This window comes from Triturus cristatus, chromosome 6, assembly GCF_964204655.1.
Source record: "Triturus cristatus chromosome 6, aTriCri1.1, whole genome shotgun sequence".
In the NCBI taxonomy this organism is placed as follows: Eukaryota; Metazoa; Chordata; class Amphibia; order Caudata; family Salamandridae; genus Triturus; species Triturus cristatus.
This window is the reverse complement of record NC_140589.1, coordinates 526,962,847-527,034,935: the sequence shown is the minus strand read 5'-3', so window position 1 is coordinate 527,034,935 and position 72,089 is coordinate 526,962,847.

Sequence of the window (72,089 nt, the reverse complement as noted above, 5' to 3'; positions counted from 1 at the left end):
GGGCAGAAGGAAGAGGCAGTGGTAGTACACCATACATGCCAACAGACCCGTTTCAGCCAGGAAACGTCCAATGTTTTTAAGCTCAAATGGGCTTCATTTGATCTGTCTCCTGTCTACAATCTCCTCTTTTTCAATGTAACTCAAAGGGGAATATCAATACCCCAGTTTTTTTTCAAAATCTCCCTCTTACCAAGTTCAAAATGTTCGCAAGTATGGTACATTGGATCATGGTAGGCAGGAGGAATTGGGGTAGGGACATGGACTCGGATAACAGAGGACTGGAGGGACATGGAGAGGTGCACCAAACTGACCCTACAGGGCAGGCATCAGGGTTTGCAGCAGCACAATACACCGCACAGCGCATGCGGGAAGGTAGTACAGCACAACAATCCATAGAAAGCAATAGGGAGGGGACAGGACCATGCACATGTACAACAGAGAACAGAGGGGAAAGAGGCAATGGTAGCTAGCTGACCATAATGGACAGACAGGAGAGAAAGCTGCAGCATCACAGACCATAAAGGGCAGGAGGGATGGATCAGTGGCATTACAATGGAACAGACAAGCCAGGAGGGAAGGAATAGGGGTCTGCACATGGAAACAGAGAGCTGGGGGCAAGGGGGCAGGACAGGAGCAGCAAGATGACCATGGAGGTCAGGCAGGATGGGCACTAGAAACAAGACACACCATGGAGAGCAACAATGAGACTATGATAGCATACACACAGACCATGGAGGGAAGGTGGGAGGCGGTCAGGGGCAGCTAGCTGACCACACAGGGAAGGTGGGAGGGGCCATGGCAGCACAGAAGACCATGCATGGCAAGCGGGAGGGTTAGTGGCAGCACAATGGCTATGATGGGCAAGAAGGAGGTTGCAGGGGCATGCACAAAGGACCATGGAGGATAGAAGGGAGGGTCAGGACCTGGGCACAGACTAGAGAGTTCAGGGGAAGGGGCCTCACAACAGACCGCTCGGGGCAGGCAGGAGGAGCAGTTGCAGCACAACAGACCAGGGAGGGCAGAAGGGTGTGGCAGTAAAATGGACCATGGAGGACAGGAGGAAGGGGATAGGGGCATGGCATGTGGACAGGCAGGGTGGAGGTGGCAGGGACAGGTTACAGTCATCTGACAATGCTAGGCGGGTGGGAGGGGAGTGGCAGCTCAACAGAACACTCAGAGTAGATAGGAGTGGCAGGTCCATGGAACATGGTGGGAAAAAAGGATGGAGCAGGGGCATGCACAAAGACATCGGAGGGCAGGGTGAAGGAGAATAGGGGCAGCAAGCTAAGCACAGAGGCTAAGCAGGAGGTCAATGATGGGCCATAGAATTGTTTTTAAAATGTGTGTCTGTGCGAACTACTTAAAATATGAACAAGTATGCAGCATAATCTCACTTTTATTCAGGAAGAAGAGGACGTTTGTGACAGAAACACCCCCTGACCCTCCACCCCCCGACCCTCCACCCCCATCACAAAATGTAATGCTCGTGAAAAGGGTAGGTGGACGCAGTGTTATATAGAACATAGTCCTGAGAGCACGATTGAAAATGAAAACTAGATATAGTATATGGTATAAACTATGCACCAAAAAGTGTGATATAAGATGAACCGGGTGTGAAATATATTATGCAATACATTGTGCGCAATGACAGATTCATTGGAAAGCGCGAGATAGCACAGGCACTAGCGCGTGCTATGCGATATGCGCCTTGGAGTGTAATATGCACAGGGCAGTGTTGTGTAACCTAACTAGTCTCTAAAGTTGTAATATAAAATATGTGCTGGGAAGTGTAACGTTGCATATGCACTGTGATAAAGATATGGATCCCAGATTGTAATATGTATGGCATAGCGCTGTGCGTGATAACATAGGCATCGAGGAAGGCACGTTAGATGGGGCAATATAACCCATGCGAAGGCAAGTGTGGCATGACATATTCACGGGGGGTGTTACAGTGCACATGGGCTAGAGAGTGTCATAGCATACGCACTAGCTGGTGGAATACAACACAGAGGTGTGAGGCACTCGGCGGGCACAGGTGGGTGTAACACAGCATTGGGCTCAGCCAGGAGCACGCTGTGACTCTCAAGTGAGGTTTGTCTCCTTTCCAGAGAGTAAAATAAAAAGTATTACACATCCGGCGGTGGATGTGTATTTTATTAACCGTGAGGGGGGTTTCTTGCATAGTTTGGTCTAATTTTTGTCGAATCCCCTTTGAATGGCTTGGTGTGCGTGTATATTAAATGTGCCCGTCAATAGCTACCCATATTTGTATAAATAAACGACAAGGGTGTCTACTTGGAGAGTACCCACCGGCGGGGGCGCCGGGATTAGGCACGGTAGGGCGTCAGACACGTCAGAGCTTCAGTAGTGGTGTAAATACATTCCATGTGGATTTATTCTATGGATAGTCGCCTTTTAATGAATATCACACAAATCGTCATGGTGATAGGTACGTACGGTTTGTCCAGCATGTCCTAGGTGTTTCTATAAATATATATTTTTTTAAAATAATAAAAAACAAAGGCCGGCCGCGGGGATGGGGTCCCCGGGCCATAAGTGGCCTGATGAGGGGGGCAACGCAGCCCCCCTCCCCGGGGCCGATTAAGGCCTTGGGAGGGCCAAATTTATTTTTTTCAACAAAAAAATTTAGGGTGCAGGCCCTGGGGGATGGGGTCCCCAGGGCCAGTAAATTAGAAAAAGAAGGGGTGGCCACACAGCCCTCCTTCTTAAAAAAATAAAATAAATAAAAGACTGGCATCGTGCCGGAGGCCACGCCCCCTCCTTGCAGCACTCGACAAACACGCCCCCTGGCCAGTTGTAAGTTGGGGAATTAATTCCCCTTCAATACTGAGGGTCCCTGAGGGCCAACTAGCCCAACAGGTATGCGCCAGGGAGCTGCGTTGCAGACAGGTGTTCTGAGGCCACGCCCCTTTTTACACCTCTATGCAACGCAGCTCTGTGGCGCTTACTGATGGTAGCTAGTGGGCTAGTTTGACCCTTGGGACCCTTAGGATTCAAGGGGACTTAATCTCTCAATTTGGAACAGTCTCAGGGCGCATTAACACAGTAGTGAAGGGAGGAGATGGGGTCTGAGGTAACATGTGCAAACACGCCCTGTGGCGCGTTTTAAGTTGGGGAAATAATTCCCTTTCAATCCTGAGGGCCCCTGGGGGCCAACTAGCAAACCAGGTGCTTCCAGTAAGCGCCACTGCCCTGCGTTGCAGAGAGGTGGTCTAGGCCGTGCCACTTTTTACACCTCTCTGCAACGCAGCTCTGTGGCGCTTACTGGAGGTAGCTAGTGGTCTAGTTGGACCCTAGGGACCCTCAGGATTCAAGGGGACTTCATCTCCCAACTTAAAACGGCCACAGGGCGTGTTTCACAGTGGGGAAGTGAGGGGACGGGGCCTGAGGTGACGTGTGCAAACACGCCCTGTGGCGCGTTTTAAGAGGTAGTTTTAATCCCCTGCCCTATTATATACTGGTGGCTTACAGAGGAGGTCATGCTGATCACAGGGGGACCCCAACGCATAGTGTTCCCTAGTGTATGTAGGTGTTTTCACTGTATTCTGAGTGTCTTTTAACATACCACTGGCTCTAGGACTGGTTAGTCAGACTCAGTTACCACCAGTATCCATTTGAAACAATTGAGGGTACAGGATGATTTTGCAACAAGGCTTCTTTCTGCTCTTCTGTTTGTTCTTTCTGCACGTTATCCTTCTTCCTGCACTTTTCTTCGTTTTTGAGGACTTCTGTCGCTTTTCTTTTTTTTCTTTCTGTGCGTTTTTTCTTTTTTCTTCACATGTCCTATCTCTGTAGGCATAGTTAGAAATTAGCATTTAAAAAACCTTTCAAAATTCACTGAAAAAACCATAGGTTTCAGGCACGTTATAGTTAGGAATTAGCATTTAAAAAACCTTAGAAATTCACTGAAAAAACCACAGGTTTCAGGGGCGTTATAGTTAGCTGGACTTTTCACTCGTACAAAACCATTGAAATTCCCCCGTTATAGTTAGTTCAGCTAACTATAACTTGCACGCCCGCAATGCACTGCTGATGACGTCACATATTACATCACTCATGACATGGTCAGTGACATCACTCATGACATCACTGATGGCATCTCAAATGACATTGATAATATGCCCTTGTGAATTCCCATAGAAGCCCAGGTTCACACCAGAACCTGGGCTTCTATGGGAATTCACAAGGGGCATATTATCAAGCCCATTATCACTGCTTTAGTGGCAGTTTCCTGCCGCTAAAGTGGTGATAATGTTATTGCCGTTCCTTGATAATATGGACGTCTGTTAGCTATGGATGCAGTAAAACCGGGAAAAGCCCAGGTCCAGATAAAATACCAGGAGACTTACTGAGGCATGATAAAGAGATTTGGGGCCTTTATGTCAACTTTTTATGTAATTCATTCGCCGCAGGTGCAGCAATACCGGAAACATGGAAAGGGGCTGAAATTACAACAATTTTTAAAAAAGGTAATCGCCAAGACCCTTCGCACTATCGACCGATTAGTTTAATAGAAGTTTTACAAAAAATATACGCTCGACAAATTTTAACAAAATTAAATGTTTGGATTGAGGAGAATAGTATTTTATCAAAATATCAATCTGGTTTTAGAGCTAAAACCAGCACAACTGACCAGGTTTTTATATTCCTTTGCATGAGTTGGAAATACACAGTTTTTAAGAAGGGTCATCTGTACATCGCCTTTGTCGACTTGAAGGCCGCTATCAACCTCATCCCTAGAACTCTCCTCTATAAATCCTTAAAAAACCAAGTGGTACCGGGGGAAATACTCAGGCAAATTATAAGATTGCATGACGATAACTTTGCAAAGGTTAGATGGGGTCCGAGGGGAGAGCTTACTGAGCAAATTAAAGTAAACAGGGGTGTAAGGTAGGGATGTGTGCTGGCACCCACCTTTTTTTCATTGTATGTAAACGACATTCCAGAATATTTATTGGTCTGCGAACATGATTCTCCCAAGTTAGGTGGGGTGCCAGTGCCTGCCCTTCTATTCTCAGATGACACCATTCTAATATCCCAATCTCCCAAAGGTTTACAATGTTTAATAGATAACTTTCGTGCATATTGTGAGACTAAGGGCCTGGAAGTAAATTCTAGCAAAACTAAATACATGGCAGTTAATCCACACAAGTCTTTTAAAAAGAATTTAACTGTTAAGGGACAGAAGCTAGAATATGTGCATAATTTCAATTATCTAGGTATAACCTTGGATACTAAAATGTCTTGGAAAACGCAATTGGAGAAAAGCAAGAGTGTTTTACTCCAAAATTCCCTACCAATAGTAAAGAGATATGAGAGTAGTATGTCCAAAGTGGTATCCCCAGCACTTGAGGTATATATGTGTGGGGCGCAGTCGGCTTCTGTGTATGGAGAAGAGATATGGGGACTCTCAAGCAATAATACTTTTATGGTAGGAGAAAATAAGTTCTTCAGAACATTCTACGCCTTCCAATGCGCACACAACTAATACCTGTTATAATGGACCTAAATGTACGCCGCATGTATCACCAGGCAATTTTAAAACCGCTATTGTTCTGGGTGCGACTGTGGTCCACAAAAGAGCTTGTGCACTATAAAGAAGGGCTGGAGGAAATGTTAAGGCTCAATCACGGTACAGGTTTGCCGTGCCTTAAGCACGTTTGCTGTTTTACCGAACTAGGGTTAAAGCATTTCTGGGAGGAACCTGCACAATTGTCTATGGTCTCCAAGAAAATATTAAAATAAACTTTCTGGGCCTATATCCAAGATAGTGTGCTACATAATTCAACCATTGGTACACTAACAACACGGTTCTTTCTAATGAAACACATTTGGAGCTTCGAGCCCTTATTGGACGAGGTGCAGCCACAACTAGCAAAGTCATTATAAATGAAATTTCGATATGGTATCTTGCAAATAAACTCAAATATATCGAAATGGGCTCGCAAGCAAGGGGAAGAAAATACAGAGTGTTGTGCCCTATGCAAATCAGCCGGAGGAGAAAATTATCTACATTTATTATTATTCTGCTCAGCTTATGTAAAATGTAGAAAGAAATGGATCAAACCTATTTGCCGGTTACTGGGTATTAGATCTTGCCACGAGGCAGCAAGAATACTGAAAACTGATACCTCTCAAAAGGTTGTTTTTAGTGTTAGTAGGTATTTGTTTGATGTAGGTTTAATAAGAGCAAAGGAAGGTTGGAAATTTTAGTATACTCTACCTGGAATAATGTTATTATATCAGCTTTGAATGTGTATTTTATCTACCATATTAGTAATAATGTTACTAGACTTGACTGCATTTGCACTTTAAGATTTAACAAGAATATTAGCAGAATGACATTCCAACTATACATATTGCACTTAACCCCTTCAGTGCCCGCCCCTTTCCCCGCCCAGTGCCGGCCGTTGCATTAGCGGGTGGGGTCTATGACGAGCTGGACTCGTCATGGGCACAGCGCCACCGCGGCCCATGACGAGTCCAGCTCGTCATGGGCACTGAAGGGGTTAAAGCATTTGCACTTTTTGTATTGATTTTTATTTAAGTAACTCATCTAAAAGATTGCCAGCCAGATACAATTAGATCTTGGCTTTCTATAATGGTATCTGTTGCTACTCCTCAATATGTTTTATCTATGTAACAAGTTTAAATTGTAGCTGTTTTTATTTAATGTCCTAGCGGTACCTTTTGAAATGTATTAATATTTTGATGTCTAAATTATTATTGTATATCTTTTATGGTTTTTTAAACCGAAATGAAGATGAATTGAATTGAATTGTGTTTTGAAGAGGAGTGACCCTTGGGGATCATATATTATTTTATTTTTACCCCCAATGGCAGATTGGATGTTTTGTAAGCTGATCTGCCCATTTGGGCAGTGATGGAAGCCCATTATACACTAGGGATTTTATATGGGTCACACTCTATCATTTTGCATTCTGCCCTCTCCCTGAAGGGCAGATTATTTTGGGGGGGAATTGGGCCTCAGGGTGTGTGGTAGCACTTGGGAATAAGGTTATGCATGGGATAGGGGATCTGCTTCTGGAGTAAGGTTTGCTTCCATCTAATAGTGTCTTTTTTTGCCTTTGTCATGCCTCCTTCCCTGTGTTCATGCCCTGATTACAAACCCAAAAGCCCCACCACACTTACCCCTCCCCCTCCTCCACAAAAAAACTTGCACAACAAAGAACCTCAGATAAAACACACCTCAGTAGCGCACGCCCCAAACCCCATCCTCGAACTACCATGCTGAGATTAAGTCCAGACTTGGAGAAATCACACAGATACTACAGCAACTCAAAACTGACTTACTGAATCCAACCAGCATCACTACTGAGATCACCTACAACAACAGGGGACACTCAAAGATAGATGAGAGTAATAGTCTGTTACACCCTAATAATAATACACACCACACGCACTCTCAATAAACACCACACTGCACCCACCCCCGGCCACAAGACTGCGATCCACACCCTGCCACAACTCCTCCTCAAGACCAGCCAGGACCAAATTCCCTCTTTCAGAAAATTACATCCAAGCCCTTCTCCTCACATACAAGACAAAACATCACAATTTCCCACAAAGCCTGAACCCCATCTTAACAATCATGTCAAACCCACACAGAGAACAGAGACAAAACTCTGGTAAATAAGGCCAACCTCAAACCAGTGCCCATCGAGGAGAAAACCTCAACGAACACTGAACCTCACCTGAAGTGCATGCTCCTAAATTGCAGATCGGCTGTGAAACACGCAGCGGACATAGCAGACCTCATCCTTACCAATGATCTTGACCTAATCCACCTAACCTAAACATGGCTAAAGAACGACTCTGCACCAATCCTTGACATTCTAATCCATCCAGGCTAAAGCATTATAAGAGCAGACAGACCACAAATATCTGGGGGTAGCATAGCCTGTGTACATCACACTAACCTTATGGTAAACTAGTCACAAATCATCAACCTTACCACCTGCTAATACCTATGCATAAACAATGTGAGCAACAATAGTCCACTAAGTCAATTACACCTGATCTACCACCCTCCGGGCAACAACCACACATTCATCGAACAAATCATGGAAATCATGTCCTCCAAGGCTGGACAACATTGCTCCCACATCTTCCTCAGAGACTTCAACCTTCACTGGAACAACCACAATGACCCCACAGTTAATAGCCTAAAAACCTTCCTTACTGACCACAACCTGGTCCAAATCTCCATCAAACTTGAATTGATCAGCCCCTCTGATTGGGCAGACCACCACTGCATCACCTTCCTTATCACCAAACCTACAAACACTTATAAACCCCAAATTAAGAAACCCAAACAATGGAAAAGGAACACTCGCAACTTCAACTTCAACGATCTAACATCCCTTAGCAATAACGTACTAATGCCACCAGTGGACATGACAGAGGTTCATGACCTCACACACCACCATGACATCTTGATGCAGATGCACCCTTTGACCTAAAAAGAACCTCCTCTAAAGACTCCAAACCATGGTACAATGGGAGCCTAAATGAACAAAGATGCAATGTGAGACTAGCTGAACGGGCATGGAGATCCTCACGATCACTAGCGCACCTTAAACAATTGGGATCACGGAGGAACACCTACAACAAATACATCAAAATCTCAAAAGCAAATTTCTTCAAAGTTCAGCTAAACAATGCCAGAAATTGCCCAAGAAAACTGTTCGAAATTATCAAGCAACAACCCTCTCAATAACCCAAAGACCCCACATTAGGTCCTAACCCACAACCAAACTGCAACATTGTTTGCCTCCCACTTTCTTGAAAAATCTAAAAAGATAGAAAAAATTAACTGCAAACAGCAAATTAACACCTCACAATTATACTTCCACCTATCCCCACTCACCCTGATCTGTACAAACCCCTGTCCAACTCAAACTTACACTAAAAAACAAAGCGTCTTGGAACACTTTCAAACTTTTCCACGAAAATGACATTCTCAAGATCTTAATATCACTTAAACTATCAAATCACTTCTGTGACCCTCTTCCAGCAAACATCTTCAGTGAGATCAAAACGTCTCTAATACCCCTCTGGACAAAGATAGTGAATGCCTCCCTACGGCCAGGAACCATGCAGAGCTGCCTAAACGCAGGTCAGGTAACCCCCATTCTAAAAAACCCTACAGCTGACCACACAATCCAAGATAACTGCTGTCCAATATCCAGTATTCCTACCCTAGCAAATCTACTAGAGAAATGCATCCATTCCCAACTATGCAGCCACATAGCTCAATTCTACCTCATTGACCAGTTCTAATCAGGCTTCTGTCAGGACCATAGCACAGAAACAGCCATGACACACATTGTTGGTGACGCGCTCAGATACTAGACCAAAATGAATCCTGCCTCCTAATCCTCCTAGACCTATCCTCAGCCTTTGATACGGTCAAACATGTCTCCTAGATTCACTTGAACACAGAATGGGACTATCAGGGCTGTCCTAAAATGATTTGCCTCTTTCTTAGACAGCCGAACGCAAAGAATCAAGATCAACCATTCACTGTACACCACCACGGCAGCCACCCTAGGAGTCCCTCAAGGTTCCTCCTTATCATCTACCCTCTTCAACCTATTCATGGAGCCCCTAACTGAAATTCTGAAACTCTCCAATGTTCACTACCACATGTATGCTGATGATACCCAACTATACCTAAAAGTATCATCACCAGATGATATCTGCTCACTCAACACAACTCTGTAAAAAAAACACAACTGGCAGACCAGAAACCACCTCAAACTTAATGAACCCAAAACCGAATTCCTCCTAATTACTTCTCCACAAGGGCACATGGACATTGAAGACTGGATGAAACACTTAGCCTTTAACTGCAAACCAACCACATATCATAGATTCTGCAAGATCTCTGGGAATCACAATCGAAAAAAATCTCAACATGCAGGAACATAGCAGAACAGCCACCAGGGGAGCAAACTTTCATATTAACATTATTAGAAAACTAAAACCCTTCCTCCCCGCCAATGACATCAAATCAGCAGTGCAAGCTCTAGTGATACCCATAATAGACTATGGGAATACAACCTTATGTGGTCTCTCAAGATCCAGATTGGCTCCACTAAGAGTTTCTCTTAACGTAGCAGCAAGACTTATCACCACCTCCAAAAAGAACAACCACATCACCCCTGATCTAAAGACACTGAACTAGTTCCCTTATAAGGCAAGAACATAGGTTACACACAAAGCCATGCATTTCAACACTCCAAGGTATGTAGCTGATAAACTGGAACTATCAGGCGGTGGTAGAATGTCGAGAAGCACCAGCACCTGATTATTGAAACCGAAAAAATTTCGGAAAAAGAAAACCTTGAACTGTACTTTCTCCGTACTTGCACCTAGAATCTGGAATGCCCTGGCGCCGGAAATCAGAATGAACCCTTCAAGCACTTCCTTAAAAAAAAGTCAAACTGCTTCTAATGAACAAATCCCTACCCGACTCCAACACTTGACTTAGCTCACCAAACAGGACTTACTCTGGATTTTAAGGACCAATAGCTAACACACTCTTGAGTACCCCAAGACCCACTAATAATGTTTGACATCACTTATGTCTGCCCTACTATCTACTCTTATTTTTGTACCTAGTTATAACGCTATGTATTTGATGTAGCATTTGTGAAGCGCTCTGATACTCTTGCAGGGTCTAGTTTGTGCTAAATACATTTTTTTAAATAAATAAAATTAAAAAAAACACTCCCGCAAATCATGCTTAGTTGAAGAAGTTATGGGGTTTGCCTTTTTTGATGGGATTGATAAGGAAGCTGTCACTGTCTTAAAAGTGGTCTACTAGTCCCTTGATGGCAACTGCTATATTTCCAGCAACCATGAGTCATGATCGGTATTTGCTTCTGCTTTAGATGCTGAATGTTTTTAAAAATGCTTCAGCATTGCCACGGATCACCCTAATTGTGACTGTCTCTTCAAGATTCAGCCTGTCCTGGATCATTTTGCAGATCATTTTTCAGAGCTCTATATTCCAGGAAAGCAAATAGCTGTGGATGAGTCTTTGGTCCTGTTCAAGGTCTGTTTGGTTTGTAGGCAGGGCATTCTTAGCAAGAGTGAATGTTATGGAAATAATATGTATATGCTGTATGAGAGTAATACTTGATATGTCAATAATTCAGGTATTCTTCTATTGACCACCCTGGTTGTCTGTCCATTATTGGAGTCAGTGAGAAAAGTGTGTGGACACTTGCTAAAGGACCTTTCAACTAAGGTCACTATTTATACATAAATAACTTCTACACTGCTGTGCAATTGTTCAAGGAATTGTTCAAAGTGGACACTGTTGCATGTGGCACAATCAGCTCTAACCGTAAAGGTTACCCTAAAGAGCTTGTATTTAAAAAGCTTTAGAGGGGACAGTGCAGTGCCTTACATAAGGATGAACCTCTAGTTGTGGCATTTTCAAACAGGATAGATGCAAACATGCTGACAACCATTCTTGATGAAAGTACTTGTGGATGGTTGGGGTCAGGTTGCTGAAGTGTCTAAACCTGTGTGCATTTTAGAATACAATAAGCACATGGGTGGTGTAGCTAGAGTAGATCAGAGGTTGGAGCCTTAGAGTGTTGTTTGTTAGTCATTCATTTGGTATTGGAAGTTAGCTGTACCTGTGCTTAATTTGGCAACCTTCAATGCTTTTGTTGTATTCAAGAATTGTTCTTCAGATTGAAAGATTACTTTTGTTCAGTTTCATCAGTCTGTAATATGCTGCCTTGTTGGAGTTGAGCAGGCAAGTGTTCCTAGAGTTGGAGTGGTGGAGGATGTCGCTAAATTGAAAAATCCATATGGCAAGTGTACACTGTCACTTAAAACCTGGCTGCACAGCTAAAAAATCAATGTAACCTTTACACGTATATTTTATTATGATGGGTATTTCCCACTGTTTTAAAATTCATTTTCATCAAAACGAGAATAGAAAAGCGTTCATATACTGTTGTTCATGACAATATAATGAACATTTCACAAAATAACTATATAGATTTTCTTCATATTTAACAAAGAAAACAATGCTTCTCTTGAAGAGGTGGGCACACCAATGTATTTTGTGAAATGGATCCCTTTTTCAGGGGCCACTGTAAAAGATAATATGAGAATATGCTCATTTAAATGTCCTCCAATATACATAAAGGGAGTGCTTAAATAAATAGTAATACATGTATAGATTGAGAGATCACCATTTTCCTGATTACATTCTTCCACAACCAAAAAAGACTTTCCCTGCAGGAGATGTATAATCTGTGTCCAAAGAGGCGTGCGAAAGGAGAGTCGTATGTACTGGCCTGAGTGTCCTTCTAATCCTGGTCTATTTGTGCCTGCATGTTTCTAATCATAGCACAAGCAACTCAAATACTGGGAGTAGCCTTACGAGTAAAAGTGAACTGACTGGTCTGTGTCAATTTATATTTTTGTTCAGTTTCACAGGTTGGCAATTTTTGAAGTATTTAGTTAGACCTGTTGTGTTTGTAGTCATATTTGGTTATTCATCTCCTTCAAATTGGCTTGTGTTTTCTTGTATGTTAAAAATAAAAATGATGGTGGTGTTTGTAGACTAGTGCTTAGCTGGTGGTGTTCGTGGACTGGCATTTGGCTGGCAGTGTGTGTGTATTAGCATGTAGCAGCGTGTGTAGACTGGCACTTGGCTGGTGGTGTGTGTAGACTGGCACTTGACTGTGGTGTGAATGGAGTTATGCTATGATGTGTGAGGACTGGCTTTGGTTGGTGGTATGGTTAGCTGGCATTTGGATGCCAGCGTGTGTCTGTTGCCACCAGCAGTATGTCAGTAAACACACACACTGCCTCTTAAACACATTCCACAAGCTTCCACGTGGTGCAATTGTTGTGTCCGAACTGACATCTGGCTGGTGATGTGTGTGCTGGTGATGTGTGTGCTTGGTCTCAAGCTGGCGGTATGTGTGAGCTGACATTTGGCTGGCAGTGTATGAGTGTGTGTAGTGACTTGCTTCTGGTCACAACACACACATTGTGAGCCAAATGTCAGTCCACACACAGCATCAGCTGTTGGTTGGTGTGATTGCTATGTTAGTCCTGCGGGCAAATGAAAGTGCTCAGCCCTTGGATGGCACTGTTTGTTGATGTGAGTGTTATAATGCGCTCGGCGTGCGTCTGGGTGTGATGGATTTTGTGTGTGTAAGATGCATGAAAGGTGTGTGAATGGCCTGTAAAGGAGTTGGTCCTTGATGTGGCTTTACAGCTCACCATCTGTGAGTCATTGGTTGAGTATTATGAACTTTCAATTATATTATTAACAGTGAATTTAGTTTTTGTAAATTCTTCTGGTAATAAAATTTACATTTTCAACTTTTCAGTCACCCTCGTGCCAAATTCAGCCAGTATGTGTGTGCACTTGAGGAGCAGACAGTTGTGCAGTACTATTTGTCTTTTCTGTCTTTCTCTGCCAGGGTGTACATTGTCTCTAGGGAAAATCTACCAACTCTAGATATTTTTGTAAACTGGACACTAGGGGGACTCCAAGGTGGATCCTTCAAAGTACCCACATTTGGTAGGAGCCCCAAGTTTCCTGCCACCCAGTGCTCCCACAAATCTCCCTATAAAAATAGTACTACACCTGTGTGGGTAGGCATAGTGCCTGCAAAAGGGTGAGGTCTAAGACGCAGTGTGGCAACATCAACAAAATGGGTAGCTGCAGTTTTTGGGCATGGGTTTGGCGGCCACCTATGAAAACCTACCAAGCCCAGGCATTTCTGAAAACTAGACATCCAGGGGAGTACAGAATGGTGTGTCTGTGACTAAAATCACACATTTTCCTTGCATTTCCATGACGTATGGCCCAGAATCGAAGGGAATCCACAAATTTCGTATCACCCAATATTTTGCCACTTGTCCCAACGAAAATGCTGCCCGGCATTTGTGGCTGGGCCTAGTGCCCTCAACAGGAACGGATCCAACTAACATCACTGGGAGTCAGTACAAATGGGCACTCCTTGACCTTGGTTTGATCTGTTCCTGTCATAGGCACTTGTCCCTACCCACACATATGAGGTACCATTTTTATCAGGAGACTAGGGGGAATGGTAGGTGGTAGGAAAGCAGTTGCTCCCTGCAGATTCCAAAACTTACCATCACAGAAATGGGAGGAAAAGGTGTTTTTTTTTTTTTTTTTAAATCAAAGTTTGAGATTTGCAATGGCTTCTTGGTTAGAAAACCTGGTAAGAGCCATGCACGTCTTCCCACCCTGGATTCCCCCAGGTGTCTAGTTTTAAAAAATGTGCAGGTTTGCTAGATTTCCCTAGGTGTCGGCAGAGCTAGGGCCCAAAATCCACAGCTAGCCGCAATGCAGAAAAGGGTCACTTTTCAGTAAAAAAATGTGCTGTGACCATGTTGCATTTTGGCGCCTATACTGTTGTGGCCATTAGTTTTACCCAACAAATGATGTATCACTTTTATCAGCAGGCTCGAGGTAATGGTAGGTAACAGGAAATTAGTTGCTCCCTGCTGATTCCAAAACTTTTAATCACAGTAATGTTAGGGAAATGTGTTTTTTTTAATCAAAGTTTAAGATTTGCAAGGACTTCTGAGTAGGAAAACCTGGTGAGAACTATGCATGTCACCCCACCCTAGATTTCCCAGATTGTCTGGTGTTTTCAAAAATGCACAGGTTTGCTAGGTTTTCTTAGGTGCCTGCTGGGTTAGGGCCCAACATCCAGGGCTAGCCACATTGCAAAGAAAAGGTCAGTTTTCAGTGGAAAAATGTGATGTGTCCATGTTGTGTTTTGGGCCCTCTCTTATCGTGGACATTAGGCTTAACTACACAAGTGTCACACCATTTTTATCAGGAGAATTAGGGAAACACAGAATAGTAGAACAAGTGTTATTAACAATTTTATTTCTTTGCATTTGTGCCTTCCAAATGAAATCCAGTGTGTAAGAATAAAGACATTTTGAGAAATGCCATCCAATTCAGGTGCTTCAAACTCCATTCCTTGATACCTTTTTTTACTTTATTTTTATTTTACAGAGTTTTATTTAGTGCAAATTTTAGCCGAATCGGGTATCAGAGTGCCTTACATAGCACCAGTTGCATTATATGAGGACACTTTTTCAATCTTTGTATCTTACCATAGGAAATTGCTCTAAAACTAGTACACAATGAAAAATCAATGCAAAATGCAGCTCAGTTATTGGCTCTGGATACCTCGAGTTTGTGGAAAACCCACAAACCGCTATATATTCCAGCAACCAGAAGAGCCTAGCAGATGTAGCAGTGTATTGCTTGTGTAAATTGCCATAGTGACGAGAAGTTACAAATGAAAACGTTGCCACAAATTGACTTTTTTTTCCTACTAATTTTCAATTTGTTGTTATGTTTACAATTAGTTTATTTGGGAAAACCTTGAAGGATCCACACAATGACCCCTTGCTAAATTCAGAATTTTGTTTAGCTATCAGAATGTGTAGATTTCCGATATCCATGATGGGTTTCACACCCGTTTCCACCTCAAACTTGAAGCAAAAAAATAGAAAAGATTGGGTAATCTCCTAGTAAAATGCTAAAACTGTGGTAAAAAAAATGGTTTTCTGAATCAAGTCTGACAGTTTCTAAAAGCTGGGAAGATGGTGATTTTAGCACCACAAACCTTTCTTTGATGCCATTTGCAGGAAAAAAGGGCCCTTTCTTCTGCAGAACTTCATTTTGCGAAACCAAGCAGAATTTTGCTATATTTTGGCTAATTTCTCGGTCCCCTCCAGAGGAATCCATAAACCAGGGGTACCTTTAGAATCCCCAGGATGTTGGAAAAAAGGACACAAGTTTGGCTTGGATTGCTAACGTGGAAAAATGTTATGGAGGCTGAAGCACAAGCTATCCTAAATATCTCAAAAAAGGCTTGGCACATGGTGGTGCTTTGTTGACGTTTAGTGCTGTCGCACTCTGCAAATTAGATGTAATTTGCCTATATTCATTCAACGATTGGCATATTCAACCATCACTCAATCCTTCATCCATCCAACCTTGCACTCACTCATACATTCATTATCCCTACACTCAAACACTCATGTCTTCATTTATGCTAATCCATCTAACTTTTTACACTTCTTATGCAGAGGCTTTTTCAGTTATATTATGGTCGGGCCTATTGACTTTTTGTTTATGAGAAAAAACATCCCAAGATAGCCTCCAGTGCATGACATGACATGGTCAGCAGCCACACCAGACCTAATGGCTTTACCAATACTAGATCATGTTCATGTCAGTAATTTAAAAATGGTGAAAATTCTAGTATTGCTGCGGCAGCCAGGACCCATGTATTAATCTTTATGTGCTGCCTGAAGAAACAGACATTTAATCCATTTCAAACCCAGCATAAATGAAAGAGAGGTAGCTGGAGTTGGGAGCTATCAGTCTTTCACTTCTGTCAGTGTTCTTACATCTCTTAGATAACAACATTATCATATAACATACACACTCTCACATCTCTCACAAAATAGCAGTTTCACACCAAAGAGAGCACTCTCACAACCCTCACTGAGTACCAGTCTCACCCTACCATTAGCACTTTCACCCCACTCCCACACTGGCAGTCACACACGATCATAAGCACTCTCAGGCTTGTGTCTGACTAAAGGGACACTAAGGTGCCGATTCCGATCCGGTAAAATAAATTTGCGCACGACTCGTATCCATATATTTTCACGCACGAATCGTACAAGTACCGTACAAACGGCGAAGTACGATTAGTACGTGAAAAATACATACGAATTGCATCGGGAAAAGGGTATGAGAGGGAGCCGGACATTTTTACATCCGAATAGGGTCGGGAAAAGTGTACGAGAGGGAGCCGGACATTTTTACATGCAAATCGTAAAACAGGAGTCCGAGAGCGCAAGTACGATCCGTACCGCCCGTCCGAATACACAACTGCATGTAAAAAGCCCTGTACGGAGCGAACGCAGTAGCACACATGTACACGGGTAAACTTGTGCCCGGATGCGAGTTGTACAGCCCCCATTCCCCCACATATGTCAGCACCGTACCCCCATATGTCAGCACCGTACCCCCCCTGTCCACACTGTACCCCAGCCCCGTACCTGTACGCACCGTACCCCAGGCCTGTAGTGCCTGTACATGCCGCACCCCATGCCCGTACCCCAGCCCTGTACCTGTACGCACCGTACCCCAGGCCCGTAGTGACTGTACGCGCCGCACCCCAGGCCCGTACCCCAGCCCCGTACCTGTACGCACCGTACCACAGGTCCGTACCACAGCCCCGCACCTGTACGTGCCGTACCCCAGGCCGTACTTCCTGTACGCGCCGCACCCCAGGCCCGTACCCCAGCCCCATACCTGTACGCACTGTACCCCAGGCCCGTAGCCCAGCCCCGTACCTGTATGCACCATACCCCAGGCCCGTACCCCAGCCCGTACCTGTACGCACCGTACTCCATGTAGGAGAGTAGGGTCTGCTTTCTATGTTCATCCCCACTTTTTGCTTTTGCTTTACTGGTTTTCGACTTAGATGTGGCTGTGGGCCTGCTAATCAGACCCACAGCCCTGCTGTTCTCTCTCTAAATTAATACTATGTACTTTAGGTGCATAGCCCATTTGGATAGGGTCACCTTATTGGCCCTTGTACAGTGTACCTTAGGTACACAGGGCATAGGTGTATCCTAGGCCTACCAGGGGCTGCAGCATGTATTATGCCACCCCTGGCCTGGCCTTCCATTCTGACACAACTGGCTGATCACTCAGCTGGGGCAAGGTCGTGTAATCACCTCTTGCTTAGGTGTAGTATTCCTATACCTACCATATATATAGACACATGTGTACCTATCAGCCACTCCTATGGCAGGCCTTAACAATCCTGGAGGCAGAGTGCTTGGTAACATGTGAGATAGTGCTCTAGCATGAGCTGAGCCTGTCTGCAGCTTTCGGAACCATGTCCTTATAGCTGTTCTATGATATGGCCTACCATATACTCTTAAAGTGCCTTATAATCTTAAACGGTTATGGTAACTATGGTTTGGCTTTATCAAAACATGTCGTGTAAGGTGTCTAACACTTTGGAATAATACCCCCATCCCATTTCTGGTGATGAGGATATTATCCCTCCCTTCTAGAGGGAGAAGACATGTTGAAACCTACTTACCCGGTTAAAGTTAACCAGAGCCCCAGCATCACAAAATGGATGCTGCTGCCACGACACAAGTCTGACCTCCTGCTGCTGGGAGTGATCCCGGCACGGGAGGCTTGGACAATAGGTTTCCTGCCTTGGGAGGTGCGAGCACCACCCCAGACAGGCCTTAGTGTATTGGGGCAGGGAGGGATGAAAGAAACGAGACACTGCCTGGGGCACTCGAGGTGTCCCATGCCTAGTCCAGTTCAAACCGGTGCTGGGGCACTCCAGCCCCAGTCCTGGTGCGAAACTGGACAACGGGAAGGGGGTGTAACCACCCCCTCCCAGGTCCCACCCATAAGGCGTGACCTAGCAGGCATCCCAGCCCCCAGATTAGTATAAGTGTGGTAGCTGGGCCCCAGGAGATTAGATTATCCTGAACCTGCAACTTGAACAGAAACTCTGGACCTTCGACATTCGACGAAAGAAGAAGACTGAAGAATCTCCCTTGTGGCCAACGAGTGGCTACCCTGTGCACCATCAAGAGACTTACCCTTTGCTTTGCTGAAGTTCTACGAGGGACCGACTGCAGAGCCCGACCAGAGCCTTAACTTCCAGACTTCTCCGAACCTGATCCACATCCACAGCCGAGCTGAGATCCGTGGAGGTGACGAGAGACGTGGGACCGGCTACCTGGGAAAAGTGGCGAGTATCTTCCAGCGCAGCTTCTGAGGTACCCTCGAAGTTGTGCACTGGGGATTGAGAAGCCCCAACCCCAAGCACCATCTGAACCGAAGATCAGCCCCCCACACTCCACGAGTCCTGCGTGGGGCCCTTCTGCATTTTCCTGCTTGCCGCGTCTGTCCGGTTGCTTGCCCGTTGGCTAGCGGCCTTTGCGATGACACACCTTTGAATCTTCACTGCTGGTTTGGCTCCTCCAGACTGGCTCCCGCTCCTCTGCAAAAGAGAAGCACCCCAGACCTTCCTAGTCTGCACCAGAAGCAAGTCCTCCATTCTTCGTGGGTTCCGCTTGCCAAGGCTTGGTGAGTCCTAGTTCGACTTCGACGCTGCCGACAGCAAGAGCCTTCGTGGGACAGCTCGCCTCCTAGTCCTGGTCATCCTCGACATCTCCTGGTACCCGTGGCTGCTGCGACAAGCTTCACCTCTTCACCTGCAATCTTCACGACATCGCCTGGTTCCTTCCTGGTTCCACGTGGTCACTGGCTAGTGACCCAGACTCTGTCCCTTCTGCTTGCAGGTATCCTCTCTTCTTGATCCCAGCCTTGGGATCCACCGGACACTCTTCACTGACTGCCTGTCAGCAACTTTCTTTCAGGCATCCATAGAAGTCCAAAACGAAACCCGACGCAAGTTCACACCTATGCACCCGCAGCCCGTGGGCTAGGTAACTTGGGTACTTCGGTGCTCACAAGGGTATTGACTATCCCAGGGTCTAGTATCTGAGTCTCGACTTTCTTGCTATACCAGAAGTGTCCTAAAACTGCTTATTTCTAACTGCTAGTGATTCTATCGACTTTTACGCATTACGCGTGAGTGTTTCCACTCTGCACCTGAATCCCGTGGGCCTCCCACTTCCTAACTGTTGGTAGTGTAGTGTAGCCCCAGCGATTCTCTAGGCCTAGGCCTATTCTATTTCCGTGACAGTGGTCCTTATACCACTTCTTTAGTGTATGGTTTGCGTGGCCCCTAGGGCCTAACTGTATTACTTACCTGTGTGACTTAATGTATGCTTAAATAAGACTGTGTTGTACGCACCTCGAATCTCATAAAGAGTGCTGAGGGTTTGACTCGAATAAATACACTTTATTTTATATATATATCTGTTGTGGTGTCCTTTCATTTGGTATTCAAGGGATTATATATGGTATCACAGCTGGCTTCACATGCCATTCAGAGTTTAGCCTAAGACTGCTCTTGTCCATGCTACCACTAGGATAGCTGGTCTATAAGGTTGACTTTACAACCAATCACCATAAGGGTTGTTTGGACTGATACAAGGTGTACACTAGAATTAGTGACATCATATATCAGGCCAACTTCTCACACTCCAGGCCCGTACTCCAGCCCCGCACCTGTATGCGCCGCACCCCAGGCCAGTACCCCATCCCCGTACCTGTACGCACCGCACCCCAGGCCTGTACCCTAGCCCCGCACCTGTACGCACCACACCCCAGGCCCGTACCCCAGCCCCGTACCTGTACGCACCGTACCCCAGGCCTGTACCCCAGCCCCGTACCTGTACGCACCATACCCCAGGCCCGTACCACAGCCCCGCACCTGTACGCGCCGCACCCCAGGCCCGTACCCCAGCCCCGTACCTGTACGCACCACACCCCAGGCCCGTACCCCAGCCCTGTACCTGTATGCACCGTACCCCAGGCCCGTACTCCAGCCCCGTACCTGTACGCGCTGCATCCCAGGCCCGTACCTCAGCCCCGTGCATGTACGCGCGCACCCCAGGCATGTACCCCAGCCCCGCACCTGTACGCGCCGCACCACAACACCGTACCCCAGCACCCTCACCCAGCATCGCGTATGTACGGACCTCACCTACGCTAAAAAGACTCGTACAGAACCAGGACACTGTAAAACAGCACAAGGAGGGTCAATTTGACTCGCACAACACCACAAAACACGTCTACATGACAAAATACATCCCAATGACTGACCTGGCACATCCAAACAGAGGCCCAAAATCACAACCCCCTCTTATAACACACCCACCAAAATTTCAAACACAGCCACACTCACAAATTTACCAATAAAAAGGGCCCACACACACAACCCATGAGCCTTTGCAACAGACCCACTGCTGACAGACCCCACAGACAAACAACTGCACCTTACTTACACCTTAACTACACCTTAACTCACACACCTTCACACAACCTCCTTCACAAACACCCCCTCTTCACATTCACACACACACCATCACATTCACACCAACACACACCCACAACCATCCATACCCATAGCCCACACCATGCCCACAGACAAGAATCCAAAGTTCACAAGGGCAGAGCTGGACCTCCTTGTCAACGATGTCATCAGAGTCGAGCCACAGCTGTTTGGAACATTGGTCAGACAGACCAGCATAGCCCAAAAAACTAGCCTGTGGCAGGGGATCGTCTATAAGGTGAATGCTGTTGCGCCCATCCGAAGGACCAGGCATGAATGCCAAGCCAGGTGGTACGATCTGCACAGGGCAGTCAAGAGGAAAATGAACGAGGAATACGACCAGAGTAACATCACTGGAGGTGGGCTGCTCCGCAGACCGGTACATTACCATCCCTGGGAGGAGAAGGTGATGGCCATGCTTCCGCCGGTGGGAGTACACGGAGTCAAAGGTGTCGCAGAGCCTGGTGAGTACACAAACAACTCACGGAACATGGGGGAATGGCATCCACACCACACATACACCAAATGCACGCAACTTTCCCAAGCCCTCACCGCACACAACCACACTCAAAAACCACGCTCATGCCACTAACGTCTCCATGCCCCATTCACAAATAAAGGCAATGCCATGTCCCAGGCCACACCAACCACAAACCCAAGACTGGATGTCCGGGATGCTGGGAGGGTGGGGCTCACACAACACATTGTGCAACTCAGAAGCAGACACCAATGCCCTCAGCCCATATGGCCAATGCACATACCCATGCACCATGCCCAATGCACAGGGACTGGCAAAGTACTGACAAGGTAGCTGACACTTGGCCCTGCTGTATGCAGCACAAGGCCCTCCTGTGACCACTGTACACTCAAACACCAACTCCACAAGCTCAGATATCTAGCACAGGAACTCACACTCACTGTCATGCTAGAATGCACCATGAGGGGACAGACACATCACCCAGCGGCGTCACTATGGGGGTGCGGGGGTTGCGGACCGCACCGGGTGACACCCTCACATGGGGTGACACCAACAGGGCATGGTGTGTGCAGAGCAACCTAACCTTTTAGGAGGAGGAGGTGCCTGTGCGCAGTGTGCACTGTCTCCTCTCCTTTCTCTTATTTGCTTCCCTGTGAAATGGATCCAAAAAAGAAAATCACTTTTGCTGGAAATCAATGTCGTATTTTTCTGACATTTAATTCCAAAATGCAGCATCGGGAATAAAAGTTTAAAAATATGAAAAATTAATAACTAAATAAAGTAAGACAGAGTGGTAGCAAACTGTCCAGATTGATTTTATTCACACCCAAACACATTAGCGCCTCTTTTACAGAGTTTGCCAGTGAAGCACTATTTTTGTTGTCTTGGCTTTGTTTTCCCTGGGCTTGAAACTAGTGCACCAATCCTGGAGGTACTGCATTGTGAGGATTGAAAAACAAAATTTGTACTGCTGCTGATTTTGTCTTTTTTTTACCATACTGCTTACGTTTTGTAAGGATATAAGCAATGCCATTGAAATGGGCCCATTAAGGGCCCTGTTGTCATGTCCTTAACTTTTCAGGAAAAAGCACTCACTGATTTCTGAACAGTGAGTGTAAAAGCGTTAAGGTAACCATGTTGTTCCTGCTTACATTTCACATGGTTTGCAAAATTTAGCATTCCCTATGATTGTTTGCTTTTTCCAGGATGCTGTCACTTTTTTTTGTAGGCCACATATTGCTCTTGCCCAGTGCGTAATTTTAATTGAGCCGCATCCAGGTGTTTATAGCTGGCAACAATTGTGTTGTAGTTGAAGGCAGTCTGAGTTTTTCTCAGTGGGGCAGTATGGTGTTCAGTGGGGGAGACGATGTGGCACTATGGCCAGAGCTGCTGAATTTGGAACTGGGGAACCAGGTTCAGCCTTAATAACCAGTCCGCCAGACCACTCTCCCGAGAGAGCACTATCTCATGCTAGACCCTAGAGGTGGACCCTAGCATGACAAGTGTAGGTTAACCTTCAAGGCTTGTCCACCGCTATTCATATTGAAGTTCACCTCCAGTCTTGCGGGCAGGCCTATGAAGCAGTACACCCTAGAACAGTGACCCTGTCACTGAGATCACAGGACCCTTGAGAAGGGCCAGCTCTAGGTGCAACCGGTGTGACCGCACCAGGTGCTCACTTTAGGTGGAGGCATCATTTTTGCAAGTATATTATGGTTTTAAAAGCGCTTCCTGCCTCCTTCCTGGCCTCCAGTAATTTTCGGTAACAATAAAAATGTCATGATGACTCTGGTGATTAATGTTCTTCCTAGAGAGAGATCGGAATTTTGTCTAATGGAAGATTTGACTCATGGAAAGGTAGCTCAGAGGGTTAATGTACCTGCTGCAAAGAACATGTACCATGCAGGTCACAAAGTGCACATAATTTAAATAGGCCATTGGGCTACTACTTTTGTCAGAGAGATCCTTTTGTTACTTGCAGTTTATAAGTTAAAATCCTAACATAGTACAGTGAGCTATTAGCTGTCATCTACTCCGCAGCAACACAAGTCACATTTTTTATTAACTTTTGATACATTTGAGCTACAAACAATTTATTAGTTTAAATGGTCAGATCATGCAGCAGATCTTGCATTATGAGGCAAATATGGCAGAGCCATTATTATTTAGAAAACATTTGCAAACTAGGATTTTTAGCCATTCATGTTTGAACTGCTGTTTTGGAAAAGGGAGAAGTGCTGATGACAGAAACTCCATGGCTCGGAGACAAATGGCTTGTGATTCCACAGTTTATCGTATTTGGGGACATTCTGTGATTAGAAGCATATCCCACTTTGTGAACACATTTTACTGTCAATAACTCATTATAACCTTAAACAATCATGTGTATCCATTGGTTGATAAAACTGGGCAGTGAAACCAAATAAATACAAAAAATTGGGATGTTTGCGCATTCTGGCCACGCCTCTGGCTCTGCCCACTGATCCAATCCTTGGGTTATTCCCGCCCTCTGATTCTCCGCCCACAGTTCCCCTACTTTTTTTCCCCCACTTCGAGCACTGATATATCGTGTTGCTGGATAGTGGGAACACCACACCAGTAAAAAGTACCATACCTATGATATTATAAATTCCAATAAACTGTTGACTAGCAGGTAGCCCACTGTACAACCTGGTTAATGAATCATTATCACACTGTTGTTAACAGGCACATTTTGTAAATATAGGACCTACATTTACAAACGTTACTAAGGATTCTGTATGGTCACGTTATTTGCCAACTGTGTCCACTGGTGGACTCGGGGCGGAGGAGGTCCATGCGGTAAGTCGTGAGGGGGTGACACCATGAGTTACCCGCACCGGGTGACACCAACCCTAGTGACGCCACTGACATCACCTGGGAGACCCAATGACAAATCACACTACACCCAACAGCAGGCCCGGTCACACCCCCCCCCCTTACACAAGCACACACCCCCGGGGCAGGCAACCGATTTACCCACTCTCACAATGGACATGTGACACAACAAGACCAATCCATAGCCAAATAAGCATCCTAGCCAAAATTCTACTGGTCAAACACTCAGGAGAACATATCAATCTGTCCCCCGCAACATACCCATCCCCAAGTGTACATTGAGAGGAATGCTAGGCACATCCAACTACCTGGAGGAACTGTGACAACTTGAATATGTATGAAACATGGATGTGGCATGAAACAGCATTAACATTGTCTCTCTCTCACACACAGGGCAACGTCATGGACCTCCCCCCAACAATGGGGGGGACAATCACAGTCCCAGGCTCAGCATGAAGATGATCCCACCGGCAGCGACGACTCTCACCACTCCGTGGCTGACCCCGACCAACCTGGCCCCTCTGGTGCCCAAGCCCCTGCAGCACCTGCGTCAGGTACATCTGTGCCAACCCCCACCCCCATTCCTGCCACATCCCAGGAGACACCCAGGAGCCCTGCTCGCACTGAACAACAGAGCCAGTCTGACAATGAGGGACAAGGTTCTCCGGGCACCCAGGAGGAGGCAGACAACCCCGCAAATGCCATCCCTCAGGGGTCCCGTAGACCCGATGTGCCCACAACAGCAGGCCAGGCTCGTGTGGGCAGGGGTGGTGGGAGTGGAGGCAGGCGGAGGCGCGAACCTGACCAGCCAGCTGAGGGAACCGGTATGTCACACATACGCCACATCCTGGACACATACCGGCGTGACACCAGGGGCATCAGCCAGGTAGTGGCAAGCCTCACAGAGATGAAGGGGACCCTCGACGAGATTAAGGACCTGCAGGCCGAGCAACATGGCAGTCAACAACAACACGGACGGATGGAGGCAAGACTGGCTGAGCAAACGGACATGAACCGTTCACTCTATCGGATCGCCAACAACATGGGCAACCCTCCCTGTGCCACCAGGCGAAGACCACCACCAGCCACAGGGAGGGAGGAGGAGGAGGATTCGTCCGACGGAGCATCACAAGCAGGAAGGTGGGTAGTCCATGGAAAAGACCGTGAGAGTCAGCGGACCATCCACATCTCCCAGGTCACCTGGCCTGGCACCTGGCCCTCTGGCGCAACAGCAGCACCTCATCCAATGACATTCTCTGCCACATGGACTTGCTGGTCACAGTCTGACCAATGATGACCAACACTGTGATCTGGACTCTGATGACTTCCAAAGCAAAGGATCCCATCTCCCCCTGTGAACTTTGGATTCTATGCACCCGGTAGAGCACCTTAGTTTATCTACCAAAACACGTGCCCCACCGTAAATAAAAACTTCATTTTTCCATGAGATGTTGCTGTCATTTTGCTTTATTCCACAGCATATGTGTGTGTAAATGTCAAACTATGCCTGAGTGTTGAACTAACTCCACCCATCCATACCCTGGGATCTGAGTCTGGTACAGGACACACATGGGTCACAATGTATCATTCAATGCAGACATGGAGCATAATACTCACCTGTGATGTCCTCAAGCTGCTGAGGGGGGGCTTGCAGTAGTGTGCGGACAGACCTATTTGGAAGAGTATCATTAAGAAGCAGAGGTCATGGCTCATGTGGAGGTTCCCAGGGAGGGAGTCCCAGGTATGTGTGGCCAGGTGGGAGGACTATGTCCTGCATGCTGGAGTAAGGTGGATGTGAAGAATGGTGTCCAGGGCAAGGTTGGATGCACAGAGATGGCCCAACGGGTTCTCGGATGACAGTGGTACAAGGTTGGTTTTGGTTCGGGGTTGTGACCTGCCTCCTGAGTGTGGGTGTGTAGTGTGAAGGTCATCCAGCAGCAGACAGTGCATCCATTGCAGCTATCTCTGCTGGACGTTGATGTGGCTGGTGCGCTGGATGTTGAAGCTGAGGTGTGCAGATGCACCCTGGATGTGGACAAGTTTCCCGGGAGTTTGGATGTGCCTGCTCAGTAGAGGGCAGGACAGTATTTGACACGGATGTTGTCGTGGACCTGGGGGATGGTCCGTCTTTCCTTTGAGTGGATCTATCTGGGGATCATGTGCCTAATGCAGAGGGTGTTGCAGTCTGAGGCACAGATGCTGGTGATTAACATGGCAAATGTGAGCAAGCAATCCATGATGCACACCATCTTGTGTGTGTGGACACTGGGTGCTTGTGCAGGGCTCTTGCGGGTGGGACACAAGCAGTTGACCCAGCTGTAAGGGGACAAACCTCAAATGTTGACCTCAGTCCTGTACAAGTCCAGCCTCAGGTGGCTGATGTTCAGCCATTCATCAATGGATGTCATGCATTCTTGAATATTAGAACTGGCAATGTCTGCGTCCTTGGTGAGGGTGAGGAGCACCTGGCTGTCAATGGCATACGAGCTGATGATGAGGTGCTGTGCGCATGTGATGGTGGAGAGGGGGGTCCTGGACACATTGTAGATTGACACGCTGAGAGATGATACCTGTGCCATGTGCCTGACAACGACACCATACTACATGCAGAAGCCTTGAGTCCCACTCCCATGGCCTTGCTGGGGTACAGAGCCGGTGGGGAGTAGGAGGGATATGACCTGGTTGGTGTGACAGGGCCTGGCAGGCATGGCAGCGCTGTGTAGGCAGTTGGAGTTGCACACTCATCATGCAAAGGTGTTGTGTGTGGGCTTAGTGTACGCCTGAGAGCAGGCGGTAGATTTGTGGATGGTCATTGCTTGGAGGGTGGCTGCAACATCAGACTGTAGTGTGATGTGGGTCATGCAAGGACCTGAGGGTCGTGCAATGTGCACGTTGCATGTGCAGATGGTCCAGCCATTGGCACCACGTGGCCGCAACTGTGGCACAGACAAGCTGATGACAGCCAAATGAATGGGTTGAGGGAGGAAGGGAGGAGCATCTTTGATGTGTGTGTGTTGCCACATCCGGAAACTTCGTGTGACCTTGCTGCAGGGGCTGCAACAGCAGGCGGCATGTCCTGGAAACTATGCCACAAGTTCCACACAAAGACTAGGATGTCAGAAAGGACAACTGCAACAGGTGTATGTAAAGGAAGGAGTGTCCAGTTTTCCATGGCACACCCACAGACAATGGATACACAATCACCAAAGATGACTGCCACCAGATCAGGAAACTGAAGGCTGAGCTGCGCACAGGAAACACACCCTCAGCAGCTCTTGACGGCCCGTTGTGGGGACCAACATGCCAAAACACATACACAGCCATGGACTTCATGCACAATAGAGAATCAAATACATGAAGAACAGCATGCATGTTGCTAATCTACACATAGACTCATATGCACAATCTTTGACAACTATGCCAGAGATACCGCATGCACAGTGGCAAGAGACCTGCATTGACAGAGATGAGGCACCTTGGAGGGTGAGGAACATCTTTATTACTCAGGCTCACACCTATGGAAATGCATCAATATGAACAGACTCACAGGTCTTTTGGATGAACATGTGGGACCTACACTGGACACCCCCTTCGCACCACAGATGCTGTAAATCCATTGAACTGGCACACAAGTGAAGGGGGTGAGCCAAACACCCCGTGCTGCACACGGAGAGGCTGCAATTCTCCATTGAGCCTCTTAAGGGGATGTCCCACACCATGTCCACCCGTAGCATCCCGTATGTTTCAGAGGGAAGTTTTACACACATTGATGCCTTCATCACAATCCACAATCCCATTACAGATGACTGTCACGAAGTGTGACTATCAATTCATGTGAGTCATGCTACATGTCATGTGCCCCATGGTGAGTCGACATGTATGCATAGTAACAAAACCTGCACAGGAGCAGTGCCCACACATTACAAACAACTACCACACCCAAAATGCCTTGCTGCAATCCTTACCCAAAGGAGACTTTTCACCATGTCCGTGCATGTAACGCTGATTCAGTACACATTGCAATACTCATGAGGAATAGCAGGAGCACAACGATGCCACGAGCAGACAGCATACGCAACTACCTGGGGATGACAGACACACAAGAAGTCAGGAAAAAGATAGTCATCAGCATGCATGGTCATGTACTCTACATGAATAAGGTTGACGCCATGCTAGTTGAAAATTGAGTGTGTCAGCTAAAATGTGTGGAATGACATCATCACTCGAGTGACACATCAGAACACACCTCTAAGTCACTTAGCATACAGTCAGCTGGACACACACATTGCAACACATGCCACACAAGGCTCCAAGCGTGCACACTCAGACCCAGGGACTCACCATTATGAGAAGAAGTTGCGTATGAGCTGACTCCGGATGTCCTCCTCCTCCTCCTCCTCCTCCTCACTTGCCTCGTGACCAAGGCCTTCATCCTCCACGGGTGGATGTTCCTGCTCATCGGGATCCAGGATGAGTGGCACAGCTTTCACCACTGCCATGTTGTGCAGCATGCAGCACACGAGGAAGATTTTGCAGACCCTCACCGGTGCATATGGGAGGGACCCGCCTGTCTTGTGGAGGCACCGGAATCGGCTCTTCAGGAGGCCAAACGTCCTCTCAATCACTCGCCTGGTCTGCCCATGGGTGTTGTTGTAATGGTGATCTGCAGCTGTTCTGGGGTTGTGGAGAGGCGTCATCAGCCATGGCATGTTGGGATAGCCAGAGTCCCCTACATGGAAACATCATGTAAAGAAGTGGGTCAGGAGATGCCATAACATACAAAGATACAGCTAAATACAGGACAAACAGAGTATACCCACCAACAAGACATGCTCGTTTGTTGTGCAGCCACAGCATCATTTCTGGCACCCTGCTACGCCTCATGATGTAGGCATCGTGTGCTGACCCTGGAAAACGTGCACAGACATGGGAAATCAGCATGTTAGGTAGACACACCACAAGGGCATTAATGGAGTGATAATGTTTTCGGTTTCGATAGGCTACCTCCTGTGCCTGTGGTGGTACCAAAGCCACATGTGTCCCATCAATGGACCCAATTACATGGGGCATCCCTCCCAGGGCATAGAACTCACCTTGATACCTGTCAACTGCTCACAAGTTGGAAAATGGATGAATTCATCCAGGTGCTCCAACATGGCTTCTAAAACATCATGCAGGACACGGCTGAACATGGTCTGGGACATGCCACCCACATCAGCTATGGTGATTTGAAACGTACCGGTGGTAAAAAAATGTAGGGCTGCCATCACCTTCATCTTGGGGGTCAGCGCAGTCGGATAACTCTGTCGTGGTTGGAGGTGTGGTGCCAGCCTATTTGTCAGGTCCTCAATTAACTGTTGGGTGAATCTGTAACCGCGTATGCAGTCACGTTCCCTCATGGTACCGAAGTCTGGCATTGGTCAGGGGAGAGGCTGTGCCCTGCAGAAATTTGGAAGGAATAACGAAGATTGAGTACATTACAACACCAATGTCAATGAACTGAGCACATGTTCAACAGCTAATACACATCTGCTAAATACAGAGTCTGGTCTGTGCAATACATCCAGGACACGTATGCCAGCCAGGTGATACTCCTATGAAGAGCCAGCTACAAGCGTTGATTGTCTAGGTCTACATGACATTCCATGAAACTAGCTGTGGCCCAGTGTAAGTGAACAGCCAGACACATTACAGGAGTGACATACATCCACATATCTGCATTAGAAGGATGTTATCTCATTCAGAAAGCTTGCGGCAAGCTAGACACACAGGTCACATGTCATTTAAAAAGTACAGATCACACACATTGCCATGAAGGGGTACATGTCAAAACTGATAACACAGACATTGAGACAACGCAGATATGTCCTCATGTCGAAATACCATGTTTGATGCATACAAACACACGTTACGTGGGATTCCACATGTGGTATGGTGTGCGTAAATGTGTGCCATGCCCATCTATACACAGACACATGCTGGATGCAGCAACAGCAGATGCAGTTGACGGAACACCAACAGCAAGCTCATGGGAACACATGACACACACATGACATAGTCACATCGTGGCACGATGGTAGTTAGATGTCAGGTGTAATTATCCGTGTACCTGGCATCAGGGGACAGTTGCAGGTGTTGGGGACTGTGCCATACCGGTGATGCAGTGCTTGACACGTTTGTACTACATGCAGACATGTGCAAAGTGTGAAGGGGAAGTGTGCAACATAGTGCCCCATCACACATGACATGTGTACACAGGTCACCACACATCTATTGTGCTAAAACATGAGGAGACATGTGCCACATCACTGCCTGACACACCTAGGCCCTGCACATGAAGGACTGCACTGACAATGACTTGATGTACAGCCTTGTGCGAGTCTGACACCTCCATTCCTTTCGTGTGCGCCTCCTATCACCAGTGTAAGCTGTGAAACGCACCGTACACACGCTCTGAGGGCGTGTGTACGGTCGTATCACTATATTGGGTTTGGGTAGGAGTACGCGTGTGTGTACGGACCGTACACACATACGTGTACGACCAGTGTGTACACGTATGTGTACGACGGTAGTACACGTACGTGTACGACCAGTGTGTACACCTAGGTGTAAAATATCACAAAAAGGACACTGTTCCTAAAAGTAGGGTGCAAAAAGTCACCCATACAATAAGGTGCAAAAAGTCACCATGTATTAAAAGAAGAAAAAAGAAAAGAACAAGGAAAAGAAGAAATCCTAGGTGAAGGGACCCTCAGATAAAAGGAAAAACCATTATGTGTCCTCGGTTGCCCTCACACACCCCATAGGGTGTCATGGTTCATCATCGGGCAGTTGCGCCTCGTGGGGCCGGCGCTGCAATTCCCCACGGGTCCCCCGACGGGTCTCTTTATCGGAGATCTTTTATAGGACTGCCGGATGGTGCATGTGGGTGTGTGGGTCCAATGAGGGTGAAAACAAAAGTGCGTGCAAGTGTTAAGAGAAATTCGTAAAGGGTAAACATGCAGCAATTGTCTGAATCGTGTACCCTAAGCAGACTCAACTGCTAAATAAAATCTAGCCCCAATGGCATACTATGCCCGGATATGGAGAGACATAGGTCAACATGTTTCGCGCCTTCGTCGCCTTAAGGGTCGTTGGCGCTTCGTCAGGACCAGAACTCTAAAATGTAATATGCACGTGAAAACCAATTAACCCCTTCAGCGTGGCGCGGATTACCGCGCTGTGCTGAAGGGTTCTGGCGCGGGCGGGGCCGTGACGGAGTGGTTCCGTCACCGCACAGCGCGACCGACGCGCGTGACGGAACCACTCCGTCATGCGCATCGAAGGGGTTAAAATACCCTCAAACAATCAGGGCGGGCAGTAACCTGTATCACCCAAAATCTGGCTACAGCTGCATGATGTAACCGCTCCTGATCGGATACCTAGGAAAGAAAAGCAAAACAAGGTAAAACACAAATTTAAGCATCAGGAACACCTTGATGCCACATGATGTGCCACCGCTGTGTGCACATCCAGTACACAAAAAACACAAAAATAGATAGGCGCATGAGACATAAACCCACACCAAATAGTGCTTGTGGACACTGTGTCCAGAGGTATCGACCGCTCTAAGTGTTATACACATAACGCCCCATCAATATTAAAAATTAAAAAATTGGTTCTTAATGAGTGCTTACCTCGCACTGCTGAAGAAGAACCGCTGGCACAAGCAATGGATGCCCCTAATTTAACGGGCTGTGGAAACAGGAGATCACCAGGAGTTTATACAAACAGACAAGGAACCTAATATATTAAGCCCCCACTAGTCGTGGTGCCCGTGTCCCTTTTAAACAAGGCTGCTCACATTTTTACTCGGATACTGCCGCCTACACACCTACCCCATCGTTGCATCTACCAGAAAACAACGAAACTTTACGCGGTACATTTATAACAAATCACCGGGGTCATGTGTACTGGGCGTTAACTCTAGCCGGCAAATCCTGTTAGTTAAAAAGTTTAGCGCGCATGTTCGAGTACTTAAACTTAACGCGCATGTGCATTGGTGGGGCAAACTACTCCCCAACACATGCGCAAATCATACGCTCTATACACACGATAATGCAAAAAACACCTTCTAATAAAAGTATAGACTCGACTCGTACTCACAATCAATAATAATTGCTGCAATATGTAAGATCTCCTCAAGTGAGAAAAGTTCCCACATTACTGTTCATAGACCCAGTGAATACACAAGGGGTCAAAATAGCTGGCGCCTGCACATAGGGGATAGCCACTTTCAAAAAGGTGTTGTCTCATGCGCCTATAAAGAAGAAGAAAAACAAGGGAAATAGTAATAGTAAGGTCCCACGGCTGAGCCACCGTACATGAATTACTATACAAAAAAGGGGGGACCAAGGAGCTTATACAAGGTCCAGTGTCCACGCTCCTTATATCTACATTAATATCACAAAAAGGACACTGTTCCTAAAAGTAGGGTGCAAAAAGTCACCCATACAATAAGGTGCAAAAAGTCACCATGTATTAAAAGAAGAAAAAAGAAAAGAACAAGGAAAAGAAGAAATCCTAGGTGAAGGGACCCTCAGATAAAAGGAAAAACCATTATGTGTCCTCTGTTGCCCTCACACACCCCATAGGGTGTCATGCTTCATCATCGGGCAGTTGCTCCTCGTGGGGCCGGCGCTGCAATTCCCCACGGGTCCCCCCAAGGGTCTCTTTATTGGAAATCTTTTATAGGACTGCCGGATGGTGCATGTGGGTGTGTGGGGTGGGGGGTTCAATGAGGGTGAAAACGAAAGTGCGTGCAAGTGTTAAGAGAAATTCGTAAAGGGTAAACATGCAGCAATTGTCTGAATCGTGTACCCTAAGCAGACTCAACTGCTAAATAAAATCTAGACCCAATGGCATACTATGCCCGGGTATGGAGGGACATAAGTCAACATGTTTCGCGCCTTCGTCGCCTTAAGGGTCGTTGGCGCTTCGTCAGGACCAGAACTCTAAAATGTAATGTGCATGTGAAAACCAATTAAAATAACCTCAAACAATCAGGGCGGGCAGTAACCTGTATCACCCAAAATCGGGCTACAGCTGCATGATGTAACCGCTCCTGATCGGATACCTAGGAAAGAAAAGCAAAACAAGGTAAAACACAAATTTAAGCATCAGGAACACCTTGATGCCACATGATGTGCCACTGCTGTGTGCACATCCAGTACATAAAAAACACAAAAATAGATGGGCGAATGAGACATAAACCCACACCGAATAGTGCTTGTGGACACTGTGTCCAGAGGTATCGACCGCTCTAAGTGTTATACACATAATGCCCAATCAATATTAAAAATTAAAAAATTGGTTCTTAATGAGTGCTTACCTCGCACTGCTGAAGAAGAACCGCTGGCACAAGCAATGGATGCCCCTAATTTAACGGGCTGTGAAAACAGGAGATCACCAGGAGTTTATACAAACAGACACGGAACCTAATATATTAAGCCCCCACTAGTCGTGGTGCCCGTGTCCCTTTTAAAAAATGGCTACTCACATTTTTCCTCGGATACTGCCGCCTACGCACCTACCCCATCGTTGCATCTACCAGAAAACAACGAAACTTTACGTTGTACATTTATAACAAATCACCGGGATTAAGTGTACTGGGCGTTAACTCTATCCGGCAAATCCTGTTAGTTAAAAAGCTTAGCGCGCATGTTCGAGTACTTAAACTTAACGCGCATGTGCATTGGTGGGGCAAACTACTCCCCAACACATGCGCAAATCATACGCTCTATACACACGATAATGCAAAAAACGCCTTCTAATAAAAGTATAGACTCGACTCGTACTCACAATCAATAATAATTGCTGCAATATGTAAGATCTCCTCAAGTGAGAAAAGTTCCCACATTACTGTTCATAGACCCAGTGAATACACAAGGGGTCAAAATAGCTGGTGCCTGCACATAGGGGATAGCCACTTTCAAAAAGGTGTTGTCTCATGCGCCTATAAAGAAGAAGAAAAACAAGGGAAATAGTAATAGTAAGGTCCCACGGCTGAGCCGCCGTACATTAATTACTATACAAAAAAGGGGGGACCAAGGAGCTTATACAAGGTCCAGTGTCCATGCTCCTTATATCTACATTAATATCACAAAAATGACACTGTTCCTAAAAGTAGGGTGCAAAAAGTCACCCATACAATAAGGTGCAAAAAGTCACCATGTATGAAAAGAAGAAAAAAGAAAAGAACAAGGAAAAGAAGAAATCCTAGGTGAAGGGACCCTCAGATAAAAGGAAAAACCATTATGTGTCCTCTGTTGCCCTCACACACCCCATAGGGTGTCATGCTTCATCATCGGGCAGTTGCTCCTCGTGGGGCCAGCGCTGCAATTCCCCACGGGTCCCCCGAAGGGTCTCTTTATTGGAGATCTTTTATAGGACTGCTGGAAGGTGCATGTGGGTGTGTGGGGTCCAATGAGGGTGAAAACAAAAGTGCGTGCAAGTGTTAAGAGAAATTCGTAAAGGGTAAACATGCAGCAATTGTCTGAATCGTGTACCCTAAGCAGACTCAACTGCTAAATAAAATCTAGCCCCAATGGCATACTATGCCCAGGTATGGAGAGACATAGGTCAACATGTTTCATGCCTTCGTCGCCTTAAGGGTCGTTGGCGCTTCGTCAGGACCAGAACTCTAAAATGTAATGTGCACGTGAAAACCAATTAAAATACCCTCAAACAATCAGGGCGGGCAGTAACCTGTATCACCCAAAATCTGGCTACAGCTGCATGATGTAACCGCTCCTGATCGGATACCTAGGAAAGAAAAGCAAAACAAGGTAAAACACAAATTTAAGGATCAGGAACACCTTGATGCCACATGATGTGCCACCACTGTGTGCACATCCAGTACATAAAAAACACAAAAATATATAGGCGCATGAGACATAAACCCACACCGAATAGTGCTTGTGGACACTGTGTCCAGAGGTATCGACCGCTCTAAGTGTTATACACATAACGCCCCATCAATATTAAAAATTAAAAAATTGGTTCTTAATGAGTTCTTACCTTGCACTGCTGAAGAAGAACCACTGGCAAAAGCAATGGATGCCCTTAATTTAACGGGCTGTGAAAACAGGAGATCACCAGGAGTTTATACAAACAGACACGGAACCTAATATATTAAGCCCCCACTAGTCGTGGTGCCCGTGTCCCTTTTAAACAAGGCTACTCACATTTTTCCTCGGATACTGCCGCCTACTCACCTACCCCATCGTTGCATCTACCAGAAAACAACAAAACTTTCCGCGGTACATTTATAACACATCACCGGGGTCAAGTGTACTGGGCGTTAACTCTATCCGGCAAATCCTGTTAGTTAAAAAGCTTAGCGTGCATGTTCGAGTACTTAAACTTAACGCGCATGTGCAATGGTGGGGCAAACTACTCCCCAACACATGCGCAAATCATAAGCTCTATACACACAATAATGCAAAAAACGCCTAGGTGTGCACACTGGTCGTACACGTATGTGTACGCACTGGTCCTATCCCCATAGTAGTGTTGCCGTAGGTGTACGCCATAGTGATACGGCCCGTACACGTGTGTGTACGGGTCGTATCAGTATGGCGTACACCTACGGCAACACTACTATAGGGATACGACCCGTACACACGCGTGTACGGGTCGTATCACTATGGCGTACATCTACGCCAACACTACTATAGGGATACGACCCTTACACACGCATGTATGGGTCATATCACTATGGCGTACACCTACGGCAACACTACTATAGGGATACGACCCCTACACGCGCGTGCACGGGTCGTATCACTATGGCGTACACCTACGGCAACACTACTATAGGGATACAACCCCTACACACACGTGTATGGGCCGTATCACTATAGTAGTGGTGCTCTAGGGGTACGTGTGAAATGCACCGTACCTGTGTGGGGATTTGAAAATTACAATGGGGACACATAAGGGACAAGTATTAGGGCCAAAATGCATGCTGGTTGTCATGGATACCGAGTTTCAAGATCAAAATTATACATTGTTGCAAAGTGGTTGTTGACTTGACATGCTGCTGCTAATTTGAAAGATGCTAATGCTGTCACTGGTGTATGTTTAAAGGGATTAGAGGAAACGTAGGATGCAAATGAGTCTGACCAATTACTCTGTACTCCTGTAAATGAAATAGGCCAGCAAGGCAGATATAAGTCAGGCAGAACCCATGAGAGGGCACTTGCCTGCACAACATGTCAGTCAACACCATTGCTGCTGTCTTGTCTTCCTCTGGCACCATGTCAAGGTCTGTGGAGAGGGCCCATCCATTCACACAGGAAGAGAATGAGGCGTTGCTGGACGTCATCCTCCCACAGTACCCCAGCCTGTATGGTAGACCAGGGGAGCAGGTGAGTGCTGACTCCACTACCTTTGACTGTGCCCCTTTTTTGTGACTGTCACTTCTGGCATTGTGTCCAGGTGTGACAGACATGCAATGTTGTTTAGAGTGGGTCCCAGCGAGGGGGGAATGGCTTATGTCTCTCATGCAGAGCATGGTGTGGTTCATGTGTGCACTCCTCACTTGCATTGTGCTTACTGTGACATTCACTGCATGGTGCATGGCACATTCAGCGTGGCTAATCCTCTTGGGCATTCTTGTTCTATAGTCCTGAGGTGAATCAGTGGTCCCCCCGGTGTGACACGTGACTGTACCAACAGATGTGTGTGAGTTGAGTGGAGCTGTGGTGAGAGTGTCCAAATGATGTGTACGCCCCCTGGACATTGATGTGTGTGAATGTTCCTTGTCATGTGGGTGAGTGTCTATGTGGAGTGTTGCACCACAGCTGCATGGAGGAGGCAACTGTTCTACCCATCTGATGTGAGAAGTAAGCCGTGCTGTGTGTCTGACTTGCTGGGCTAGCCCCACGCCTGTGACACCCCCCAGGAAAGTGGCACATGTGCAGAGTGAGGTTTGTATCCGCTGTTGCCAATGGCAGGTGAAAGATCTGTGCCTGTGTGTGTCTGTGTACTCTGCTGAGGTTGCGTCAGTGGCCTGGGGCATGTGACTGCTTGGAGGTGCTGTCCATCAGCCTTGTGTTGCTTGTGATGCACAGTGTGTGCCATGATCAGGGAGTGTGTCGAACCCCTCATGCCACCTGTGTACTTTCAATGCCATGTAGTGCATTGGCGCTTACACAGAGGCGAATGTCCCTATGACATAGGTGCTATTAGTTGGCAGCATACTATGCCCTGGTTAACAAATCAAAGATGTTAAAATGTGTGTCTCTGTGACATGGAGCAGGTGTAGTGATGTAGTCTCACTTTGTCATCCTCACAGGTAACCGCCTACCAGAAGGGGAGAATTTGGAAGAGGGCCGTCAGGGCCGTGAATACGGTGGAGGGTCGCAGTTGGCGCCTGCCCCAAGTTAGGAAACGCTGGCAGGACATCCGGTGCTGGACCAGGAGGATCTCCCGGGTCCTGCTGGAGGACTCACCACCACACCCCCACGGCGGGCGCCGGCGCCTGACCCACCAAATGAAGCGTGTCCTGGTGGTGGTCTTCCCTGAGATGGATAGGCCGTTACAGGAGAGACAGCAGCAGGAAGGGGGTAGGTACATGTGTGTTTGTTGTGTGTCACCAGCTTTTGGAAGTGCTCAGTCGCCTGGATACACTGGCAGGGTTTATATGTGGAGTGCATATCCTGTTCCCCCAAGTCAACCGGTGCTGTTCTTCCTCCCTTCCCCTCCTTGACAGGTGTTCCCTGGTCTGTGTGTAATCACTATTGCACATGGTCATCTAGGCTGCAAGTTAATCAAGGTGCACACTGCTTTCAGCATCATGGGTGGGGGTGGTCTGTGACATGTGTTGGTACCTTGCCTGTGCCCTGTCCTATTCACTCATTTGGGGGCCCATAATTGTTGGCACTGTCCTGAGTCTCAACATAGGAGTGTGAGGTTTCAAATAAACAGACTTGCAGCATGCATGACCGATGTAGTGGCCTCAGACATGATGTGCATGAGTGGGAGATATGCATAGTGCCGGGACGGTTGCTCCTGTTACAGTCAGGTCATTCCAGGACCATGGAGCAGTGTGCCCACTACAGTCCCCTGAGACACCTTTTCCTAGGAATCATGTGTGGCATCAAACACTGTGCCCATTCACTGTGTGTTCAGCATAGGTTGGCCTCTGTGGCATTGTTCCATGGCCTCATTTGTATTTACGTAAAGTGTGCTACATGTCTCCACTGTCCATGGTGACCCCATTAGGCTTGTACATCCTCACACTGGGCAGTGCCTGTGTGTCTATGTACAACTATCTGTTGATGGTTGTTTGTCACAAATATGGGTGGTCAACCTCACAAGGTGATGTTGAGTACATTTAGGAGTTCTTGATGCACATGTTAGTAATCCCAGATTAAGAGGTGTAACTACTTGCTCTGTCTCAATCACAATGTCTCAGGTAGGGGGGGTTTGTGCAGGCAAGGCCTACATGTCCAAACCTTATGTCTCCTTGCCAGGTCTGACCTGTGTATGATAATTGTCTGGACAGACACTCAACGTGCAGTGACCAAGGCATGTTGTGCAAGGGGTAATGTTTGTGCTTTGCAGCATGTGGCAAAAGTTAAAAGACATGTTTCCTGCTCATCCATTTTTGTCACCGATGTTTGGTCCAGATGCTACGTAGTTTGGTCTGTGTGTGCTGACATCTGTGTGGACATTCTTGGTTCCCATGAGGGTGTCTTCTCAGTGCAGGTGCTCCTTATTCCGACACAATTGCAGGGCCATTTGCTAATGCATTGTCCTGTGTCTGGACATGTGTGCCACTCCACATGACAGGTAGTGGGTCAGATGTGATGCCAACTGTGTCATCATGGTACGGATGGCCATGTGACAGGTGGCTTGATTCAAGTTGTTAGTCAAGATGTCTTGTACCTTGGCACTGACTACACTTGTCAACATGTCCCAATAGTTTATATGCTTGACTTTGATATTTTGTTGTGAAGGACAATAATGTGCCTGCATGACAGATGTCTCCCAAGGAAGTGCACAAGAAACCACCTTTGCACTTTTAGGGGACACGCTGGCACATTTAAAACAAAGGCACAGTTCTGTAATGAAATTGATTAGAGATTATACCTATACATGTTCCCACAGTGTGGTTGCATTTGGGTTAATGCTCGGTTATTGCTGATACCAACTTATGGGTGTCAAGTCATCCAGACCACCGTGGTGCCATGTATATGTATTTCCTGATACCACATTTCTTTTTAACAGTGGCTTATTTGCATTAGGCTGGCAGCTCATACAATGACAGTGTAAAAGTAGTTTTGTGTGCACCTCCTTGTGTGACTTCTGTTATCCAGGCACATGTGTGTTCTGTTCCAAAAGTGGCCCATTCACACATTCCAAACATGTCGATTGTGTAAAGTGTTGTGATTCCCAAGGGATCACAATGTATTTCTTTAGGGTTTACAAAGTACTCACAGGTCTCTGAGTGTGGGGACACATTCAGCATTGGCGTCTGTTATTTGGCCTTGGGTGCACCAATACTGTTTCCTTCACAGTGAACAAGAGGTGGCATGCCTTCATAGTCTGGCTGTGCTCCACTGTTCACAGACACTAGCTTCTCAGTATAATTGGATATCAAGTTATTTGCTGTTGTGTCCTGATGTTCATTTTCTCAGGTGGCATGGTGGGTGAACCAACTGGGGAGTGCATGGCTTACATATGTGCGGAGTATTCTAGATGTTACTCATGATGCATTTCCTGATATGCACTGTGACCTATTTTGTTTGGACTCATGTGTCAGATGTACACAGGTGACTGATTATTTCATGTCTATTCACCTTGCACACAGCATCATCGGGGGACACCGAGGGAGACACCTGCACGGACCAGGAGGAGGGATCGAGCACCGGTGCCACCACTGCTGGGGAGTCGGCGGAATCAGGTGGCACGGAGGGCGAGGGGAGTCAGGCGGAGGACCTGTCTAGTACCAACACCGACTATGACGCTGACGGGTCCGAGGCTGAGCTCCCTGAGGGGGGGAGGCTGCTCCAACAGCTGGCAGCAGCACTACAACTGTCACCGCCCCCTCCATTCCCATCACCGCCCTCCCACTTGCTCGGGTCCCTTCTGTCCATGTAGGGCAACAACGTGTCTCCTTCATGCCAGGCACTGCACCCCCTGCCCCTGTCTCCCCTGCTGCCCTCACTGCCGAGTCTGTGGACATTCAGCGGCAGTTGCAGGTTGGGCAGACATCAATCCTGACTGTGCTCCATGGCCACACCAGACTGCTGACACAGATGGTGTCGTACATGGAGGGAATGTCATCAGCGATGTCTGACCAACGGATGTTGCTGAGGTCCATGGACTCGTCACTGATGGCAGCAGTGAGTCTCCTGCAGCGATTCGTCCCCCCCTACCCCTGCACCATCCACACTTCCCACTCCCATGCCTGTCCCAAGCACACACAGACATTCCCAGCCACGCACCCCACCAGACACAGGCAGCACATCAACAGGGAAGGGCAAGCGCACACCTCCTGTCACCCACACTCAGGGGGAAGAAGGCACACCCACTGGGTCTAGGGCACACAGGCAGACACGCAGACACAGTCCAAGTCCGCATGCCTCACTCCCCAGTCCCTCCAATGTCACTCCCCTCGGCTCCCCTGCCCCACAGTCTGAGAAGGAGACATACTTGGCTGTGCTGGGCCTCAGCCCCACTGGTTCACCATCACGCAAATGGGCAAGGCACTCCACGGGTAGGGGAGTTGAGTCCCCCCCCCATCCACCACCTCCCCCAGTAGCACTGCAACCCATGCCTCCGACCCCCCCCTCCTTGGGGTCTGTGGTTCCTTCGGGTGCAGGGGAGACGCTGGATGAGCTTGCGGACGTGTGCAGCGCCATGCTAACTGCCACCTTTGGCGCTGCCCCACCCCCTGTGGTGGAGTCGTCCGTCCCTGCACCCACAACACCTACCCTTCCCCCTCCTGTCCCTGCGGTGCCTGGTCCTTCCCCACATGATGCCCCCCCCAGTCGCTGAACCAGAGGTTTAGTATGTGCAGGCAAGCTCGGGGAGACGCGTGGACATGTGTCCCCCCCAGGACTTCGCATCTGGACTAACCTATGGCCTTTATAAATATTGTCCTTTTATACCTTTTAATTTAATGCTGAATAAAGCATTTTGTTTTTCCTTTGACCATGATTGGTTTTCAGGTATTGATGTTGGTGCTGATGCTCCATGAGTTGGGGTGGTGATCATGTGTTAGATGTCTGGGAAATGTTGTAGTCTGCCGATCATGGGGTGGACCCTGGTATATGCGTGCCATCACAAGGTATCAGAAAAGAATCTTTGGTCATGTATGCTCTTTGTGTTTGGAGACATTGTCCCAAGGAGTGTTCCTTCCTCTGTGGCACCTGACATCTTCCCTGCAGGGAGTTGCACAATTGTTGTGCTGAACCTGTGTCTACATTTCCTTTATGGGTGACGGATCCCTTCAACTATGGCCATGCCTGCTCATCAATGTCTCCGGCTGCATCGTCTGTGCCATCCTTGGTAGTCACTGTACTTGTGTATAGAGTATGTTGCCATGCCTTCATGTAGAAATTGTCCCTTTTCCCCACTATGCATGTGTGTACTCCCAGCCTGGCACACATATGGTACTTGTTCTGCAGGGTATTTGTTCACCTGACTCACAATTGCGGGCATTGTATCTGTGGGAAGTCCTCCCTATTCCTTCCATGGGAGACAACAACTTGGTGGCTGTCCCAGCACCTGTACATTCCTATCAGTCCTGGAATGTGCGTGACAGTGTGTGTTCCCTTTGGCTCTCTTAGTTTAGTAGGCTTTAACATAACTATACAGTCTTGTGACATGATCTCAGTGTGTGTATTGTGCTGCATCCGGCAGGGGTGGGTATGCATGTGTCATTTGTCCTCACACCCACATGTGGTGTGTCATGCAGTGGGGGAAAGACATACATCCTCATGGGAGTGGGACACTGCTGTCAGTGATGTGTTGTTATGGCACTCTCAACATAGTCGCACATTGGGGATGCGTTCATACACCCATGGAGTTGTGCTCATCTGAGGATGATGTACACACCCCCATGTCTCTGTCCACTGCTGGTAGTGCTATGCACCCACTCCTCATATGTCTGGACACTGCTGGGAGTCCTCTGCACCCACCCCTCATATGTCTGGGCACTGCTGGTAGTGATATGCACCCACTTCTCATATGTCTGGACACTGTTGGGAGCCCTCTGCACCCACCCCTCATATGTCTGGACATTGCTGGGAGTCCTCTGCACCCTCCCCTCATATGTCTGGGCACTGCTGGGAGTGATATGCACCCACCCCTCATATGTCTGGGCACTGCTGGGAGTCCTCTGCACCCACCCCTCATATGTCTGGGCACTGCTGGGAGTCCTCTGCACCCACCCCTCATATGTCTGGGCACTGCTGGTAGTGATATGCACCCACCCCTCATATGTCTGGGCACTGCTGGGAGTGATATGCACCCACCCCTCATATGTCTGGGCACTGCTGGGAGTGATATGCACCCACCCCTCATACGTCTGGGCACTGCTGGGAGTGATATGCACCCACCCCTCATATGTCTGGGCACTGCTGGTAGTGATATGCACCCATTCCTCATATGTCTGGACACTGCTGGGAGTCCTCTGCACCCACCCCTCATATGTCTGGACACTGCTGGGAGTCCTCTGCACCCACCCCTCATATGTCTGGGCACTGCTGGGAGTGAAATGCACCCACCCCTCATATGTCTGGGCACTGCTGGGAGTGATATGCACCCACCCCTCATATGTCTGGGCACTGCTGGTAGTGATATGCACCCACTCCTCATATGTCTGGACACTGCTGGGAGTCCTCTGCACCCACCCCGCATATGTCTGGACACTGCCTGGAGTCCTCTGCACCCACCCCTCATATGTCTGGACACTGCTGGGAGTCCCCTGCAGCCACCCACCCACCCATCCACCCCCTTGGTGCAGTACACTGCTGCCCTGGGCATACACCCCCCCCCCCCAAATTTACTGCTAATATGCTGCACTAGGCCGTAGACCGACATTTGTGGCATGTGTACGCCTTGTATCCATAATGTACTGGTGCCGTAGGGGTACGGGTGAGACGGACCGTACCCCTGCATTCATAGGGTGTGTACGGTCCGTACCACGGTGCCCCTACATCACCACGACAATGGTGGTACGGACCGTACCCACGCTCTGGGGGGCGTGGGTACGGTCTGTACCACGCGTACCCCTACGTCACCACTACAATGGTGGTACGGACCGTACCCACGCTCTGGGGGGCGTGGGTACGGGTCGTACCACGCGTACCCCTACGTCACCAATACAATGGTGGTACGGACCGTACACACGCTCTGGGGGGCATGGGTACGGCCCGTACCATCATTGTAGTGGTGACGGGTACGCGTCCACATCCACTTCTGTTGTGGCGGTACGTGGGATTGGTGGACACGCCCCCCGAAGTGACCAGACCATGGAGGTAATTTATGTGCAGGATATATATGTTTTACATTGGGTGGGGGTTGTGTTTCCTGCCCCTCACCACCCCCCTCCTTTGCCCCTGGGTGTTGTTCTGACCTTCTGCGGCGTCTGCGGTGGTTTCTGTGCACCAGGTCGTAGGCTAGGAGGGCCGGGATGACACATAGGATGGGGTCCATGGCTATTCGTCGCGTACCGGTGCTCCTTCTTCACGTCGTCCTCAATTTCCCAGGAGTTTTTGGCTGCCGTAAAAAATGAGCGATGCGGAGTGACGTGGGCACAGATCGTACTTGCTGGTCCATAAAACGCTACCTGACTCCGTCCGGACGTCACGTACGCGATGTCCCGGATCGGAATTGTGGGTATTTTTTAGCCGGTCGGTGTTTTGTACGACTTGTACGGAAATGGTATTTCTGTACGAATCGTACTTGCGGGTTTGGAAGGTGGTTTTCCCGGGTACGAGTCAGACGGATAATTCGCTCCGTACGGCCATTCGTACCCGGGTTTTACAGGATCGGAATCGGCACCTAAGTAATAACGTAACTACAGCAGCACTTGTAGGTGATTAGAGAATCTTTAGTACCAGCCACTGATACTGCAGCCATTTGGGTAGTGTTTGCACTGACATAATGTAAGTAATTGCTTATATATGGTGGGCATTCTTGAAATAGTCCATTTGGATTTTCCAACGTTTGTATGAACTTCATATTTATTTGACTTCATATATAAAAAGAGACAGCACAGTTAATCCATGAAATGCAGTTGAGCATTTCTTCTTCACTGGTTATCTGCATTACAGCCAGTGAAAGAAGCAAACTGTTTTGGCAAGGGCAACTTTCAATAATTGACCAATCACTATTCCCACTCATAATATTATTGATGTGTGGCAGATATATTGGCACACTATACAGAACTCTCTATGTAAAATAAAAGGACTGCCTTGATCTGAAGACAATAGTTTAGAAAGGATAACATGAATTCCCGAAGAGGCACTTGGGCTTAATCATAAGAAGCTGGTTTGGAAGGTGGCAAAAATATGGGTATTTCTTGACCAGCAATACAGAGCATCTATTGCACCTGGATTTTCACATAGAAGTCCTACATTGCCCCTACAGCTCAATGAGTTGCTTACTCAAAACCTTATCCCGAATTGGGTGGACTATCAACTTACTTCTGGATTTAAGAAACAGCATGTAAGCAGTATGCTGCATATTTGAATTTCCCCTTACTTACCTACCAGGAATTGCACCCAGGCAGAGGGGGTGGAGCCCATGATGAGGACTTCAGTCTTCTCAGAGTTGTGCTTGAGGCAGTTATTCTTCATCCAGGTGGCGAAAGTCTTCATCCCATGGAGGGAGTTGTTCTTGGCGACTGTGGGTTCGTTAGTGATGGAGAGAATCTGCTGGGTGTCATCGGCATAGGAGACGATGTTGATTCCGTGGTTCCTGATGATAGCTGCAAATGGTGCCATGTAGGTCTTGTAGAGAGTGGAGTTTAGGGAGGAGCCCTGAGGCACTCCGCAGCTGATCTCTTTGCGTTCAGAGTGGAACAGTGGTAGTCTACCGGTGTTTTGGAGTCTTGTGCATAGGGTGCAGTGAGAGACGGTATCGAAGGCAGCCAATAGGTAAAGGAGGATGAGGGCTACAGGTTAACCTGAGTAAAAGAGCATGCAAACATCAACTGTAGCGGTGAGGAGGGCTGTGTCAGTGCTGTGGTTACTTTGGAAGCCACATTGGGAAAGGTCGAGGATGTGTTTGGTTTCGATGCACTTGGAGAGTTGGACATTGATGGCCTTCTCTATGACCTTGGCTGGAAAGGGGAAGAGAGAGATAGGTCTGAATATCTTGAGGTCCGTCGGGTCATAAAACTTAGGGGGTGCCTTTCCTGAGAAATATTGTACAGGAATCAATCCTTTTTTCGGTTCTGGCAGGGAATGGGAGTCCTGACACTTGGAACTAGATTGGGAACCTTTAAAGAACTCCTTGCATTTATGTTTGTCTACCCTGTCCTCTTTTGATGGGGATCCTGCCCACCATTGAAGTGACCCCCCCAGATACCTTCTTGTAGACCCTGGTGCTGATCCAGTAGTCCGCCTTCTTATCAAGCTCCTTGAGGTCAGTGAGCTTACTGTCAATAAGATTTTGGAGCAGATCTGCAAAACAAAGACTGAACATGTGCTCTCTTGCAATGAAAATTTATAGCACCTTGTAATCCTTTACTTCATTGCCCTTCACCCAACCATCCAGAACCGCGCAAAAGGAATCTGCATAATCCACCCAAGACTCATGGGCAGCTTCTCACTGTCACTAAATGTCTGCCTGTACTTCTCAGGGATGAGGCCATATTTCCTTACAAGGGTTTCCTTCATGGGGAAATACCTCATCCTGTCTCCCTTCTCTTGGGCCAGTAGGGTATCTCTCCCCTCGCTAGGGATTTGCTTGCAGAGGCTAGCCTCATTCCTCCTCAGGAATCCTATGCATCTGTAAAGCCACCTCATAAGCCTCAAACCGCTCATCAATGTAATTGCCCACAACAAAGTTAGTCACCAGACCTTTTGTAATATGGAAACTTTTGTCTCTATCGCTGCTGGACCCTGCCTGCCTAGCCTTGTTGTCCAGCTCCTTAAGGCTCTTCTTATGAGCCAACTGCTTCAAAGCTATTCTTTCCTCCATGGCCAGTTTCTTTTCCCCCATGGCCATTTTTCTTTCCTCCATTTTTAACTGGACCATCTGCAGCCTAAACCTCCTCTCTATCTGCCTGTCTGCCAGCTCCTGTGGGAACTGGCTTTGAGAAGACACATGCTCTCAGTTCTCACAGGGAGTTTCAGCTTGGGGGTCAAGTCATCCCCCTTACCTGACTGCTGGTTCACAGGGATAACATCGAGGCCCAGCTCTGACTCCTTCAAATCATCTTCCCAATCCTGGTCATCTCTTGTGACTTGCAACTAGTGAGACTACCCATGCCCTTAGAGCCTTTTGGATGTCTGCCTTCTTGGTGCTGCTTTTGGTGGGCACCCCCTCTCCTTACAAAAGTCCTTGAACTCAGCCACTGTGTAGCTCTCCAGATCGAGGAGCTCAAATTCCATCTTTGCAGATGAAGTTCCAGGCGCAAACAGTCAGGTAGAGTATGGGTGAATTTGAATAAAGCAAAAAGGCCAATCAGGGAGAATTTTAAATTAAAATTGGTGTCAGGTTATTTAGCTGGTATTCTTCAGTGTAACACAAAATCACTATTTGGCACATCACAAACACAAGTTGTAATCCTCACCACTGATCACCAATGTAAGAAGTTGGGTTAGTGGTAGGCCTGGGCAGAGTTCAAAAAGTTCTGCTATGCGGAAATCCGCGTAGTGACCAAAAAACTCTGCTATGCTTTGCAGAGTTCTGTAAGAGGAGGAGGCCGCACCATTCTTGCTGATTTTTAGCGCTGGGTGTTTGTCCCATGCTGAAAAATCAGCAGAACCGCAACATGTGCAGCACAAGAGGGTGCTGCTTCTTTCTGCCGCTCAAGTAGATTTTCTACTCAAGCGGCATCCGCCCACATTGAGAAATCTCACAGGGAGGTGGTCTAGCATTAAATTTTCCTCACTCGCCAACTTAACGCTGGAGAGCGTGAGTGAGGAAAATCTTTCGCACATCTACATGCTCCACCGTGTGCGGAGTGCAGAAAACTCCACAAACTCCACGAACAGAGTGGAGTTTCCCACACAGGCCTAGTTAGCAGTTGAGGGGGTTGAAACCCTACTCAAGGAGCAATCACAAACCTTGTCAGGGTGAGCGAAAAGCTTACTCTAATAACCTGCTCTCAACCATCTGTTAGCTTCGCACAGTGCAGTCAGTCTTAACTTAGAGGCAATGTGTAAAGTATTTAGGGAGTACTTCAAACATAAATGAACTGAAAACACAACACAAAAAAGTCTCACACCAATAGAGTACATTTTAATAACTAAACCAAGACCAAAACAACAAAAATCCAATCACAATTTTAAAGATATCAGTGAAAACCGCACCAAGAATCACAAAGCACCCTGGACCAGGACAATGCCACAAGTCTAGGCTGACCATTACGCAGCACAGGCCAGCTACAGGCACCCAGGTATGTCCACTGAACAAGAATACTGTAAATCCTGTTTGTGCGGCATTGCGAGGTCCCCGTTACGATGATGCATCATGCACCCGAGGTTTGTGTCAGTTCCTTAGTAACTGGGATGTGTTGTTCTGTGTTGTTGAGGATCCTGTTGATGGGAACTTGCAATGTGAAGTTCAGTGTCGAGGACGCGTCTCACAGTTGAGGAAATGCGTGGGTTCCCAAAGACTGGGCGGCTGCGATGCAAGTACCTGCGTCGTCACAGGGCCTGCTGTTGATGGGAGATCTGCAATGTGAAGGTCTGCATCAGTGAAGCTTCATGCAGCAGCAGTTCCAATGCGGGCTGTGAGATCATTGTGGAGTCATTGTGCTGGGACAACCCTTTCAGCATAGGCAATGCTCTGGGGTGGCACTATTTGGCAGCAAAACACGAGGGTTGAAGACAAAAAAGTCAGGGGCAAAACCATGCTAAGGCTGTCAGTTCTAACAGTTGCTAAGCTATGTAGTGCATCCTTTTTTACTAATAAAAGACATTATGACCTATTGTACATTGATAAAACAACTTCATGTCTCACTGGTCAATGCCCAAGTACAATCTAGGTTAGAGTATTGAAGTGCTAAATATCTTGCAGTGATTGGAAACATTTTCAGTTCACACAATATTTCTCGCATATTAAGATATAACTACTGGCTTACGATTTGCAGTAGGTTGACCTTTAAGGGCATGTGTCAGAGAGCCACATCAGGACAAAAGGAAATTCCCAGGCCAAACCAAAAAACAGATGTTGCACACACAGCACCCCACACTAACTCGGTGTCTTTTTCCCATATTCACACCATTTTACAAATAGCATAAGCAGCTGTTTTAACATGCTTTGCACTTTGAACATACACCTATATGTTTCCAAATGCTTGCTGTACTGTAATGGACATGCTGTTAAAAACTAATAGGAAAAAAAGTTTGTTTATGAGAGACATCAGATTCTGAAAAATTCCACTAGATTGATCCTCTGCAGACACTGCAGTAATTTATGCAATCCAAATGGTCATAAATAGGGAGCCAGATGTACATCTGGTGGTGTTTGTACTTCTAGGCTTATGAATAATGGGCCTCTCTGTTTTTATTAGGATGTGACATGAGGATATTTTTCTTTTAGTGCTTTCAAGGATTCCTTGGCAAAAATCATTGACTGACTGACCAGCTTTTACACTTGAGATAATTCTTAGATGCTCCTTCTCTGCAAGATATCTAAACAGTCTGTGCCGCCTCATGATGGTAAATGTGGAAATTAAACTTTTCTGTCACAAGCATTTTCAGCACACCTTTTGCTCATCCTTGTCTGTTGTTGTTTTAAGTACTTTGGGGCAGATTTATGAGCCCCTTGCGCCTCATTTACGCCGCCGTTGCATCACTTTTGTGACGCAGCGGCGGCGCAAATCCTGCGCCATGCTCAGGGGTATTTACAATGTGACGCATCTGGCAGATGCGTCACGTTGTAAAGCCCTGCGCCACATGTAGGCGTTCTGGAGCAGGGGGGGGCGTTCCGGCGCAGGAACGCCTCCTAAAAGTGGCTGAGTGAAATCTACAAGATTTCACTCAGTCACTTTTAAGGCCATGCTGCGTCAAAACCCTGCGCCTGCTTGAAGCAGGCGTAAGGATTGACGCAGCATGTAAGGGAGGGCACCCCCGAGCCTTGCTGGAGCTGCATCGCGCTCGCGACACAACAACAGCAATGCGCCGCCTTTCTGACAGGAGATGAGTCACGCATCTGCCCATCCGAGTGCCACGGTGCACCACATTGTAAATGCGGTGCATCAATGGTGGCGCACGGGTGGGCAGATGCGTCGCAACTCTTCTGGCGCATCTCTGCTGATTAGCAGAGATGCGCCAGACGTCATAAATCTGCCCCTTTATATCTCAAATGATGAGTATGTGTTTATTTCATTTAACTATTTAATTAAATTTAAATCCTTAAATTCAGTAAAAAATAATTGGTGCACACATTTACTAACAGTTCCTGCAGCGCAATGAGACAATGCAAGTTGCTGCACTGCATTGCATGAAGCTGAAAGCTAAACTGTGTATATTTACAAAGCTATGCACTATTCAGCTCTCTCAATGCACTGGGGCTCATGTGATTGCCTAGCTGTAACGCGGGCACCCTTGTGCCATGCTGTAACAGTGCCTACATTGTGGGTAGGATTATTTTTGAGCAGAAAGGAACATGCTTCCTTCAAAGCTTAAGGCTATTTCATTCCGTTTCAATACCAGATTTGTTCATTTTATGTTCTTGTCTAAAAAGTTGCAACAAGAAGCAGTCAAAGCTCACTCCAGGAGGTAGTGAAGCAATTCAAACTCAAGTATAGCATGACAAGTAAGTACACTCAATATGCTCAATCTCCTGGCAAGATATATCTTTTAAAATGTCCTGATTTATATGAGGGAGATGGAGAATGAAAGCGCAGAAGTGTTTTTATGACTCAAAGTCCCCCTACTGCCCAACAAATGTATTTTGCTATGCACACAGAATTACGCACAGAGTTTCTATGTGCATGCAATGCGTCTCTGAGATCACAGGCACAATATTGTGGTAAACAATATCTTTGAGAAAAATATTGTGTAAAAAATTTCGTTTACCACAATATTGTGCTCCTATACTTATAATTGTAAGTACAAAAAAACTGAAAAAAAAATCGTTGATGCTATTTTCCCAAAAAGTACAAAAATATTGATTATTTTTAATATAGAGTCTAAAGTATGTTAAATATTTCAAAGAGAATTTTAATATAATGTAAATTAAATATATACCTCTAATACTTAGTACTATACATAAATATATACACAAACATATGTGTGTATGTATATATATATATATATATTTAGTTTAGCACAAATATTAAAAGCACTTGTTTTATAATATAATAACTTCTTTTATAAGGTAAATGTATTACTACGAATATATATATAGAATATAATTAATACAAATATTTATTTTACAATATTTTATTTGTGCTATATCTTAAAATAGAAAATATGAACATATATAACTATATATGTGTGTTTATATGTTGTTTATGTTGTTATTGTCATATATGTGGGAATACATGTATATATATTATATATATCATACATACACAATAATACTATAATAAAATATAAAAAATGGAATATGAAAACATGTTAATTGATGTAGACAATAGATCAATTATTCACAATTGAAAACAAAAAAACACATTCACAAAAACTATTAAATCATGAAAATAAATTTAAATAATTAGTTAACAAATAATATTAAATTAATTAATAATTAATTAACTTATCACCCTATATCCATACAAACCTAGCATCCAGCAACTTAAAATATAAGTTTTCCATATTTTAAATAATTAAAAATTAACGTAATATTTAGGTGCCGATTCCGATCAGGGTAAAAAAATGTGCGTACCACTCGTATCCGTATATTTTCACGTACGAATCGTACAAGTACCGTACAAACTGCGAAGTACGATTCGTACGGGAAAAATACATCCGAATAGTGTCGGGAAAAGTGTCCGATAGGGAGCCGGACATTTTTACGTGCAAATCGTAAAGCAGAAGTCCGAGCGCGCAAGTACGATCCGTACCGCCCGTCCGAATACACAACCGCATGTAAAAGGCCCTGTATGGAGCAAACGCTGTAGCACACATGTACACAAGTAAACTTGTGCCCGGATACGAGTCGTACAGCCCCCGCCCACCCCACACATGTCAGCACCGTACCCCCGTATGTCAGCACCGTACCCCCCTCTGCACCGTACCCCAACACCGTAGCACAGCCCCGCACCTGTACGCACCGTACCTCCAGCCCCGTATGTATGCACCGTACCCCCACCCCCGTATGTACGCACCGTACCCCCACCCCCGTATGTACGCGCCATACCCCCACCCCCGTATGTACGTGCCGTACCCCATACGGGGTGGGGGTATGGCACGTACCGGGCCGCCTTTTCCTCGTGCATCGCGGTGTACTTAGCTTTTCCGGCACTTTTTGGCTCCCGTAAAAATATAGCCGTGCGGAGTGCTGTGGGTACGAATCGTACTTGCTGGTCCGTAAAACGCTGCCTGACTCCGTGCGGACGTCGCGTACGCGCTGTCCAGGATCGGAATTGTATGTATTTTTTAGCCGCACGGTGTTTTTTACGATTCGTACAGAAATGGTATTTCTGTACGAATCGTACTTGCTGGTTTGTACGGTGGAATTCCCGGGTACGAGTCGTACGGAGAAAACGCTCCATACGACCATTTGTACCCGGGTTTTACATGATCGGAATCGGCACCATAGTGTTGAAGCGGGCTGTTGGGCTTATACGAGCATAGAGTGGGAAGTTAGTAATAAATAATTATGAATTATTCAATACATTTTATTTGCTCATGACGGAACCACACTGTCATGAGCCACGGTTGCCGTGTGCTCATGACGGAGTGGTTCCGTCATGTTGCGGCCGTTGGTGGCCGCGCCGCCCACGCGGCGCTAATTCCCCGCCTGTGCGGGCGATTAGCGCTGTGGGCGGAGTCATGACGGAACCACTCCGTCATGAGCACAGCCCAACCGTGGCTCATGACGGAGTGGCTCCGTCATGAGCACCGCGCCACCGCGCTGCGCCCCCGCACCCCCCAGCGCTGCGGCGGAATTTCCGCCGCAGCGAAGGGGTTAACATTTGTGAGTCTAATACCTTGTTTGTGTCTGTTTCAAATCACTGTTTATAAAAAATTGAAGCTCCAGGTTCTTCAAGAGTGTTTAAAAAAATGTACAATAGTCTGACATCTGAGTAAGAGCCTGCAAAATGTCTGTTTCCGTAGTGACATCAGGGTGAATGGACATGTGATATCAGTTCAAACTACTGCTTTCACTTTTAGAAGTGATGAATCAGTTCGTAGGATTTTTGGTAATTATGTTGACTAGTACTCTTAAGTATTATTGCCATGTGGTGGGTTCATTTACAGCAGCTCCTTTGATAATTGTCCATTGCACATTATAGGCCTAAGTAGGGGAGTCTAAAAAGGGGGGTAATTGAAGGTTGTCATCACCCAGTAGTGCATGTACAATAAGGTAAGTATGTCTCAGTATCACCCGTCATAGGCATACAATCCTGTTTCTAGACCCTGCTCCAATTTCCAACAAATTAAGAAAGCAGATACAAAGAAGTTGATGCCAGTATTGTAAGTTTCTGAAAAAGGCTATCCTAACACACAATGTACTTTGTTAATAATGACTACCAACTTCTCTATATGGAATTTCTGGCTGGGAGACACAGAAGAGAGACTTGGTAACTGGAGAGAGATCAATCAATCAATCAATCAATCACCAAATTTGTAAAGCGCGCAACTCACCCGCAAGGGTGTTAAGGCGCTGAGGGGGGGGGGGTGCTACTGCTCGAACAGCCAGGTCTTGAGTTGTTTCCTGAAGGAGGGATGGTCCTGGGTCATCCGTAGGTGGGTGGGGAGGGAGTTCCATGTCTTGGCTGCCAGGTAGGAGAAGGATCTTCCTCCGACGGTAGATTTCCGGAATCGTGGGTCGGAGGCGAGGGTGAGGTTGGCGGATCGGAGCTGGCGGGTGGGTGTGTAGAATGTGAGGCGGCTGTTGAGGTACTTCGGGCCCATGTCGTGGAGAGCCTTGTGTGCGTGGGTAAGGAGTCTGAACGTGATCCTTTTGTTGACGGGGAGCCAGTGAAGGTCTTTCAGGTGGGCAGAGATGTGGTTGCGGCGAGGGATGTCCAGGATGAGTCGTGCTGAGGCGTTCTGAATGCGCTGGAGTCTTTTCTGGAGTTTGGCTGTGGTTCCAGCGCAGAGGGTGTTCCCGTAGTCCAGGTGGCTGGTCACGAGGGCCTGGGTGACCGTCTTCCTGGTTTCGGTGGGGATCCATGGGAAGATCTTTCGGAGCATGCGCATGGTGTTGAAGCAGGATGATGAGACGGCGTTCACTTGCTTGGTCATCGTGAGGGAGGAGTCCAGGATGAAGCCCAGGTTGCGTGTGTGGTCCGTTGGCTTGGGTGCGCTGCCCAGGGCAGGGGGCCACCAGGAGTTGTCCCAGGCGGAGGGAGATGGTCCGAGGATGAGGACTTCCGTCTTGTCTGAGTTCAGTTTCAGACGGCTGCTCTTCATCCATTCTGCGACGTCTCTCATTCCTTCCTGGAGGTTGGCTTTGGCGGTGGCGGGGTCGTTGGTGAGGGAGAGGATCAGCTGGGTGTCGTTGGCATAGGAGATGATGTTGAGGTTGTGTTGGCGGGCGATGGCTGCGAGAGGGCTCATGTAGATGTTGAAGAGGGTGGGGCTGAGTGAGGATCTATGCGGGACGCCGCAGATGACTTCGGTGGCTGCGGATCGGAACGGGGGAGGCGGACTCTCTGGGTTTGTCCGGCGAGGAACGAGATGATCCACAGCAGTGCTGCTCCTTGGATTCCGGTGTTGCTGACGCGTTGTGTCAGGGTGTGGTGGCATACGGTGTCAAAGGCTGCTGAGAGGTCCAGGAGGATGAAGGCGGCTCTTTCCCCGTTGTCGTCGGTGGCTGCGATGAGGGCGGTCTCGGTGCTGTGGTTTGCTCGGAAGCCAGACTGTGAGGGGTCGAGGGAACCGTTGGTCTCGAGGAAGGCGGAGAGTTGTCTGTTGGCGGTCTTCTCGATGACTTTGGCTGGAAAGGGGAGGAGCGAGATGGGGCAGAAGTTTTTGAGGTCCGTGGGGTCCGCGGTGGGTTTCTTCAGAAGGACGCTCAGCTCGGCATGTTTCCAGCTCTCCGGGAAGGTGGTGGATGCGAAGGAGCTGTTGATGATGTTCCGGAGTTGGGGTGCGATGATGGTGTCGGCTATGTTGAAGATGTGGTGTGGGCAGGGGTCGGTAGGGGAGCCGGAGTGGATGGTGTTCATCATCAATCAATCAATCAATCAAGGAATTTATAACGCGCACTACTCACCCGGAAGGGTCTCAAGGCGCTGGGGGAGGGGGTCTGCTACTGCTCGAACAGCCAGGTCTTAAGCTGTTTCCTGAAGGCGAGGTGGTCCTGGGTCAGCCGCAGGTGGACGGGCAGGGAGTTCCATGTCTTAGCCGCCAGGTAGGAGAAGGATCTTCCTCCGGCGGTGGCTCTCTGGATGCGAGGGACGACGGCGAGGGCGAGGTACGCGGATCGTAGCTGTCGGGTGGGCGTGTAGAAGGTCAGGCGGTCGTTGAGGTACCTTGGGCCCAGGTCGTGGAGGGATTTGTGTGCGTGGGTGAGGAGTCTGAACGTGATCCTCTTGTTGACAGGGAGCCAGTGCAGGTCTCTTAGGTGGTTCGAGATGTGGCTGCGTCGGGGGGCGTCCAGGATGAGACGGGCGGAGGCGTTCTGGATACGCTGAAGTCTTTTCTGAAGCTTGGCTGTTGTACCGGCGTAGAGGGTGTTTCCGTAGTCTAGTCTGCTGGTGACGAGGGCCTGGGTGACAGTCTTCCTGGTCTCAGTCGGGATCCATCTGAAGATCTTGCGGAGCATGCGGAGGTTGTGGAAGCAAGATGAGGAGACGGCGTTGACTTGTCTGGTCATCGACAGGGAGGAGTCCAGGATGACGCCCAAGTTGCGTGCGTGGTCCGTTGGCTTGGGTGCGGTGCCCAGGGCCGGGGGCCACCAGGAGTCGTCCCATGCAGAGGGCGATGGTCCCAGGATGAGGACTTCTGTCTTGTCCGTGTTCAACTTCAGGCGGCTGATGTTCATCCATTCGGCGACATCTTTCATCCCTTCGTGTAGGTCGGCTTTGGCGGTGTCGGGGTCTCTGGTCAGGGAGAGAATCAGCTGGGTGTCATCGGCGTAGGAGATGATGTTGAGGTTGTGTTGGCGTGCGATGGCAGCGAGGGGTTTCATGTAGATGTTGAAGAGAGTGGGGCTGAGCGATGATCCTTGCGGGACGCCGCAGATGACTTCGGTGGCCTCCGAGCGGAACGGAGGGAGGCGTACTCTCTGTGTTCTGCCGGAGAGGTATGAGATGATCCATTCCAGAGCAATCCCCTGGATGCCGGTGTCGTTGAGGCGTTGGACTAGGGTGCGGTGGCAGACAGTGTCAAATGCTGCGGAGAGGTCAAGGAGGATGAGTGCCGCTGTTTCACCTTTGTCGAGCAGGGCTCGGATGTCGTCGGTGGCTGCGATGAGGGCGGTCTCTGTGCTGTGGTTGGCTCTGAATCCGGATTGCGATGGGTCGAGGGATCCGTTCGTCTCGAGGAAGGCGGCCAGCTGCTTGTTGACGACCTTCTCGATGACTTTGGCAGGGAAAGGAAGGAGCGAGATAGGGCGGAAGTTCTTGAGGTCGGTCGGGTCCGCAGTTGGTTTCTTCAGTAGTGCGCTGAGCTCGGCGTGCTTCCAGCTCTCTGGGAAGGTGGCTGTGTCGAAGGAGGCGTTGATGATGTCTCGGAGGTGGGGTGCGATGGTAGAGGCGGCCTTGTTGAAGACATGGTGGGGGCATGGGTCGGTCGGAGATCCGGAGTGGATGGTGTTCATCATGCGTGTCGTGTCTTCGAGGGTCACTTTGGTCCATGTCTGGAGGATAGCGGCGGGGTGCGTAGGTTCGGTCGATGGGTGCGGGGGTGGAGCGCCAAAACTGTTGTGGATGTCGGCGATCTTGCGGTGGAAGTACGAGGCGAGGGAGTCGCAGAGGTCCTGCGAGGGAGTGATGTCGTTGTTGCTGGTGCTGGGGTTGGAGAACTCCTTGACGATGTTGAAGAGCTCCTTGCTGTCATGGGCGTTCTTGTCCAGTCGTTCCTTCAAAGATTTCTTCTTGGTGGTGCGGATGAGCTGGTGATGTCTGCGGGTGGCGAGTTTGAGGGCGGTCATGTTGTCGGTGGTCTTGTCGAGGAGCCAGGCCTTCTCGAGGGTGCGGCAGGCCTTCTTGGAGTCCTTGAGTTCATCGGTGAACCAGGGGGCCTTCTTGCTTCTGGGCCTGGTGAGTGGGTTCTTCAGTGGGGCGAGGTCGTTGGCACAGGAGGTCAGCCATTGCGTGAGGTCGAGGGCTGCTGTGTTAGGGTCCGTTGTCCGGACCGGTGGGTTCTGGCTGAGGGAGGTGGTGAGCTGGTCGACGGTGATCTTGCTCCAGTTTCTGTGGGGAACCTGCTTCGGGTGGTGGTGGACCGTGTTCTTCTTGAAGCTGAAGTGGACGCAGCTGTGGTCAGTCCAGTGGAGTCCGGTGCAGTGGCTGAAGGTGATGTGCTTGCTGGATGAGAAGAGGGGGTCGAGCGTGTGGCCGGCGTAGTGGGTGGGGGTGTTGACCAGTTGCTGGAGTCCGAGGTTGGCGAGGTTGTCCAGCAGGGTGGTCGTGTTGCGGTCGTTGTTGTTCTCCAGGTGGAAGTTGAGGTCTCCGAGGAGGATGTAGTCGGTGGAGGGGAGGGCGTGAGGGCTGATGAAGTCCGTGATGTCTTCGCAGAACTGTGCGCGTGGTCCCGGGGGTCTGTAGATGAGGGTGCCTCTGAGGGTAGTCTTGGGGTCGGTGTGGATCTGGAAGTGCAGGTATTCGGCGGTGTTGAATGCGTCGGTGGAGTCAGTCGAGATGCGAATGGTGCTTTTGTGAACGATGGCGATGCCCCCTCCGGTCTGGTTGTTGCGATCCCTCCTGATGATCTTGTAGCCGTCCGGGATGGCTATGGCGATGTCGGGGGCTGAGGAGTCGTTCATCCAGGTTTCCGTGAGGAAGGCGACGTCTGGAGATGCGGTGTCGAGGAGGTTCCAGAGTTCCACGGCGTGTCTGTGGATGGAACGGGTGTTGATCAGGATGCACTTGAGGTGGTTGCTGTTGTCCGTCTTGGTGGGCGTGGTGCTTGTTCGGAGGCAGGAGAAGTTGCAGGATCGGCAGTCGAAGGGTCCATGGGTGCGTCGCGGGGACGCTCGGTGGCATCCGGGGGCTCGGGCGGGTTTGAGTGCGATGAGCGTAGCGAAGTCGTAGGTCCTGCGGGGGGGCTGGCGGGCGCGGGGGCCAGGGGGTCTGGCGCTGGGCGCGGTCCAGGCGCGGACGGGCGCAGACGGGCTTACCTTTGGCGCACCTTCGGCGCTCAGTCGGCGCTCCCGCTGCGCGCGTCCGCTGCGCGGTCGCTGGGGGGGCGTCATAAGTAAGGAGCCGGGAGGGAGGGTCCGCTGGGAGGCGGGAGGCTGGGTGGCCAATGGGCAGGGAGGAGAGGCGGGACTGCGGGCTCAGCGGCGGGAAACCAGGAAGGCGAGTGACCGGGGCAGCGGCGGCGGCGAGGAGGCGAGGAGAGTGGCCAGCAGCAGCAGGAGGAGAGCGGCGTGAAGCGGAGGTCAGCGCAGGTGAGGAGGGAGCGGCGTGAGCGGGGTCGGTACCAGCAGGTGGGCGACAGGCAACAGGCAGCAGCAGGCGACAGGCAGCAGCAGGCGACGGGCAGCAGCAGTGAGAGGTGAGCGACCGTCTGTGTGGGGCACAGGGGTCACACTGACCAGCCCGCCGCGGTCACCTTAAGTAAGGAGCCGGGAGGGAGGGTCCGCTGGGAGGCGGGAGGCTGGGTGGCCAATGGGCAGGGAGGAGAGGCGGGACTGCGGGCTCAGCGGCGGGAAACCAGGAAGGCGAGTGACCGGGGCAGCGGCGGCGGCGAGGAGGCGAGGAGAGTGGCCAGCAGCAGCAGGAGGAGAGCGGCGTGAAGCGGAGGTCAGCGCAGGTGAGGAGGGAGCGGCGTGAGCGGGGTCGGTACCAGCAGGTGGGCGACAGGCAACAGGCAGCAGCAGGCGACAGGCAGCAGCAGGCGACGGGCAGCAGCAGTGAGAGGTGAGCGACCGTCTGTGTGGGGCACATGCGGGTGGTGTCTTCGGTGCTGACAGGGGTCCAGGTACAGAGGGTGGTGGTGGGGGGCGCTGGTTTGGTGGTTGGGTGCGTGGTCAGCACGCCGAAGCTGTTGTGTAGGTCGGCGATCTTGCGGTGGAAGAACGAGGCGAGAAAGTCGCAGAGGTCTTGCGAGGGGGTGATGTCGTTGTTGCAGGCGCTGGGGTTGGAGAGCTCTTTGACGATGCTGAAAAGCTCCTTGCTGTTGTGGGTGTTGTTGTCCAGTCGTTCTTTGAATGCTGTCTTCTTGGTGGTGTGGATCAGCTGGTGGTGTTTGCGGGTGGCGTTCTTGAGGGCGGTCATGCATTCTGTTGTCTGGTCGTGGCGCCAAGCTTTCTCGAGGGTGCAGCAGGTTTTCTTGGAGTTTTTGAGGTTGTTGGTAAACCACGAGGCTTTCCTGCTGCCGGGTCTGCTGGGGGGGTTCTTCAGTGGTGCGAGTTTGACGGCGCAGTCAGTGAGCCACTGTGTGAGATTGCGGGCTGCTTCGTCGGGGTCCGTCGTGATGGTGGGAGGGTTCTGGCTGAGGGAGGTGGTGAGCTGGTCGGCGGTGATCTTGCTCCATCTTCTGCGGGGAACCTGTTGCGGGTGGTGGTGGGTCGTGGTTCTCCTGAAGTTGAAGTTGAAGTGGACGCAGCTGTGGTCTGTCCAGTGTAGTCCGGTGGAGTGGCTGAAGGAGATGTGCTTGCTGGAGGAGAAGACGGGGTCAAGCGTGTGGCTGGCGTAGTGGGTGGGTGTGTTCACCAGTTGCATGAGTCCGAGGTTGGCGAGGATGTCCAGCAGGGCGGCGGTGTTGCAGTCCTTGTTGTTCTCCAGGTGGAAGTTGAGGTCCCCTAGGAGGATGTAGTCTGTGGAGGTGAGGGCGTGTGGACTGACGAAGTCTGCGATGGCTTTGCTGAATTGTGTGCATGGTCCCGGGGGTCTGTAGATGAGGGTGCCTCTGAGGGTGGTCTTGGGGTCTGTGTGGATATGGAAGTGAAGGTGTTCGGCGGCGATGAGGGTGTCGTCGGAGTTGGTCGTGATGCGGATGGTGTTTCTGTGGACGATGGCGATGCCTCCTCCAGTTTGGTTGATGCGGTCCTTCCGGGTGATCTTGTAGCCCTCTGGGATGGGTTCATCCAGGTTTCCGTGAGGAAGGCGACGTCTGGTGAGGTTGTGTCGAGGAGGTTCCAGAGTTCGACGGCGTGTCTGTGGACGGAGCGGGTGTTGAGCAGGATGCACTTGAGGTGGTTGTTGCTGGTGCTCGGCTTGGCGGGTGCCGGGTAGGTCCTGAGGCAGGTGAATTGGCAGGCTTGGCAGGTGAAGGGCCCGGGGTGGCTTGGTAGCAGGCTGTGTTTCGGCCGGCGTTGAGTGCGTGGAGGGTGGTGGCGTTGTAAGTTCGTCAGGTGCGCTGACTTTGATGAGGATCAGGGGTCCTGGCGCTGGGCGCGGTCCAGGCGCGGACGGGCGTAGACGGGCTTGCCTTTGGCGCGCCTTCGGCACGCAATCGGCGCGCCCGCTGCGTGTGAATGCTGCGCGTACGTGTGGGAGGGAGGAGCAGCTGGGAGGCGGGAGCGGGGTGGCGAATGGGAAGGGGAGTGAGTGTACAGAAGAAAGAACGGGGGCGGGGTCGCGGGGGAGCAGCAGCAGGGAGCGGGGAGCGGGGCAGAACAGTGGGAAAAAGGCGTCAGACGAGCACAGAAACAAGAAGAAATCAGGGGCTCAACAGTGAGAGAGCAATACAATTACTGGTACAACAGTGAAAAGCAATACAATTACTGGCACAGACAGGGCGGGAAAACAGGAAAAATAAGGAGCCTCAGCCACAGGGGCAGCGGCGAGCGGCAGCAAGGGGAGACCGGGCGCACTCAGGAGGAGCCACGCGGCGGGAGGAGCAACTGGCTCTGACAAGGTCAGGTCAGGTCACAGCTCCCCTCCGCGCGGACACCACCTGAAGTATCCACTGGGAGGGAGGAGCAGCTGGGAGGCGGGAGCGGGTGGCGAATGGGAAGGGGAGCGGGTGTACAGAAGAAAGAACGGGGGCAGGCCGTGGGGGAGCAGCGGCAGGGAGCCGGGCAGAACAGCGGGAAAAAGGCGGCAGACGAGCACAGAAACAAGAAGAAATCAGGGGCTCAACAGTGAGAGAGCAATACAATTACTGGTACAACAGTGAAAAGCAATACAATTACTGGCACAGAGAGGGCGGGAAAACAGGAAAAATAAGGAGCCTCAGCCACGGGGCAGCGGCGAGCGGCAGCAAGGGGAGAACGGGTGCACTCAGGAGGAGCCACGCGGCGGGAGGAGTGACCGGTTCTGACTAGGTCAGGTCAGGTCACAGCTCCCCTCTGCGCGGACGCCACCTTAAGTATCCAGTGGGAGGGAGGAGCAGCTGGGAGGCGGGAGCGGGGTGGCGAATGGGAAGGGGAGCGGGTGTACAGAAGAAAGAACGGGGCGGGGCCACGGGGGAGCAGCGGCAGGGAGCGGGGAGCGGGGCGGAACATCGGGAAAAAGGTGGCAGACGAGCACAGAAACAAGAAGAAATCAGGGGCTCAACAGTGAGAGAGCAATACAATTACTGGTACAACAATGAAAAGCAATACAATTACTGGCACAGAGAGGGCGGGAAAACAGGAAAAATAAGGAGCCTCAGCCACAGGGGCAGCGGCGAGCGGCAGCAAGGGGAGAACGGGCGCACTCAGGAGGAGCCACGCGGCGGGAGGAGCGACCGGCTCTGACAAGGTCAGGTCAGAGATGAGGGCATACATTGTGTATAATATTGATGCCATTGCGCACTAGGACGCTTGTGGTTCTGGGAGGACTCTGAACAGGAACTACGTGATATGCAGGGGAGGTGTAAGGGTGTCGTTCTGGGAAGTATGACATAATGAGCAGAGTGCGAATGGATGTTGGAGAATAAAAATATATTTATCTTCAGTTCCCTTGTGTGGTGTAATCTATCTGCATGCTCCAGGGCTGGGGAAGACGCTACACATTGAATGCATTTTTGTACATGGACTTTCATGTGCATTGAGATCCTCTAAAGAATGGTGTGCAGAAGTGGGGCAAGACATTTTACCTGTGTTCAACTGGACTTCTCCTGAGTTATATTATTTGGTTTTCCTGTGTCACAGGCAGTAGAAAAGTCAAATTGAATTTAGTTCTTAATTACATTCTGTTCTAGTTTTAAGTAGAAAAATGTCATCTAGTAGCCTACATGCCTGTGAGCTCAGTGTTCATCAAAATGAAATAATCTGGAATTTCAAAGAAAAGCATCCATCTGCACAACCCTTCAAAAAACAAAAGTTATTAATCACAAGTTACAATTCAAAAAAGGCATATTTTTACTACCGTGAAACACGACTTCTCTGTCTATCAATAAAGCACTGTGCTCCTTCTGCTGCCTAAATATTGTCTGAACTCCATAGCTGACCTGTGTGTGTATAAGGTAGAAACCATTGTGATGTGAACCATTGGGAATGAAGGTTTCACTAGTGTTACTGCAGAGCCTGAGCCGGTATGCAAATTCTGGTGGTGCTGTTAAAAAGTAGATTCCAGGATCACTGATATAATATCGATCCAACAAATTTCAAGAAGCACAAATGTCAGAAATTTATATTGAGAACAGAAATATCACCACCATATACATAACTAAAAAAACACTTATATCAAGCACACAACTTTTGTACAAATATTGATAATAAAATATCGTACACACAAATATCATCACCTATAGACAAACATGTAACATGTTTCAAATATTGATTACCACAATATCGACTACCAAATTATCATCAAAATCACTACCAGAATAAACACCAATGTACCAATTTTAACATCAACCATTTACTTCCAATGAACCCTATAATTAAATTCAAATATATTGCAAAAAATGTAACATTCACTCCAAATTGTCATTCTGAATAACATACAATAAACACACCAAATGCATTACAATGAACTATAAACATTAATATGCAAACAAAAATATATTGAAGATGTAAAAATAAATACATTTATATTTATTTAAGACAACTCTAATTTAAAAACTAGGTTTTAGTATCTTTATTAAGTTTGGGGCAAAATGATTAGATCCTGCCTAGTGTGGATTGGAAGGCATTGTGCCATCCTTCTACTGCGTTGTTTGTTTTGGCTTCCTGTGCCTGGGTGCTGTCATAGACATTCTCCCATTGCCTTTGTTATTTAGAGCCTCATTACGAAGTTGTGCGGAAACTTTCCACCCGACTCCTTGTCCGAATCGGTTTCTGACCGACTCACAGTCAGCAGTTCGGCGCGACTGATTATGATGCCTCCGAAAACCATTCGGAAGGCCTCCCATTGACTCCTATGGGAGCCTATGTACCGACTAACATCACAGGCTCCAATAGTGAAAAGGGGTGGTTGCGGAAAACCGTGCACCCTGTTTGCAAGCACCCAATGGTGCCTGCCACACTGTGCATGGTTTTACAGAGGAGTCCCATGGGTACCCCAATAGTCCCCAACTGGAGGCCTCAAGATGAAGGGGGATCTGCTGGGGGTTCACAAAGTCAGTTTCCGACAGCCATTTCATGCCGGACAGCCCGACTCGGAAAGGCTGTCAGAATGCAACATCGTAATCGGTCGGTTGGAAACACTGTCATTAGAACTGGACGCATCAGCTCTATCCGACTCGAATTCTCTGAGTAACGGTCAGAACCGATTCAGAATGTCCAAACGGTTCCCCTTCCGACCACGAGCATTGTAATGGGTCGGTTGGAATTGTTTCTGACCGAGTCAGGTGAATGTGTTCCAACACGGTCTAGAAGAATCTGACTGTTGGTCGGAGGGTTTCTGCGCAACATCGTAATGAGGCCCTTAGTGTGGCATCTGTGTCCTTACTGATGCAGCCTGCCCACCCATGTGTCTTCGAAATAATCCATTAGGGGATTCATTTTTGTGTGTTAATTGTTTTGGTAAAAAGGGCTTTCTTTAGTAAGTTATAGTGGTTGACCATCGCTGTGACAACCTAGTGCTATCATTTTATGAATTTCAAAGGCAAATTGGCTGCTGGTGGAATATTCTATGCTTAATGTAGATTTTTGTACATGTCGCCATATACTTTAATGAAAGTGGTAGTAATAGCATGTCTGGCTGTGTGGGGGTATATTTTTAAATTGTTTGAATCATAGCTTGTTCAAAGTCTATGATTATTTTTTGGAGGCAGTAGTTATTTGTTTGTTGGTTGATATATTTTAAGAATTCAGAATAGATACTGTTTTGATTATTTGGGAGTGAAGCATATATTTATTTATTTAGTAAGGAGTTTTATATAGCGCTAGCCTGACCTGAGGGTATCACAGCGCTTCACAACAGTTTTTGAGCAAGAATTCATACAAGAAAGCAGTATTCTACATATAGGTTCAGAAGTCCAAGGGGTATAGTCAAAAGAACGTGTTATAATTACCGCTAGAGTAGCATAACACAACTTTCAATATCGCAGCCCATCATGGGAAAATAGCTCTGTGTCAACGTGGAATTCACAACAAGGCGGTACCATGCGATAGCAATCAGATATCACTGACAATGTCAGCGTCAAAATCAACCCCACGCCACAAAAAGGCGAAACACGTAAAAACATGCGATGAGGCCAATCGCGGTACAGACACCCGGAACGAATGCAGAGAAAAAGTCGAACAACACAAGCCCCACGGCGGACCAGCCAGGAACCCCACATCCGGGGAAGGGCAAGGACAAGAGGAAGAGGAAGCCGGGGTGCAGTCCGCAAGAAGACCGGATCATCGTCAAGGAGGTGACCCAACACAATCAACAATTGTTCGGCACCTCCACTGCGGCACTGGCAACCCAAACAGAAATATGGCAGGCCATCGTCATCAACGTCAATGCAGTTGGAGTGTCGAGGAGGTCACTGGAGGACATCAAGAGGCGCTGGCATGGCCTGAAAAGGCAGACCAAACTTAAGCTCGCCTCCAACAGGGAGGCAGCAACGGTGACTGGAGGTGGGCCTCCTGCAACACAGGAGTAGCTGGATGAGCTGGAGCAAATGGTGGCCACAGTCAGCAGTGAGGAGACGGTGGAAGGATTGGGGGGCCTGGACACAGCACAATATGACCTGACACAACAGCAACAGGGTGAGTAACGACCAGAGACGGGGGGAAAAGGGGGAGATGGGCACAATGGCACACATGCACAATCAAGTCTAGCACACTGCACACCCACAATGACCGTGGAACATGTCCCTGATTGGCTTGTCACACTGCAGTACACATAGAAATTCCAAGTAGGTCCCCACCCACAATGTGCACAGAGGGCCCCCTCTATCACCAACATCACTATCGACCCATGCACATGTGCTGAATCCAGCAAAGCAGCGGCTCTGTGACCCACACTGACTATGCAAGTAACACTGCATGTCCGATAGCATGGCAGCAGCCAAAAAAAATGACATGGCCCACGAATCGACATGGAGGAAGCCCAGTGCGGATCATATCCGTAAAGGAGCAGGTCACACTCTGACATGTCCACGTGCACCCACAACCCATGCCCTATGAAATACGCAGCAGATGAACAATGCACCAGGCCACAAAATCTGTCCGAGAGCACATATGACCCAAGTCAAAAGCAAATCAGGCCCCGATAAGCACACATTTCGAAGGCACTCCGCCTCTAAGGAAGAAGGCCACAAGAAATCAGAGCTGCAGGGGCAACTCCCCAACAATGCAGCACACACATAGTAATCACAGGACATCAGCAATGACGGCACTGTGGTACAATGTGCAACACCAGCACCACAGGACAGAGCTGACAACAGGTTCTTGTGCGTAGTAACTGTCCACTCACATCTGGCATTGCCTGACACAGTGTGATGATAATGAACGGGTACTACCACACATCATTCTGGAACATGTCAACAATCACCCAAACATTGAAAGACAACTACACGAAAAAGAACAACAATGGGTTTTTAAGTTACGTTCGGACAGTAAGGGTCTGAATGATGATATACCCTGGGGTCAATTTATATGATCAGTTTTCCAGTGCACTTAGGCTTTTCTCGTTGGATTTGGCAGATACTCTCTGTATATCTACTCATTGAATATGTCATTTTTTTCTATTTTTTGGCATTAGCAAATCCCACCTGATTATCTGTTTCACCCCAGGTTTTGTGACAACCCCCCAACCCCCCAACCTCTGATTATTTTCCGCCCAATTAGGCAACAATTCCCATGTTTGTCATACATTTTTTGTCATACATCTGACCTCTGGACAATAAAGTTTTTCAAAAAAATTTTTTCAAAACTTTCTCTTGGTAAATACCTCGCCTTTACAACCTTCGGCCTGGGGCACAGAATTTTGCAGACATTATCCATCTAGGGCAATTGTGCATCACAATCCGCTTTGTTGCCACCACCAAATACGAAACTTTTCCCCGTAATTCCGTCCCAATTCAAAATGGCCGCTCCAGTTAGTTTCCCGTTCAGGAGCCCTTCCTCGCTTTCCATGCGAGTTCAATCAATGATAACCAGCTCCGCACCGGGGACACGCCAGAATGCGGTCCGTGAGGTTTGGCTCCAGTAGGTGTCCATGAGTGTGGTTGTCCACGTACAAGTAAGTGACCTTTGAAGGGCAGGATCTTCAAACCTAAACGCCACGAGGAGATCAGATTTCCCGTCTTTTTCTACCCGTAGGGCGAATCTTCACTACGGAGCACGCCACAGTCCTAACGATCTCATTTACATTTACAATTCTTTCCTAGATGTACGAGATCACTGCACCCCCTCTGTTGACCATGAGGCACATTGTTGCTTTTTATTAAGTATGTAATGTCTTTTTCTTCGTTAAGTGTATGTGTGTTATATGTTATGTCAGACATATTAGTATTATGAATTTCGATCCACTGTTTTCAGCACAACGCCGGCATGGAGAATATAATTAATAATTTCTCTTCAGTTTTAATTCACTTAGAAGCACATCAGAAAGTGTACAAACACTTGGGTGTAGTGTGCTCACGATTAATATTGTAAATAGTACTTTTGATCATATATTTTCTCCTTTAACCTTTGTTTTATATCCTACAGATATTTGCTGACGTACATTACGTATGTATTTCTAAACGCATGCCTTATAGTTGCAGCGTCTCACTTATTGCACCTGATTCAGGTTAACTAGGAGTGGCATCTTTTCACACTGGGCTGGTCCCAGTGGAGTCCTGAAGAAGAGCTGGGGAAGCTCGAAACTAGTTGACCAGACTATATGCTAGGTACACCTTTCCATCATAGTAAGGGTTTTCTAGCATATCACCCCGTTTTAACTTATCAGCTTAGAGCATTAATAAAGTTTATTTGGCCCATTAGCTGATTATTTTAATTTTCCTTATCCCACTCCACCACTTCACTTGCACTACACATATTCTGATTTTTAGTGCTCCTTCGTAATTCGTAAGTTGTAGCACGCCTCATTCCGTAGAGGACTGGGAGGACCCCAATGATGAAGCATGTCACCGTGGGGAAACCCTGGTGAGTGAGGGGACTCAGGAAAGAGTTAATTTTTCCCTTTCTTTCAAATTGGTGTTTTCCAGGATCAAGTCGATTTCTGACACCGCCCATATACCCAGGTTAGGTTCCTTTGACTTGACTTGCTCAGGTTGTTGTTTTGATACTACCACACATCCGTCATTTAATCTGAAAACACAGTGACTGCCATCAAATAGCCAGCTACTCCCATACAGCCACAATCTACATTGGCATGCAGTCTAAATGTAAATATCTGAAAATCAACAACATAAATGTGAAACTCTGTTAACCTGCATCTCCCCTTAACATTTCAGAGTGACAATCACCACCTACTGCAGAGCAGAACACAAACCCCATCACTGATGATGTAGACGACAACCTGCACATTTGTCAAGATACCCTCCAACGGATACTGGACAGCCTCTGCATCCCACCCCCAGGAGCAGGGTGAGCCAGCTGCCTTGAGGTGACCCCACCACCTGCACAGACCACACTGCAGCAAACACACACCACCACAGCTGTCTCCCAGCACCCCCTCGACCAATACATGGAGCACATACAACGTTTGTGGTCTTCCCAGGTAGAATTGGCTGAACAGCAGCGGGTAGGTTTTGAGCTCATGGCAGCCAAACTCGATGCCATACGTGGGTGTCTGAGTCCCATCAGGGACCACGTACAGTCCCTATCGGACACCCCATGTCTGCGCCATGCTCAGCCACAGATGACTGCAGCAGGAACATCGACACACACAGCTCCGACCCTTGATGTGTCCGTGGCACACAGTGATGCTGCCCCATCACCTTTGCAGTCTGATGTGCCAGTAGCACATGGTGATGCAGCCATCACCCCACCACACACACCGGACACACCAGACACAGAACCCGTATCAAGGGAGTAAGAAGGAGATGTGAATTACTGTGTGAGGAAGGAGGCAGTAGCAGCCATCACCGCCGTATGGCCTGTCCCTGCCTGGTTATGTCCTATGCATCATGGCCTGGGAAACCCCTCCTAGTGACCCCCGGAACACTCTGCGGCTTTCACCCGGACCCCGACACGGGCTGCCATTTTGTCACCGCAGGCCAATTACACAGCTATCCTGCTGCAGACTGCACTCTCCCTCTTTCCAATCACTGTGCAATCCCCAAAGGACTCTGGTTGGCCAACCACTGGGCTTCCATGTGATGTGGGCTTGGATGACCATGTACAGCCCCAGCTCCGTCAATCACCTGAATGTGAATAAAACATTTGAAATCACACAGATGTGTCATCACTATGTTCACTCACGTATGGAGTTGTGGCTGGATGTAGGAACAATGTTTGCACATGAAGGTACACCCTGGTAACTGACATCTATGCGCATGTGTATCCCTGAGACACATGGCCAATTGGCTGACTGTGAAGGTGAGTACTAGCTGTGTCCTTATTGCACCTCAACAACAATCTCACAACCCCCAACGTAGGCACACGTCCATGAACTGAATAGGGCTGTGTTTAGGACTGACCCAAACAAAAGCAGGCCAGGAGTGGTGTCCTACACCACATGTGACACCAGAAGTTCACGTCGCATACCTACTCACACACAGCTGTATGGACACATTCTGTTGTGATATATGACATTGCTCCACATGGTCATAGGTTAGACACCATACTCACATTTCTGTAGTTAAGTAAGTGCACATGACGTCAAGCACCAATCCAAAAACACTGTCTGGCTCACAGAGGTGGAGCTTGCCAAAGGGACACCCCCCCATTGCACACGTGTCAGTCAGTTCCTCCCTGTGTAGGGATGATGCTCATTGTGGCACACGAGTGGACAATCCAAACAACACAACTCACAGTTAGACACCAGTGGAGTTGCATTGACTTTATTGGCATGTGAGTGTCAGTACGGATGAGGCAACGGCCACAACAGGCAGGGACATACTAGAGACAGTTACAAGCAGTATGGGTACATGTTGAGGTTGAGGAAATGTTGGGGCTAAAATGGGCAACATTTATCACGGATGGCAACGCTCTCAGTCCACCTTGTCTTGCTGGATGAGTCATGTTTTGTTTGGCGTATACCCATTGCCCTGTGTGAGGGGGCACGACTCACTGCTCATGAGATCAGCATGTTGCTCTGCCTCCGGAGTGTGTCTGCTCTGCTGACGGTGATCAAGTGTGAGGGTCCGACAGGTTCACATGTTGTGCTACATTGCCATGTGTGTGCTCTCCCCCAGCAATGTGTCTGAATTGGCAACTTTGCCAAACGACACTGTGTTGCACCGGGCATGGACCTGCATCACCTTGCACAGGTGTGTGTACACAGGCGTTGTACCACACACATGCATCCAGAGCCCGGACGAAGGCAGACATTTTCCATGTTGTGGTGGGATGTGTGAGCAATCCCCACAATGCAACAAGTTGTTGAGACATGTGCTGGGGGTGACAATCGGAAGTGGCTGCAGGAAGGTAGTTACTCGTCCATGAATGCCTGTGCAGCTTCATGTGCAATGTGTTCCTGTACGTCGTTGTCGTGTTCAAGGAACTCCAGGGTGAGCCAATCCATTAAGTGGTCCAGGCAGGTGTGCTCAGACCACGCCGTTTCACCAATCTGCATCACAGCCCAACAGGGGAGTGCCTCGATGTGGTCACTGCACATGAGAAATTGTGCAATCTCCCATGCACAGCTACCATTACATACGCAGTACGTCAGGGTATCCCATGCATGGCTATCTCGGTTACACTCCTGTTCGTGATCCAACAGGGGGCACAGACACAGGTCATAGTCCAATTCATCAATAGTTGTGTTGGATAGGCAGACATCCCTGGGACACTCGAATGTGCATGTTTGGCGGTGGAACAAGGGCTGGACGCAGGTGACGTAGGCAAGGCGGAAGCTGAGCTGGCAACTGATCCGCAGCACTGCCAGTGGCGCTGCGCCCAGTAAATGCAGCATACGTACTGTTCCACGTGACAGGGGTTGTGCATGTGCGTTGGTGCGTATCGTGGAACCGGCACTCTTCTAAACTGTGGCAGTTGTGTGGAGGATATGCCACAGCTCTGAGCAGTGATTCGAATGTGTGTGCAACATTGGGGAGAGTGGCTTTCTGATTCTGTGTGTGTCAAGGGCATCCCATGCATGGGTACCACAGGCAGGGGCTTCTATGTGTGGATGAGTCGGATAGTTCAATTGCATAATGCGTGGTGTGGGACTCGTACCCTTATGCCATGGCATATCGGTCAGGGTGTTCCAGGTGCACTCTGAACCAAGGTCAGAGGTGCAGGTGTCCTCCTGCCTTCTGAAATGGAACAATGGAGCTTTCATCCCTGATGTTTGTCTGACTACAACTTGCATTTTAGGGATGTGATGTGGCTTTGGCGCTGAGATTGGGACCCAGCCTTGGGCTTATGGTGTACGGATGACAATACACACACACATGTTGGCATGTGGAGCCAGGTGGCCGAGAGGCCTTGCGCTGCTAATGCAATCTCACTCCATCTCTCTCCCTCGCTCTCTTTCCTTTGGTGGGCGCATTGTACACCTTCTTCTCTTGGATTTGGTCTTCCAGGCTCTGTGCAATGGATTGTCCAGTGAGGATCCGCTAGGACTCATCCTAAGGGTTGACTCAGCTTTTTTTGTAAGGTGTTTTGTGTTGGTGATTGTATTGCTGTTTGACTGAGTCTCCATTTTCTGACCACGCAGGTCTGTTGAATTTCCTGCTTGTGTGACATCAGGCAAAATGTTTGTATTGGGATTCGTGGTGTTGGTGTGCAGTTTCTCTGTCCCGGGTTGGGGGTGGTCCAGGGGGGAGAGGGGGAGAAAGGGTGCAGTGTTGCAGGCCTGGGTATGGTGTCAGTGGGTGTTGTGGCCCTCTTGGGTGTGCGGACCGCATGATGTGTGGCTCCATGGCATCAGTTGCTCTTCTGATGTTGCCCTGGGCTGGTCTTTCTTTTGTGGTGCTAGCTGCCATCCGACTTAACACCAGGTCAGAGCAGGTGTAGATTTCCTTGTGCTAACATGCCTTATAACCGGTTTTGTGTTCTTATCGCTGATCTGGCTGGTCTTTGAGAATGTTGAGGAGTGGTGTTGTCGCGGCTTTAGGCACGGTAACGCCTACTCTGCATCTCATTAACGATAGTTGCGGTGTTCCTCTGTGGCGATGTTTGTTGCGGCTGCTAGCGCCGGTAAACTGCTGCTGTGGGCTATTAACACCAGCTTGTGAATGGGGAGGTAAATTTATCACGACTTTGGCTGCGATAAAGTGCCATTAATTTGGCGATGGCTCCTTGTGACTATGCCCCCAAGTGTGCTGAGCAGCATTGAGGTAGTACGTGACTCCTGAGATAACCTCATAGAGTGCACGTTGTCTTGGGGGTTGATGCAATAAAGCAGTATTCTACATACAGGTTCGGAAGTCCAAGTGTGCTGAGCACCATTGAGGTAGTCCGTGAGTCCTGAGATAACCTCATAGAGTGCATGTTGTCCTGGGGTTGAACCACTTAGGGGGGGAGGAGCAGTTAGGGGTCAAATAGCAGGGAGGAGGTAAGTCTTAGAGCTACAATGTCTGGGAGAGATGACAAGCAGGAATTTGCGTTTAGATGGCGGCTATCCATTCGGGAGGGAGTGGTTGAGGAAAAAAACTTTTAGATGTTTTTTTTAATTTTGTGAAGGACCAGATAGTCCTGATACCGACTGGGATGGCGTTCCAGATTTTGGGCACGTTTCCGGCGAAGGACCGAGCTGCAGTTTTTTG